The following is a 72,089-nucleotide window of genomic DNA, read 5'->3' as shown; positions in this document are numbered from 1 at the left end:
CATAGGCATGATAAGCTTCAAAGGGAAGAAAGTATAGGCATGTAGGCTCCAACATACTAAGAGTAATCCATCGAAGCTCGTCTTTACAAGGCCTGCCTTCACTCATAATAGGAACTATAATGCATTGCCTCATAACTATAGTAATCCACCTAATGTTGAGGTACCTGCTCTTATGTTCCAAATCAAGATTGATGAATTAACTTGAAGTGGCAGGTGTTTTACGTCTGAAGAACTAGAAAAACAATGAAAAGACAAAGACAAAAAAGTTATAGATGCCATCAAAGATGTGGAACTAAACAAACCTGTGAATGAAAAAGAAACTGGTGAATTCCTAATGCTAATGAAACACAGTGAGTATAGTGTGGTAAAATAGTTGAAGAAAACCCCTATCAAGATATCCCTAATGTATCTTATCCTAAGTTTTAAACACCCAACACAATACGCTGTAAAAGTTTTGAACGGGGCATATGTGCCCCAACAAATGGCCTAAATGACTACAGAGCATCTAGTCGAAAGAATCCATACGATAAATTACATATACTTTACTGAAGACAAGCTCGATGTTGGGGGAACAGGTCATAATAAGCCTTTATATATCACTATAAGATTAAAGGATTGCACCATTGGCAAAGTATTAGTGGACAATGGTTCAACTTTAAATGTACTCCTAAAACATATGTTGGATGAAATGTTAGTTGATTCAATGCATATGTTGCCAAGCACCGTGACGGTTAGGGTATATGATGGTTCCCCAAAGAAAGTGGTAGGGACCATTAAAATAGAGTTGTTCATTGACCCATAGGTTTTTTAGCAACTTTGCAAGTGATGGACATCCACTCATCATATAATATGTTATTAGGAAGGCCTTGGATACACATCGCTGGCATTGTGGCATCATCCTTGCATTAATGTTTGAAGTATATCATGAATTGAACATTGATGATAATTAAGGTCGAAAAGACCTTGATAATGGTGCAGAATGTGGTAGTCCCTTACATAAAAGCCAAAGGGAGCGACAATGGAAATTTCTATGCTTTTGAAATTATTAATGCAGAATAGGTGCCAGAAAACATGGTAATGAGAAAACTAGTAATTTCTAAAGCTACAAGAATGGTGGCCAAATATCTCTTAAAGAATAGACATTTTTTCCAATATGATCCTATCTCAGGGAATCCTGAGAGGATAAGTCTGATAAGGTTGAAAACTGTTAATCACAGATTTGGGCTTGGCTTTAAGCCTAAAAGGAAGATTATAAAAGGGTTATCGATATCAAATGAGAAAAAAGGATGGTTAGGCTGAAATGAAGGGAACCAGAAGAAAAAGAGATTGTCATCCCCTGATCCATGTATCATTCCCCAAGATTGCTTATGTAACACACCCTGAAGATATGATGGATGTCCCTACCTAAGGCTTGACTACTGTAGGAATCAACACATTGGAATAAGATGACAGAAATATCAAGAGCTACAACGAGAAAGGAAAGGTTGTGGAAGGAGAAAAGTTGCTACCGCAACTAACTGTCCACACCGTAAATGAAACAAAAACAAAAACCTTTATGCGAAACCTAGAAAATGGTGAAAAGTTCTAAAATTAAGTGATTCAAAAAGCTCCTATAGTCTTCAAAAGTAAATGACATTGTTGTTTTAGTGTGCTTTCTGTGTTTGTCTTTGATACCAAGTTGGTAATTTTGGCTCACTATGTCAACATATGGTTTTCATTGTAGTTGAGCCTTTCTTTTATCAATGATCATGCATTTTCATAGATTTTTCTGTCTCTTTGTAAATCACACACTTATACTGAAACACCTTTCTATTTCAAGAAATATGAAAGCAGATCGTCTGCAAAATCACAAGCACATTACACTAAGAATGAATGGCCAAATTTTGATTAGTACACAATTGCAATTGTAGAAAATGAATGGGAAGAGGATGATGTAAAAGAATTCAAAGCTATTAGAGCAATCAGAGCGAGCTTGAAAACCAACAAAAGAAAAATTAGAGACAATTAATGTCGGTATAAGGCAAGATCAAAGAGAATTAAAAATAGGAACTTTAATCACTGCTAGCAAAAGAGCAAACTTGATCTCACTACTACACAAGTTGTCGATGTGTTTTCTTAGTCATACGTAGATATGTTTGGTTTAGTACATAAGTTACCATTAAATGAAGAAAGTATACTTGTGAAGCTGAAACTACGAAAAACTCATCCAGATATAGTGCTCAAGGTGAAAGCCGAGATAGAAAGGCAATGAGATGTTGGTTTTTTAAAGGTGGTTAGGTACCCCCAATAGGTGTCTAATATAGTGGTGGTTCCCAAGAAAGGCGGCAAAATAAGGTTATGTGTAGACTACAGGGATTTAAATATAGCAAGCTCGAAAGACGACTTCCTTTTACCACACATTGATGTCCTAATTGACAATGTGATGTGAAGCTCAACGTACTCTTTCATAGATTGTTTCTCTGGATACAACCATATCAAAATGGCCAACAAAGATAAAGATAAGACAACCTTTGTTACTCCGTGGGGAACCTTTTGCTACAAAGCGATGTCATTCGGACTAAAAAATGTTGGGACCACTTATCAAAGGACAATGGTAGCTTTGTTCCATGACATTATGCATAAAACAAAATTAAGGTGTGTGTGGATGACATGATTGCTAAATCTAAAAAGGGAGAAGACCATTGTTAGAATATAAGAAAGCTATTTGAAAGGTTAAGAAAGTATTAGTTGAAGTTGAACCCTACAAAATGCTTATTTAGGGTAAAATATAGAAAGCTTTTAGGATTTAAGGTAAGTAGCCAAGGTATTGAAGTCGACCTTGATAAAGTTAAAGCAATTCAAACCATGTCGGTGCCTAAAACAAAAAAAGAAGTGAGAGGGTTTTTAGGTCGTTTGAATTACATTGCTTGGTTTATATCTCAAATGACAGCAACTTGTGAGCCAATCTTTCGACTATTTCAAAAGAAAAATCCTAGGGTATGGAACGTGGAATACTAAGAAACTTTCAATAAAATCAAGCAGTATTTGCAAAATCCACCTTTGTTGGTGCCTCATGTTCTTAGTAAACCGTTAATTCTATATTTAACAACAACCAAAAATACAATTGGATGTGTACTCGAGCAACATAATGAGTCTGGAAGAAAAGAGAGAGCAATTTATTATCTGAGTAATTGAAAAGCCATATTTTTCAAGTAGAATAGCAAGCTGGTAAGTGATGTTGACTAAGTATGACATAGTGTACATGACAAGAACATTGTTGAGATGTTTGGATGGGATAAAAGCAAAAAAAGTGCCCTAAGCAGCTCACGAGGGAATTTGTGCAAATCATGCTAGTGGGCATATAACAGCTAGACAAATACAGAGGTTAGGATATTTCTGGATGACCATGGAAAATGATTGCATAAAATATATCAGAAAATGCCATAAATTTTAGGTGTATAGTGATAAAATAAATGCACCTCCAACTCCACTATTTAATATGACAACTTCATGGACATTTGTAATGTGGAAAATCAATGTAATTGTTCCTGTCAATCCAAAAACAAGCAATAGACATCGATTGATCTTAGTGGCCACTGATGACTTCACGAAATAGGTGGAAGCCAATTCATATGCTCATATAACCTAGAAGGTAATGAAGAGATTCATCAAACGAGATTTAATATGTTGATTTGGAACACCTAAAAGAATAGTGACTGAAAATGCTCAAAACTTCAATGGAAGAATGATAGTACAGCTTTGTGCGAAATGAAAAATCAAGCACTCAAATTCATCTTCATACAAGCCAAAGATGAATGGTGTTGTGGAAGCTGCCAACAAGAATATCAAGAAGATTATGCAGAAGATGGTAGTCACATACAAGGATTGGCATGAAATGCTTTCTTTTGCTCTACATGCATATCACACCATAATAAAGATGTTTACAGGAGCTACACCTTATTTCTTGGTTTATGGGATGGAAGTTGTAATGTCGTTAGAAGTAGAAATTTCATCTCTAAAGGTATTGATGGAATCAGAACTTGAGGAAGCTGATTGGGTCAAAATGAGATACGAGCAATTAAACCTGATCAATGAAAAGAGGTTAGTTGCAATTTTTCATCACTAGTTGTGTCAACAAAGAATGGCTAAAGCATATGATAAGAAGGTCAGACCTAAAATATTTTGGGAAGGAGATTTAGTGCTAAGAAAGATCTTACCTTTACCCGACGAATATTAGAGTAAGTAGGCACCCAACTATGAAGGCCCATATATAGTGAAGAAAACATTCTCTAGGTCGCTTTGTTATTGACAAGAATGGATGAAGACAACTTGCCTAAGCCTATAAGCTATGATTATGTTAAAAAGAACTATGTATAATGTACTCATCTTTTTTAAAATCAATAATAATGTACTCATCTTTTTTAAAATCAATAAAATTTGGTTATTCATTATCGTCACATCTTGCGCATTTTGCAAATGATCTCAAAAGGCTCAACAAAAAAAAATTCAAAAATCATTTTCTCTTAAACAAAAAATTTCAAGATTTGACTTTGGCTAATAATTTCAAAAAAAATCAATGATATGTCAAGAGCAATGATTCACCAAGAAACTCCCTAAGAGATGGCTAAACACCTAGAAACCCAAATAAATGACCTAACCATCAAAGTTTATCGTGTAAAAGATATATTAAACAAAGATGACAAAGTTTAAATGAATCGTGAACTCAAAAAATAATTCCATGCAAATCTTTACAGTGATGAGGTTAAAATTTATCAATCCTGACCAATCTTGTTTGAAATGAGGAGAGGCCAATTTTGATACTCCCTAGAAATGAATATATCCCTTGCAGTCCTAATTTGAGTTAAAGTGGAGTTTTTTTTCCTTCATGAGATAACCCTGGCTAGGATCATATCCCATATTAGGGCAAATATTAGAAAATGATGAGAATGAAGGTATTTGAGAATGTCCATTAACAATGAGAAAGTGGTCGAAATACCCAAAAAAAGATAGAATACATGTGAATAGAATCCATAAGATCTTGATTAAAGCCATAAACCCAACAAGCCAAAAATAAAATATGAGGGGGGGTTTTGCTAAGTGACAAATCTTGAAAAAGATACATGGGTATTTGAAAAGCAAGCAAATGCTTCTCCTATAACTTCAAAAAACAAAGAAAAGGAAAATCATTGAGGAACTCACAAACAGAAGAAACATGTTTGGGTTTTTTATCAAGGGCTTGAAATAGAAAAGCACATTGGTATCTTGATTCTTATAGAAATTTTGATATAAGCAATAAAGAGATTTCAGGAAAAGCCAATTAAGTGTTCAATTAAAGATTTAGAGTGAAAAGAAAAATCTAGAAAGATTCATTATCTCAACTTCTATGAGCGAAGGTCTCTGATAGCATAACATATGTTGGAAAGCAAAGAAGGATGAAGTGGCACAAAGGAGTGAAAGTGATCCTAGACCCATGAAGACCCCCAAACACCATTTGAGCCTGTAAATTCCTTTTCTTTGGTAGCCATGAAACTCGGCCTTCATTACATACCTTGGAAAGTCTATTCTAATCAAGCAATCAAGAAAGGCTGATAAATACGCTCTCAAAACATAAGGAACCATTCATGAGAGACATGATAAAGTGAATAGTTATTCGTCTTTGTTGAGAAAATTCAAACACAAGACTTCAAACAAGTATTTGATCTTTTTTTAACCCAATACAATATAGGTCATCTCCTAAACCAATCACTATGATGAAATACCTTTCTTCAAAGACTAATACAAATCATAAGAATTACATGAACATTGATATTTGACATGACTTTGAAAAATCTTAGGCTTTCAAAAAGACAGTAAATTTTATGAAATCATTGTTAGGGAAAACATCCTAAAATAAATCAAAATGTGTGTCACGTGTATTTGAGAAAAGCACACGAAAAACAACATTATTATAAGACAAGGACTTCTAATGCATTCCCAATTAGGATAGTATTCAACATAGCCTAAATACTCACAAAAGGAGAAGGCTACAAAGGCAGCTTAATGCTCAAGATTTAAAAGTAACTCGTATGAACTTGCTCAAGTAAACTAGGAAGATGAACCGGTAAAAGTGATCACCTCGAAAATTACAAGCCTAAGCAAGCAAAAGAAGAGATTGTGAAGAAATGAGAGTTTATATTTCAAAAGGCGGATATGGTTTAACCTCAACATTGAAATAATGTTGGTGGAATATTTATCAATTAAGAGGAAAAGCGATGAAATCTGCATGGGTGAATGGAAGTCTAGAAATAAAAAAGAAATCTCATCCATATGGTGTGGATAACTAAGGTCATAAGACAAGGCACTCGTTTTAAGAGTTTACCTTCGAGGGGTATTTTGTTTTGAATTTTGTTTTAGAAAAGTTTTGAAGGATTTTGATGAAGATCCTAGTTTAATTTTCAAAATGGGCATGTCGCCTGTGAAAATAAACCAATTTTAGGGAAGCATAGACGCTTGCTGAAGTTCTTTTTGAAATTTGAAAAGAGTAGGTCGCTTATGAAAATAAACCAACTTTTGAATTTTAAAATGGGTAGGTCGCATGTAAAAATAGATCAATTTCAGGGAAGCATGGGCGCTTGTTGGAGTTCTTTTTAAAATTTAAAAAGAGCAAGTTGCCTGTGAAAATAAACTAATTTTTGAATTTCAAAATGGATAGGTCATCTTTGAAAATAGACCAATTTTAGAGAAGCATGAACGCTTGCTAGAGTTCGATTTAGAATTTGAAAAAGGCAGGTTACTCGTAAAAATAAACTAGTTTTTTAATTTTAAAATGGGTAGGTCGCCTGTGAAAATAGACCAATTTCAGGGAAGCATGGACGTTTGCTGGAGTTCTTTTTTAATTTCAAAATGAGTAGGTCGCACTTGAAATAAACCACTTTTAGGAAAGCAAGGACACTTACTGAAATTCTTTAAAATTTTTAAAGGAGCAGGTCACCTGAGAAAATAGATCAATTTTTTAATTTTAAAAGCAAAGTCTTTGGATGGGTGGATCACCCAGCAAGTCAGACAAACACTTTTTCTTTACAAGCTTATTATGCAAAACCTTGATGAGATTTTGCTTTGTAAGCATTGTAAGGAGGGGGCATCTGTTGTTATCCATTTTTACCTCACAAAAAAAATCAAGAAAAAAGGAAAACAATAGAAAAAAAATCCAAAATACAAAAGGATACATATAAAGAAAAGCCTAGAAGATTGCCCAAGTAGATGGTGAAGAAAAAAAATGACAAGTGAAAAAGTTAGAGGACTAAAATGTACAAGATTGGTAGAATTAACGATCCAATTCTGATTCATAAAAGATCCATTTAGTGAAAATATTTTATTTAGAGTAAACAAATACAAATTTGGATGAGTAAGATCTCAATGAGAATTTTGAAAGGCATAATTAATTTAATTGAGGACTTAATTATAAGGAAATCAGGTTTTTATAGTCAATTTAGGTGTTAATTAGAAGAAATTGAAGTCTGGGACTAAAATTGGACTTCGAAAAGTTTAATTGGCCAAATCAAGGGTTTCATTATGAAAAATTAAAGTTTAATAGTCAATTAGGGGTTTGATTGAAGAAATTCAAAATTAAGGACCAAATTATAAAAGTCGCGAGACTTCAAGGGTTAAAATTGACCAAATTAGGGGTTAAATTAAAGAAAATTAAAAGTTTAATGGTCAATTAAGGGTCCAAGTGCACAAATCAGAAACCAAAGACCAAAATGAAAATGACGCTAAATTTTAGGGCTGATGATTGAGTTTGGCAGGGGTGAAATTACATGAAATTAAGAGTTTGAGTGGTAATTACGAATGCAATTAAAAGCAATTAGAAGAATAGGGATTAACCTAGATGACACGTCATTCACCCACTATTCATCTCCTTCTTTGGCAGTTTTGGATGATCAGGTTGGCACCTTTCAAAAGCTCGTTATGGAGTTCTAGACCTCCAAATGGCACGATATTTTTTTGAAAATGGAAGAACTTACCTTCTATAACCACATTTCCATGAAATTGGTCATTTACATCCCAATTCTTCCATAGAAGTCTCCAGCATCTTGTCCTTGATCAGTCATCCTGCATTTTTAGATTCTGGGTTGATCGTGTTGACACCTTCAAGCAAATAACTACGAAGCTACACACCTCCAAATTGAGTAAGGATGGAACCAAAAAAATGTGTGCTCCTTTACCAAGTTCAAGTGGTCTCCAATGTCGTTTACATCGGAGTTTCTCTAACGAAACCTCGAAAGTGGCCAACTCAATTAGCTTTGACTAAGATACCCATTTATACAAAACCACTTAACCTTTTTCATGTGTTCGCATGTAAGAACTCCTAAAGGGTTCTTGTAATATCCCACATTGGCGGGTGAGGACTTGGGGGAGGGCCTTATATAAGCATGCTTACCTTGACTAGTAAGACGTATTTTGGAGCCATGTGTGGCTACCAAGAACAAATCTGTAAGGCCCATGGGCCAAAGCGGATAATATCTTGCTAGTGGGGTGGGGTGTTACATTTGGTATTAGAGCCCGACTCACTGGTTGTATGATGGTGTCGACGGGGTCGTCGGGCTCTTTAATGGGGGTGGATTGTAATATCCTACATCGGTGGGTGAGGACTTGGGGGAGGGCCTTATATGAGCATGCTTACCTTGACTAGGAAGACGTGTTTTGGAGCCATGCACGGCTTCCAAGAACAAATTTGTGAGACCCGTGGGCCATAACGGACAATATCTTGCTAGTGGGGTGGGGTGTTACATTTGGTATCAGAGCCCGGCTCACTAGCTATCCGATGGTGCCGACAGGGTCGTTGGGCTTCTTAAGGGGAGTGAATTGTAATATCCCACACGAAGAACAAGAAAAGGGAGAAAATAGAAAAAAAACATACTTTGTAAAGAGACTCTAGTGTGAAGGTTCAAAGACTTAACATAGAAGGTCTAACAAGTTTTGGAAAGAATAAAAAGTGAAAGGGAAAAAAAAGAAGGAAAAGAGAAGGGAAGTAGTAGCCTATAGCTAACACGCTTGGAGAAGGTATAAACTATGTGAAAACTCAAGGGTAGAGTCCATGTGGCCCATTTATCAAGGTTTAATGATGTTTTTTTTGTGTTTTAGCATTTATATAGATTGATGAATGAAAATGTTGTTTTGATCGATTAATCTTGTTTTCAAAGTTGTTGTTAATGTTACTAGGATGTTTAAAAGGTGTTTGTGTGTTTGGTTTTTGATGAAGTATAGTAGTTTTGGAATCTGTCAAAAGTAGTAGTAGATGTTTGATGGTTTTTTCTAGGTTGTTAATGCATGTTCCTGGTTCTTGAGTTTAGTTTAGGTATCAAAATGTTTAAAAAGTCAGTTTTTGATTGAGTTTTGATGTTTCTGTTGGTTGATAATAGGACTACAGTTTTGGATTGAGTTTTGATGTTTTTGTTAGTTGATAATAGGGCTGTAGTTTTGGAAGTTTAAATCTTATACATATTTTTTATGATTCGAGGCTATTGTTAGTTTTTTTTAATTTATTCAAACCTGTTTTATAATGAGAAAGTGGTTTGTTGGGGCTAAAAGAGCCTGATTTGGAAGCCTAAAATGTATTTTCTAGGCAATTTGGGTTTATGTTCATCTGAAGAACATTGTCTTGAGTACTAGTTTTAAATTTCATTATGATTTATTTTTTATTTATACTTGATTACAAACAAAACCATGCATTTAATTGCTTGAAATCTGGTCTAGTTTAATGTTTACGTTGCTAGGTTTAAGTTTGAATGTTTTTTATTGTTCTTTGTTTTCCTTGGTATTTGATTTGTTTTAGTTAAAAATTTCATGTTTTTTGTTTTTTTTCTAGTTTTGATTTTGTTCCGGTTTAAATTTCTGTTCTGGTTTATTTTTGGGTTAAACCTTGTTTTTTTGGTTTGGTTCATGGTTGAACCAGTGTTTTCAGGTTGCCTTGTCGGGACAAAATCAGGTCAAATACTTAAGGTTTTGTTTGGTTTGCCATTGTTTTGATAATTGTTTTTTGACTTAAAGGCATGTTTGTTCAACACGTCTTTAAGCCTATTTGACAGTTTTGTTTTGAACAAAAATATGGTTTTCCAAACATAGCCCTAAAAAAATAAAAAAATAAAAAAAAAGATTTTTGCTTATTGCATTTTTATTTATAAAAAGGGAAAAAAATAGTATGGTTTTAGAAAAATACTTGTGTTGATTTTCCTTTATATCTTTTAGAATTTACACTAAGTTTGTAAAATTTCTTATGAATTTTACCAATATTTCAATAACTATAAAATTTTAATTCATCAATTAATGGTCTACTACCTAGTATAAATGATGGACTTATAAATAGACTAATATTTAAATATCAGCAGTTGACTATAAATTTTTTAGGATTATTTTAGATATTCATTAATTTTAATTGGAAATATTTTTAACCACAATATACGAGTTATGGAGAACCTTTTTGCCATCCAGGATATTTGAACCTTATCAAGGCACTTACATGGATTATTTCCATAGGAATTTATCTGGGTATATGAGCTCATAATAAATTTGAAATGTCATATTTATTCATGAGAGTAAATCTTTAGTTCGAGCTATAGATAGATCATCGGTTAGGAACCCATCAAAACCTTTAAATCATATATAGACCACACAATGCAGCTTACATCAGGTAAGGTGTGTTAGGGATGTTAATAACTTCTCTAGCCACAACTAGTCTCTTACCCTTAAAATTTATGATAAGACCAGCACACTCGGGTCTCCTAGCGACCTTGAACTAAACAACTAGGTGGTGACTCCTCAATCCCGAGGTCTAGATACGTTGCACGCCCACATGCGACAATATTATTAAATTAATTAAGTTTATTAAATCCAGTTGAGTTAATAATCTGAGTCTTGAATTTTTCTTTTTTCTTAAATGCTAGCTTGGCTTGAACATTTTTTTCATATTGAAAAAAAATAACTTGCTTCACAATGTAGCACTACTATAATGCATAGCATAAAAATAACTCGTATCACAAAAAAATAAATAATTTTTGTTTACTAGAAAGTATTTTTTTTAAGTGGTTTTCCATGAAAAGTGAATTATTTTTCAATGTATGATAATGTCATGAGAAATGAGGTAGAAAACACTTTCTAGTAATTGTTCATGTCATAAAAAATAAACTGTAAAATAACTTATTAATGTTTTAATTTTTCTCCTAATTTATTAAAAGAATGGAGATCAAATCTAACAAATAAAAATGTTGAATGATGATGGAATTAAAATAAAAAATTAATTTTATAAATTATTTTAAATAAAATAAATAACAATCAAATGGGAAAATGATGAAATTGAAAAAAAATTAATTTTATAAATTATTATAAATAAATAAATAAATAGCAATCAAAAGAATGAGATCCAAATATGATACATAAAAATTTCAATTAAAAAGAAATAAGAGAAAAAAATAAAAAAATAAGAATCAAAATTGGTATAAAAATCAAATTAAATTAAATTATAAGGGATAAAATTGAGAAAAAATATCAAAATAATATATATATATATATATATATGTAATAATTAAAATATTGAGAATCAAATTTGATATAATTAGCAAATAATAAGGTATTTTTAAATTTTTCATAAATTTTTAAAAGTATTTTCTATCCAAAATAAAAGGAAAATATTTTTCTAAAAATCAAGTTGAATTTTTTCAATGAAAAAATATTTTTCATGAATTAACTTTTCTAATAATAAATAAATACAAAAAAAATTAAAAAATAAATTCACAAAAAATCACTTTTCATCACAAAAAATTATAATTTTATATACTTATTTGAGAAGAGGCGGTGGAAAAACTAAATAAAGGTTGATCTTCTTTTTTTTTTTTTTTGTAGATCCTTAGATAATAGAAAGAGAGAGAATGGCAAAGGAGAGTAAAAAAGATGTGAAAGGAGGGTAGAAGAAGAAGAGAAAGAAGAGATATTTATTAGTATAATAACAACAACAATAAAAATAATAAAGGGGTGAAGGAACGGCGCAGTGTCTGTCCTTTGCCGATAAGCCCGGTGATTTGCTCGTCATGGGTATGAAGAAACACTCAACAAACCCCTCCTCCTTCTCCTCCTCGTGCCTTCAAAACCCCCCACCTTGTTAGTTTACTCTTCACTCTCTTGCTAAATTTCCTCTTGTATTCTTTTCTCAACCCTAAGCACACTCAAAAGGAGAAATTTCATGGTTATTATTTATTGTCTGAATTCAAGTTCTTGTGAGTTGCTCTACTTTATAGGTTTTGGTGAGAAATGGTGAGTCTTATGCTATGCATTATATTTACGTATTTTAGAGCTATACTTAATAACAGAGCTTGTTGAAAACTGCATAACTAGGAAAGAAAGCTACAATTTCTCTCAAACTAAAGCTCCAACAGGTTTTTTTTGAAAACAAATAAAACAATTCGTCGATACCACTGAGTTTCTGTTTTGTTTTACAAGAATCTTTTATTATGTTTGTTCTTAATAATAAAGCAAGCTAGCTTAAAGTATTTTGATGTTGTTCTCATCTCTTTCTATCAACAAAGAGAGAGAGGCTGATCTGGGAGAGGTTGCAGGTTATCATTTTATCGGTTTAAATTAGCAAAACGAACGAGCTTAATGTCTTTGACAGGAATGTTGTTTTGCGGCGAAGAAGAGAGTAGATCTGTGAGTTTTGGCTGTTAGGAAGTAAAGATCTGTGTGAGCTACTAAGTAGTAAATACAAATGGTGAAAAAAAGGGTTCTTAACTTTAACCAGATGGTTGTTTCCATGTTTATTGAGTTTTAAGAGGTTGACACCTGTAGACACAACTAGCATCAGTGCAAGTCCTTGTTGGTAATTTTGAAACACTGGTTTCATGAATGTTTTGTTTTTTGTCTTTGTCATTTAATGTTGTTAATTAGTTGGTGAGCAGTGGTGTCTGCCATTTTTAGGGTCAGCGAAAGCTTTAAATACAAACCATTGCTGAGATGGGCTACCTGTACGCGATTACTGCTTCTTCTTAGCTTAATTTCCAAGCAAACCCATCAACCCTTTAATCATGTTTAGCTAGCTAATAGCTAGTTTTAAATATTTCTTTTTTCTCTATAAGCTGTTTGTGTTTAATAAGTTAAACCTAGCTATTTACTAGTGGTAGTGATATAGTGAATAAGTCAGATATATATATATATATATATATATATATATATATATATAGCTCATGCTGTTTTGATTATTATGATAGTGATTTGTGGGTTTCGGGTTGCAGGGCTGATGAGAGGGTAGCTGCCATTTCAGGCTTTGCTTTTTAGAGAGAAAGAGCACTCTGTGTGCAGAAGCAGCACTGCAAAAAAGAAAAAAAAAAAAGAAAGAAGAAGGAAGCTTTAAACGTACAGGAGAAGGGCTAGGGGAGGGTCTCCTCTGACTTGGACTGTGATATATCGAACTGTTGAGAAATAAATAAAATTACAAAAAAAAGGAACCCTTTTCATAACACACACACTCACACGCAGCAAAAGTGCTTTTCTCTCTCTCTCTCTCTCTCTTCCCCCCCAGCTCTCTGTGTCATCCTCATCAATGCATAGGACACCCAACCCCACCTGCGCTCCTCTCTTCAATTAGCTCTCTAGTATACCACCCACTTTCAAGTTTCTCTCTTTCTTTCTAGCCGCAATAAGAGCACAAAAGATAAGGAAGAATGAGGGGTGGGATAGAAGAAAGAAAATAATAAGTAACAAAGGCAATTAGGGAATAAAAGAGGAGGGTTCCTTTTTTTTTTTTTTCTCTCTTCTTTTTTCTTTTTGAATAATTTGTGTTTGTTAAGGCATGAAAGTAGTGCTATGGAGGCGGAAGAGATTCGGAGACAGCCTTGTAAGTTCACTAGAGTTGGTAATGGCATAAATGACACCAGCAGAATAGCTCAAAAAGGCAATGGTACTGACCACCAATATCCTGACGATGAAGAAGATGGTGAGCTCAAGAGGACTAATTCTAACAACGGTGCTGGTTGTGGTGGTGGCGGTATTGATGCTGCTGGTGGGACCTTCAATGGTCTTCGTGCGTGGCACCATTCGTCGCGCATAATTAGGGTTTCTAGAGCATCTGGTGGAAAAGATCGGCACAGCAAGGTATGGACTTCAAAAGGGTTAAGAGACCGGAGAGTCCGTTTATCAGTGTGCACTGCCATTCAATTCTACGACCTCCAAGATCGGTTGGGTTATGATCAGCCAAGTAAAGCTGTAGAATGGCTGATCAAAGCAGCTCAAGATGCAATTAACGAGCTCCCTTCGCTCAATCATTCTTTTCCTGACACGCCAAAGCAATTAAGCGATGAGAAAAAAACGAGTGATAGCACTGAACAAGGATTTGATTCAGCTGATGTTGAGCTTGAAGACCCAAATTTTAGGCAGAACCAGAATCTATCGCTATCTAAATCTGCTTGCAGTAGCACTTCAGAGACAAGCAAAGGTTCAGGGCTATCACTTTCGCGTTCTGTTAGTCGTGATAAGGCTCGTGAGAGAGCCAGAGAGAGAACAGCCAAGGAGAAGGAGAAAGAGAATGATTCACGCATTGCGCATCACCACAACATAAACCCCATTTCTCAAAACTCCACATTTACTGAGCTTTTAACTGGTGGGATTGGTAGTGTTAGAAATAACAGCAGCAGCAACAACAACAATAACAGTACTGCTAGTCCTACTGGTTCTGATGCAAATAATTTGTTCCAAAAAGCAGCCGCGGCAAGGCAGTGGCCTTCGACCCCAATGGACTGCTTCGGCTCAGGACTCTTAGGGCCATCCTCGTCGCGGTCAACTCATCATTCATCGGGGTTTCCAGGGCAAATCCAGTTAGGGAACTCAATCCCACAAGCAATGACAATGTCGATCCCACCATTTTGTGTATCGGGGGAGAATCACCAGGAGCATTTGCAACATTTTCCTTTCGTTTCAGATCATTTGATCCCAGTGGCCGCCACAACACAACCGCCGGCATCCAGCGGGGATTATAACCTAAATTTCACAATATCTTCAGGCCTTGCTGCAGGTTACCATAGGGGGACCCTTCAGTCCAATTCATCATCACCGTCTCTTTTGCCTCACCTCCAGAGGTTTTCTACGTCTTCTACCATAGACGGATCTACCACAAATGTACCTTTCTTTATCGGTGCTGCAACACCGCAAGCTATGGAGAACCACCACCAGTTCCCACCTGGGTTGCAGCTCTGCTATGGCGATGGAACCAGGCATTCTGACCAGAAAGGCAAAGGGAAGAACTGATTAATGCCTGTGGGCGTCTGTTTTTCTTGTGGCATCTTCTTTCAGGTAACATACGAGCACTCCAATCTTTCTTAATACTCTTACGGTCATTTTACTTTTCCTTTGATAAGTTAGATCTATGTTACATTTGCTCCCCATTCTAGTGGTTCTGTGATTCTTAATTTGCCTCTTTCTTCGTAATCGTCTTCCCCCCCTCTCTTGTTGGTTCTTGGATACATGCGGACTGCATATTTTTACTCCATTAAAGATAGAATAGCTATAATATATATGAGTTTCTTTCTTGGTAACCATAAATTAAGTTAACCTTTGGTTGAATTTTTATGGGTGTTCTTTTCATTTCTTTATATTTTATTTTTTTTCATTTGCTTCCTGCATGGACCATTGTGCATAGGTCATAGGGTGGTTGTCTCCTTGTTTGTTCTCTTTCTGGTTCCCTTCTCCCTAACATTATGCAAGGGCAGCTAATGGAACAAGAGTTCATCTCTCTCTTTAGGTTAGAGGGTGAAACCTCGACAGCTTTAAAATCCCAATCTTCCCTATGCCTTCCCTTTGCCTAATTCAAAACCTCACCACATCGCAATGGATGGGCGCAATGTGGGGCTCTGACAATTTTACTTAGGGTTTCAGTTGTTGCTGGTTCAGAGCAAGCCTGACAAGCTGGTAAAAACCATGCACGTAGCCTGGCACAACCTCCTTTCAATCACCACAAAAATTGCGGGAAAAGAAATATAAAAGGGGGAAGGGTTTTCTTTTGACTATTCACTGTAGCTTTTGGATATAAACATGCATACACAGCTCTGACCCTTTTTCTTTTTCTTTTTTTCAAGTTATTAGGAGTAGAAATATAAACAAGAGGAAACAAGATTACTAAATCATAACCCAAATAAAGGGATCTTACATGTGCTTCTAGTAAGAACTACACTCCAATGGCGGCATTTCTTTAATTTGTTCTCAAATCTTAATGTCATGGCAGAAGGCCTCTAAAAAATTAGACATTTTAGGAACATTACAAATATAATCTCCCACAATCAACCTTTCTTTGTACTTTTAGAAATGGTTTTAATAGTTAAACATAGCCTTCCGGTAAGCTTTTGTTGTTATACTGTCACTGGTCTCTTTACTTTTAAATTGTGTAATAACTAATGTACCTTCCGGCATAGATTTGAAAGTTTCACGATCACTTTGAAAACAAGGCAACCACATAAACAAAATTCATAGAATAGAGTGATATTAATAACATTAGTGCGATAAACATCACAGGGAGCAAGACTTCAAATAGGTGCGAGAGAACATGGAGTCACGAGTTAATAGAACCAATCATACTAACACGCATGTGCATCAAGCAATTTTCATATCTTGGAGACACGTAGACAATTAGTCAGAAATAGGCATGTAAAAAAGTTACAGAAGTTGAGAGCGAGAAAAAGAGATTTCAAAAGGCAAGAATCCAAAACATATTCATGAAGTTTAGGAATAAATGATTCTATTTGAGTGCAAACTGAGACTGAACCAATGCTGAAATGGTAGTTAAGCATGATGAGGATACTCGGTTTGCCAAAATATGGTTTGTTTCAGAGAGATGGGAGGGTGTAATTGAAGTGGGTTAGAGTTCATTTTCCTCCCTAACTTTTTTGTCGTGTAGGTGCATTTTGTTGTTTGTTTTACCCTGAATGAGTATCGTTTGGAGGTTTTAAGGCTTAAAATCATGATGAACTGGTGTTCTCTTCCATAAATGCTACCGTTTTTTTTTTCTTGTCTGATTCATCCGATGTATCTCTTGAGTTTACCTTTGGTTTTTATTAGGTTTTATTCACTGCCGACTGCTTTTAATTAGAAGAATGTACTCCAAATCGTTGTTAAAAGCTATTGATGATGATCTGCTAAACGGTTTTGTCCACACAAATTTTCTAGTTGAAACTGTAAATTTGTCATCTCTAAAGAGCTAACTTTAAGAAGTTCTTGAATCACGTATCATCAATTATGTGCCAAAGACATTGTCAAATAGCTTAAGGTTTTGTCAAAACTATAACAAAAGACCATCGGGAAGATGTTTTGTTCATACTTGAGGTAAGTAGAAGCTGCTTATTGCAATGCTACCTTCATTGGACAAGAACATGGGCAGTAAGGGTGAGATTCTTTCTGCTGAGTTTTGAATCAATAATTCATAAAGACCTGTACGTAGCTTTCTGCAAATAGCATCGATATCTCTTGTCCCACATTCAATGAACAAACTAAATATGTTCTCGGTGAAATAAGGAGTTTAGGGGCTTACGTGTCATAATTTTGTTGTCTGGTTGCTTTAAAATGAGCTCCTGTTAGAATCTGAATGGTACAAGAAAACTGGCAAACAAAATTAAAGCAATTTAATGTGGACTGCATCTCTTAAATGATATCATCCCGCAAGGCTTTGATTTAGTGATATTTGATTTGCACTGTATTCTTTCCAGCTTTAAATGACATCCATGTAGCTTGTATTATTGCTGTGACCATCTGCTTAAGTATAAATGATTTATTGATTGACATCAAGACTTTGCTTGAATTTTCCCCATAAAAATGTTGTGTGAATGTATAATCTTAATTATGGCCAACACTATCTGTCAGAATTCAAAATGCAGATTATTTTGTGTTTATGAAGAGATTAACCTTCACTGATGGCTTTTGCAATTGTTTTCCGTTTTTCCAATTTTTAGTGAATGGCATGCACGTTGATATCAGAGGTTAATTTGGTACAGGAAAACGAAGATGGGAAATTGCAGCAAACCATGAACAAATACGTTCCTTCCTTGCATTGGATGATTCCTTATTATCATGCTTCTGAAATTTTTGGTATTTCCGCTTTATCCATTTTTAAGTCGTTCAGATTGCATCCATATATATGTATGCGCGAATCTATGCGTGCAAAGCTTTGTGTGTTTTGAAGAAATATAACAAACGATTGAAATTGATGGTTTTTCTTTTTTCCTTGTCTGTCTTAAGTTTTTTTGTCTGAAATAGTCAATTCCATCAGTTGAGCGAATGAGCCTTGTCTTAATTAGAACCTGCCTCTCCAAGCTGATTCACTCTTCAAGCTTCTACCACCATACTCTTGTCTGAAACAAAGATGTTGCTTTTCTTTTGGGTGTGAAATTGTAGTTTGGGGATCTGCTCAACATAGGCACATTTCTGGTCCATCTCCATAATGAGAGGATAAAAATAACACATCAATGGTTTATATATAGGTTAAAACTGACCGAAATTCAAATTTAAGTAGGGAAATTAATTAAAATTCAAAAAAATTAAAATAGTAAAAATAGTATCTTTTGAGTCTAACCTTTTGGTCCTTGATAGGTTAATGGTAGATATTAGATGAAATATAATCTAAATAGGAATCCTTATAAAAAAATATTTGTGTTTTTATAATCCTTGTTTAACTAGTTAATTAAAACTCTTATTGGACTATAATAGTTAATTTAAGTGTATGTAGAATATCAATCAATCAAAAGCTTGGAAGATTAAGTATTAATTATGTGTTTAGTGTTTTGAACAAATGGTATCAGAGAGAAACTCTTTGTTTAGGTCTCCCCCATGCAAAGATTAAACATAGATAGCAGCAACATCCATGTTTCTTCAATAGCAGTAGCTTGTAGCAAATGATCCAACAGAGATTAGATCTTTCTAGCAGCTACAAGAAGAGCAGTGGTAGCTTTATTGACAACAACTATCACATAAATGACGACGACAACAACAATCCCTTTTATACAGACAACAACAGAAAAACCCCCACATGCGGTAGCAACAAGCAATAGTCATGTGCTTCTCCGGCAGCAACAATTTGTAACAGACGAACTAGCAAACACTTTCCACCAGCAGCTTGATGAACAACACCACTTCGCAGCCGCCGTAGCGGCACCCTTTGCATCAGTTATCAAACACAACATCAGGAAGAACAGCAGACCAACCTCTAAATGAAGAGAAACAACAAACGAATATAAGCAAACACGATAAAATTCCAAAAACAGTAGTTTCTACGTGACAACTGGTAGATTAGCAAACGTACCAACAGTCACAGCACCTAAGAAATAAAAGAGAAAAAAAAACGCAGTAGCATTGGCATTATTTCATGATTGAAAAGAGCCTCAAATTGTTATGGTAGCAACTTTAAAATCACAAAAAGTCTTTACAACGACAGCAGCAATGTCAACACAATAAATTCAAACTTGGCTTTCGATAACTTTGTTATACCGGTCATTCCATGCTTTGATTGTAATTATGATCGTTGAAGCATGGTAATGGAGAATTTCCTAAGGTCTAAGAAGTACTGGTAAATTATTTTTCAATAAATAATTGAACCATCATCTATAACAATAATAACAAATATGCAAAAAATAAAAATAAAAGATCAACGATAAAAAGATTCTAAAGCAAGAAATTATCTTTTTCAATCGATTGATTTTTCAATGTTGAAAACCATTTCTTATAAGAAAACCTTCAAGAATATTTAGGACTCCATCGATGAAAAAGAGCTATAAAAAATAGGTAAAGCAAAAGGACAGCAACGCCAAGCACATCAAATTACTTAGGACAGATATGAGAGAGTTGGTCATAGATTATTTTTCATGAATGAAGGAAATCATTAATAAGATGTGAATCCCTGATGATAAAATAAAGGATGTCACTAGCACAACTTTTGGAATTTAAAAATAATAAAATAATACCAAAATATCTCCTATTATTATAGAAAATTATATAAAAAATAGTGTGAAAGAACAAAAATACCTCCATATACAAAGCTTCTTTTGTTTTCGAAGACTAAAGATATATTTTAATTATTTAACAATTTGTGAAAGATCAAAAAACCCTTGGCTAAAGACTAATGTTGACCAATGAGCCAATGAAAAATAATGAAAAACCCTTGCAACCAGAGCTTCAATTTTTTCAACTAATGGGCAAAATGATAATTTAACGTTTTTGTGAAAAGACAACATTAGTCTCATTCCAAGCCTTAAGAGCTTGGAAAATCCATTATACAGGTCTATAATGAACCGTGTCTTGGTCCAAAGTCCACTTGCATAGGGTTGTCAGGCCCAAACAACTTGAGTCTAGCAATCATACAAGACCAAGCGCCTAGGTCTGCAACCATACCAGCTCGCGCCTAGGTCTGGCACCAAACATGGTTGCCAAACTGAAGGCTCTTGGACTTGGAATGGTTGTCAGACCCAAGTAGCGGGGGTCGAACGTGGTTACCAAACCCCAGGCGCGAGTCTAACATTTTTTTGGTCCTGGCTTGGCATGGGTCAACTCAGGAAAATTAAAAACAATTGAAGTTTTAATATTTCATGTGAAAAAATTAAGAAACAATTCATGTGGTTATAAGCTAAAACACTATTTCAAAATATTTTTTATCCCACATTGAAAAGATATAATCTTATCCTATTAAGTTGAAGTATTTAAACTACAAAGGTTTTTTATTCCATATTGAAAAAATATTTTTTTTCCTCTGAACATAAGTGTGTGTGTGTGTGTGTAGGTTTCAAATCTCATATTGAAAAAATAAAACATTCTTCTAGTATTTATATAGTGAACTTTGATATAAGTTAGTAACCAACTAAAAAAGATGAAAAAAAGGGTCTCTAGCTAGGGGAAAAAACATATTTGAAAAAAAAAGGTCTCTACCGGGTTCTGCTGGGTCACTTGAGTCCCGGGTTGACCCGTCATGCCAGGCCGGGTCTGATAATTATGCTTAAACATTAAAAAGTGAGCTTGAGAGTGTTAATTATAACTTATTTCATTCTTCTCTAGTTCAATAAAACTAGTTAATTAATCCTTAAAATTTCAAAATATAGATTTATGTTCGTTTTTACACTGTTATTTTTTAATATTTTTTAATTTTATTTTTGAGCCAAACGTCTAGGCTTGGCAACCATGTCAAATCCATGCGCTTTTTTTATGAATGTCAGACCCAAACATAGTTGTCGGATCCAAGTAGTGTGGGTTTGACATGGTTGCTAAATTCAAGACACTTTTGGTGGCATGTTTGCCAGACTTAAGGCGTTTGGGTCTGGTGTGATTGCCAGACCCAAAGCGTTTGGGTCTAGCATGGTTTTCAAACCCATGTACCTTGGGTTTGACACTGTTGTCACATGCATTCCTAAAATTCAGTCAATTTTTTTTATATTAATCTCTAATTTTAGTGAAGAAATCATCTACAAACTTGCACAAATTACGAAGTCAAAAGGATAATAAATCTTTTACATATACAATATTTCCTACAACATAATGTATCAATTCAAAAGTTCAAAAAATTATGTATCTACTAATAGTTATAATGTAGAATAAACTCTTCTTGTAACAAACTTTGACAATTAGATCATGCAACAACATCTCAAATTTAAAAAAGCTTGAACCCTTTAAAAAACTATCCAATATTTGGATGGAAACATAAAATTAATATTTCCATCCACAATGCATACCAAAAAATAGAAGTTTATTTTTGAAGACTTGAAATAAATCACTTAGAATTTAACATTATTTTTCATTCTTTCCTCTTCGAATATGAATGAAAAATCCTGCTTGAATAAGGTAGTATTTGTTCTTGCAGACTAATCATGCTTTTAAAATATTTTAAAATTTTTTACCCTAACGCTTGGGTCTGGTATGGTTAGCAGACCCAGGTGCACAGGTCTGGCCCAGGCGCTAGACCCAAGCACCTTCGGTCTGGTAAACCATGCGAGACCCAAGGTGCGTGGGTCTAACAACTATTATCTGTCTACACACGCCACACCATGTGAAAGAGAGCATGATTGTACATCTAGTGAAATGATGGATGACCAGATTTGGCTATCGAGAAACTTCACAACGCCTCCTTAATGGCGCGAGCACAACCCTTTAACTTAGGAAAGAAAATAACTTAGGAAAAAAAAAGAAAGCCAAAGATTTCATGAAAACATGAGAAATTGAAAATGAAACTACTATTACAATGTACAGTAAAAGGTCTATTGATCTACAGTGATTTCCCAACACCATTTAGCTTTTGTTATAATAGCACCACTAGTTTGATATATTTTCTTCCAAAAAAGATAGTCCTTTCATTATTATTTATTGTTAATAAAGATAATAACATATATTATGTCAATGACACCAAAGAAAATAGGTATTAAATGAATGGAATTGGGATATGGATGGAATATATTGAAATGGCGTCAGTTTTCTATGAAATAAAGCATGAAATGAAGACACTACATAGAAGTTCATCATTATGAATACAAAGTCACATAGTATGAAATCCTAAAAAAGAGGCTTGCCCAACTTAAATGAGATATGATAGCATCTTTGTCATCTAGCATTCATGCCAATATAATATCCTCATTTGTTATGGAATGTAATCTCTAATAAAAAAAATATAACTCCACAAGCAAAAGCTTATGTAATAATGAATCTTGATATATTACGGTGATGAGTATATAATGCAGCTTGAGTAATAAAGTCTTATACAATGAATACATAAGGAGGTAACGAATTCAAGAGTTGAAAACTGACATGGTAAAAAACTAAAAAATAGAATACTACAAAAAAAATCTTTTTTTTAATTGTTCATCTAATTAATTGCTAACTAGATCCAATCTCCTGATCCTTTTGGAAATGAAAAATAATTTCATGTTCTTCTTTTCTAAAAAAAAAAGGTTAGGAAAATCCTATTGATTATAGCTTTCTCTAAACATCCAGGAAAAGCATGAAAGAAAAAGCTTAAATAATACAATCCCTCCATTACCCTTGAATGAAAAGGGCGATCTTGTAGTTCTTGGTTTTTAAAGTTACGTAGTTAGGTGTTCCGTTTCATTTTCTCATTGAGGTTGAGCGTAAACATATGCTCGAGAGATAGTTATTTATACATTGATAAGAGATGTATGGATTCTTGAGAAGAGAGGATGGTGCCTCCCCTGACTACCGAATCTCATGAGTGAATAAAACATTGAATCTATATTGGATCTCACTTGAATCTTCTCATCTATTATCCTGAGGAGAAGTTTGGTTTCAAACCCTAGTTCGAATAGGAGAAGTATGCATGCCATGCCCAATTAGTTCTTCCTATTGAGTTTTTTTTCTAGTAAAAATAAGATAAAATAAATAATGGTAGGAGTAAAATCTTGATAGGATTCAAAAGGTAGCAAGCATAAGACAATAAAAAATATGTAATTTTTAGAAGATTAGATTAAACAAATGAAATATAGGATTAAACAAAAGAATTTGCAAATAAAAATGTTAATACTACAACCTGCCTATAAATTGTTAAAGTTTCCATATGTGTGTGCACTTAGGCCATTGTTATTATAGAAATAGTTAAAAAAAAACACATGGGCTACCGTTCTTACATAAAATAAAAAATAAAAATGCATGCACCTCTTTTGAAGACTTTTCTTTCAAAATAATTATTTCTAAAGAAAAAGGTTTTGAAAAAGTAACACATGCTGAAATTTTTATTTTTTTTTAATGAAACTTAATTGGTAGCATTGTTCCTAATAGAACAATCAAATTAGGTTGTGTTATTCAGAATTGTGCAACCCTAAACAATAAAAATCATGTATATTTTTTTTCTTTTTTTTCTTTCGTCTCTTCTGCAAAATACTATCCCTCTCTCTGAGCCACCAACAATTTCCCCTCCCCTTTGTAGCCAATAACAACCATTTCCTCTTATTTCTCTTTTTTGCATCTCATCATCTCTTCATCTTCTTGTCTTCTGTGTTTTTTTTTCAGCAAAATCATCATCCCTCCCTCTCCTTCACCTTCACTGCCACAAGTTCGCCACCACTACCACCATTTATCCTTCAACAAATCAAGATAAACACTACTTTACTCTTAATTTTATGTGTTTAGTTGTTATTTTGTGATTATTCTAGGATTTAATTTATTATTTTTTGGGTTGATTTTGTTATATAAGGATTTAGTTTAATTGAGATCAATTTGGTATGAATTGATGCAATTGATGTTATGAATCACCTGAATTAGGTATAAATTATATCAATTAGAGTTTTAGATTGAATTTAATTTAGGACTAATTGTTATAATTGAGGATTTTATCAATTGAAACAATTAGGTATAAATTAATGCAATAGGGTATCAATTGAAGTAATTGATGATATAAATAACATCAATTAGGTATAAATTAGACAACTAGGATTTTACATTGAATTTTAGAAGTAATTGATATGATTGAGAATTTTTTCCAATTGAAGCAATTAGATATGAAAGGTTGGAGTTAGGTATCAATTAAAGTTTAATGCTATAAATAACTTCAATTTGGTTTAATAAGATCAATTATAGTTTTACATTGAAGTTTTGGGTTAATTGAGATAATTGAGAATTTTGTTTAATTGAAGCAATTAGATATGAATTGATGGAAGAGATGCTATTAATTTTGATTGAACTAATGAGAATTTAATTAGGATTTTACATTAAATTTTAGAATTAATTGCTATGATTGAGAATTTTGTCCAATTGAAGCAATTAGACATGAAAGGATGCAATTAGGTACCAATTAAAGAAATTAATGCTATAAATAACTTTAATTTGGTTTAATAAGATCAATTATAGTTTTACATTGAAGTTTTGGGTTAATTGAGATAATAGAGAATTTTGTCCGATTGAAGTAATTAGATATGAATCGATGGAAGTTAATTTTGATTGAACTAATTAATGAGAATTTATGACAATTAATTGAAATGGGTTTTGTTGTTTTACAAAACATGTCTTCTAAAATATGCTATTGCTATGTTATTATGACAATATTATTGTTATATATATGATCGCTTACAACGGAGAAAGCAATGTGATTTTGAGTGCTAGTATAAATATATCACTATCCAAAATTAAATGAGTGATATATGGAGAAATTGGGTGGAATTATAATGATTTTAAAGTTGATATTACTTGGAGGATGCTTGATGAAGAACGTTTTATTCAGTATGTTGCCATGCTAATTTCTTGTTATGTTAGTTTGAAGACTTTAATCAACTCTCCATCCAAAATGGATTGAGATACATTGAATTGTACTTGAATAGTTGACCTAAACAAGTAAAATCCTCATGTACTATGGAGTAGGAGTAAATTTGGGTTTCAATCCCCATGTATATTCAAATGGGTACACAAGCCTTATAGTTTGTCGGTCCATCTAGTATAGCTGAGAGTGCAATTAACTGGACATTGATACCTACAATTATAGGAAGAGATGATCCAAGTATGTGTAATCATGCATACATCAATAATGACTCCGAACCTAATGACGATGAAAATGAAGGTATTTTGATTATAGTAGAAAGGAAGAATTGGAAAAATTAAAAAAGAAAGGACCATGATGTAGAAGATGGATAAAATACATGGTCAATCTCAAAGTTTTTACAATTTTTATTTTGATCTTATTTTTTAGTTCTTGAGTTTGGGGGTTGAGAAAGAAAGTCATTGAAAAATTATGAAAGAGAAAGAAAGTCGTCAGTTGCTGATATTTTGGCCATGAAAAAATTTGTTCTTGATATTAATTGTTCTATTAAGTGAAAGGAGTTCCATTGAGATCTTTTCCCTTTCATCTTGCTTAAAAAGTAGATCGAGTTCAAGATGATTTTTCATCAATTTGGTTTTGTGATGTTTTGGGTTAAGAGATTGATTTATTGATATCATAATGCTTATGAGGTGAAAATAGATCAAACATTTTGAGTAAAAAAAGCACTCATCTCAATTTTTTTATAGTGGTCAAAAACTAAGCAAATAAATTATGCATCCTCTATAGTAGTAGATGACGCACCATCAACTTTATTATTTTTACAAAGAGGTAGGGGAAAGAAATTAAAAGGAGGGCGCTAGGTTACTTAGGCCTAGTTGTCTAGCCCATCTTTTTTTTTAATTAAACTTCATTCAAATAAATAACTTAAAAATATTATTTTATTAAATGTTGTATTTAGTATTTTGTGACATCATAGTGTTTTTTATAAAATTATCAAATGCAAAATATAGAAATATCATGGAAATAAATAACTTAAATATATCTTAAAAATATTATTTTTAAGAATAAAATTATATTTTAAAAAAATCATTGAGCACTTTGTTTTACATCCCTTCATGATTTTTGTTTATTCTTTATTAACTTTTGATTTTCTTCTTTTCTATAAAAAAATATTATTATCACATGATTACATAAAAAAGATAATAAAAATATTTCTAGTGTATTATTCTTATATTTTTTAATACATCCACAACATAGTAGTAAAATCATTAAAAAAAATTATTAAATTTTACTTCTATAATTCTCAGAAGTTTTTGCTTCAAAAAATAAACATTCTGATAAATAAATTGTCAAGGAAAGAATCACAATTATTTTACTAACGAGGTTTTAATTAAAAAGATTTCTTTCTAAATCTATTGGATATTTATTATAATCATCTTTGCTTTTATTAAATAAAGTACATTACTAAAAAAACCTATATTTTTGGGTTGAGAAAAATAGATTAATAAGTAAAGGAAGGATTATAGTAGTAAATTTGTTTTATTTTGATTGAATCTAAATTATTAATTTCCATACAAATAAAAAAGACATAAATAGCTCTCTACGACATAAAATCAAGTATTTTAATCTGGATTTGTCTATGAGCTTTTCAATTTAGCTTTTTATTTGTATAAATATCCCATTCAATCAAAAAGAAATCAAATCAACACTCCACAATTGCAATGTTTCTCATATATTGTTTTCTCATATAATCCCCCTCCGATCAAAAATGGTTCGCATAACTTCGACATTATCATTAACAAAATTGTAGCATAGAAGTCGAAAGGGGAGCTCGCGTGGATCGTCAGCTATATCATGTGATAAACAGAAGAAAGGCAGAGGCGGAACTCGCTAATCAATTCTTTCAAGGAAGATAAAAATAGTCTCAAAATTTTAAAAAGGTTTGTGCATGCATGAGGGCACCTGCTCGCAACGGTGGTGCCGCTGACACACACACACACACACACACACGCATGATAGCTAAGATTAGAACTAAAAAAGAGACATCACCCATCTCTCATCTCGAGTGTGTAACAAAGCGCATGGAGATTCATTTACTAGTGTTGTCAGGGCCACGAAATTTCTAGACTTTGTTCATCATCGGTACAAGTAGCCAAATCTGGCAGCTTCCTCAACAGTAGATTTCTATGCAAGCAATTCCTTCTTCCCTCACTATTCATTTACATGCGATTTCGATGATGACCACTAAAATCCAGAGAGGTTCTTATGACTAGCAGCATGGATTTGATGCATTATTTTCATGTATTTTCAAGCAAAAACTACTTAAACAACTACAACCACACCTCTAATTCATAGAGACAAAAGTGGCTGGCCTTTTGTTTTTTTATTATTATTATTAAAGCAACACCTATATATGTATATGCACGGGAAGAGCAGTAAATGCCTTGATTGTTTCTTTCTAATTGGCGTCCATTCTGCTGCCTGCCTGTCTAAACTATACTATGCAAGTCACTTCGCCATGTAGCATGCTAGCACACCGAATAATTTGGTAGCTTGCAACGGAAAACTTACAAGAAAAACCATGAACAAACTAGGTTCATATAACCTACTTGTAACATGTTTTGTCTTAATCTAGTCACGATAGGGAAGTAAAGTAGTGTGCAAAATCATCCATACCGCTAAGTTTCCCTCTGGAATTTGGTCCCAACTTTTCCTGTCTGCTCACAAACAGCAACAGATTTCCATACTCACCAGGTCAATATGTTCAATACAGTGTCAACTGTCATTTCCATCTGATTCTAAGGAAAACAGAATTTAGGCATGAATAACAGTGATGGCAAACACATAACTAGACATGAAAAGATACAGAAAGTAGCCTAACTGAAACAGACCATGCTAATGCTTCCTCTTTTGGGCTAACAGACTGTTTGACGCATCAACTAGAACCAACATTAACCTAAAAGCATCATTACCCACCTAGTTTATGATCCTGCCAGCATTAGCATGTAATTTGACCCAATGGTTATTGAGAAACAAACATGTTTTCTTATAACCTAGGGGGCTGCAAACAAGAGCTTGCCAGAAACAAAATCAAAAGCAAGATAGTTGCGTGTAGAAGGCCAAACCCAGCAAATACTGAGCATATTTCTTTTAGAAACCCAGATAACAATATAACAAGCAGCAACAGGCATCCCTAAATCCAAGGAATTTGCTTGACGAAGCTTTTCACAAGGTCAACCATCAATGAACAACAAATCCAGAAACAAGAAACAAAGCTTATGGGAGCATTTTACACCATCATTGCCTAAACCAATGACATTATACACTAAATCCCTACTTTACTACCCTTCTCATGCAATATCTAGTTAGTATCCTCATGTTCCAACCACAGCAATCACCACCAAATTGGAAACATGTTTGTCATAATACTCAAAGATGCAAGCAGCTAAACAGATTACTACACAGGTTCAAGAAATAAGTTCAAAGTCATTTACAAGCAAAACTACTGTATATGTTTGCTAACATTTAGTCAGCTGCAAAAGAGAACATTTTAAGGTTAACCAGGAGTACATTGCTTAATGTACAACAAAAGTGTAATATAAGTGCAACATACTCATGCCTACAATATTCACATACATAATTCTAAATTAAAGTAAATCGCTACAAACTCAAAGCTCTAACTGCATTCATCTAGTTGCATGTGTGCACCTTACAAGCATATGCTTGAAATTAAAACAAGCTGCTGGTGGTTGTCAGTCATGCACAAAAGGCTGAAAAGACTGCAAGGCATCATCAACTGAAGATGGGGATTCCAGTGGCAGTCCAAAGAAAGATTCAGTTTCATGAGACACTGCATCCAGTTATGCCAAAGCATAAAGAAAAATTGTTTTCTGATTGTTCACTCTGCAGAACATTCACATCCACTTTGCCTTAAACCATTGTGCTTTCCCTGAAAGCACATTACAAAATTTTTAGACCAAAAAGTAATCAAGTATTTTACTAATTTATAGAGTAAATTCTGAGTAATAAATGACACATCACAAACAAGATCAAATCATAACCAGCTGTTGAGAGTGAAATAAATATGCATTCCAATTTAAAAATAAATATACAAAGTCATTTGAAGCAAGCACATTATGATGTGCAGGTTTGCAATCAAGACACAATGAGATTCCTAAAATGGTATGGCACCACGATAATGGTCACAGCAGTGACAACAAGATCCCAATCTTGTATTCAAGGACAAGTCTCCCCCTTACAACTACTATGTTTTTCTGTCCAATACAAGTTAAGTAAACAAGGAGCAACAGGCATGCATCACAAAGACAAGAGAAGAAGGCATTCGCATGGCTAGAAGTTATGCACGCAACAAAGGCAAAATTAATCGACAACATAACAAGCAAATAGTTGTAAATAAAAAATAAAAACCATCTTCATTGTGCAATTAGGCATTAAAATATTCGTGCAAACTAATACAGGAATACTACAAATGTGCAGAGATGCAAATATCCACCTCAATCCCATTACTGTAATCAGAATGAGTTCATCTCCAAGCAGTAAGTCCTCCTCTTCACCAGCATCTTAGCTGCGGTACCATAAGGCTCCTCAAATGCAGTGGACAGCCATGAGACATCAGACACGTCCTTTTTAGTAGCAGCCTGGTCACTAGGCCTAATAGCAACCAAAGTAGCCCCTTTCAGCACAACCCCATCAGGCAATTCCAAGTGAGGAGCATACCAAAGCCGCATATTCAATGCAGGCACAAGAGTCCTCTTCGAAGCAGAAGAAGCCGATAATGGCTTCACCCTCAACTCCTCCAGTTGCTCCCTGTTCATACGCAAGACTCCCTGCCCGTCAGCGTCAGTCAATACCAAACTATCAAGAGTCTTATGCTCAGCAATAATTGGTTGAAGCAAATAATGCCTAGCAGATGCAGCAATTAAAGAGCTAATAGTCCACACCACTCTCAACTTCAATCCCCCATTGGTGTAAAACGACTCTGGTATGCTTCCATTATCATCAACACCATTATTATTATTAATAGCTGTAGTACTGTTGCATATAACATCATTTTCTTGCATAACATAAGAATTCTTATTATTGGTAAAGACAGAAGCAGCACCAAGGATAACACAATTATCAAGTGTAGATCCGAAATCAGCCCTCCATTTTAAAAGAACCCCATCATCAATCCCCAATTCCCCACTGGGTAACTCGATTCGCAGAAACCGAATCTCATTAAAATTCTTAAGAACCTGAGTTGGAGAATGATGGGTGACACCACCTTGATCCGGTTCCGTATCATCGTCGGTGGTCGTGGTGGTGCCGACAGAGAGCGAAGAATTGAGAAACCCATTTCGCGAATTAACCTTGGGCCCAAGCAGCTGACCCAGAGCTTGGAAGGGTTTGACAATGCCACCGAAGACTAATCGAAAGATGGAGGAGAATCCAGAAGAAGAGGAGGGAGAGTGTGACTTTGTGGTGGAGGAGGAGGAGGTGTCATCATCGGAGATGACACAGTCGACACGGACAACAACGTTGTCGACTTGAGGGACAAGAGAGTGGAAGCGGAGACAAACAACACAGCAGCGACCGAGAGCTTTGACATCGCCGATTTTGTTGAAAACGAGTAAGAGAAGAGAGTCAGGAAGGCGGTCGAAATGGTCGATTGAAGGAGAGGAAGTAGTAGTAGTTGGTTCAGGCTCAGGGTGAATTCTGGAGGTCGGATCTGGACGAAGGGAGCTCATCTTTCTCCTATCGTTCGATTTCTGAGGAAACAAGCGAAGAGAAAATAAAAAATTAAAGCAAATTAGAGAGAAAGAGAGACAAAGGGCTGGAGCTGCTGCATGGATCTAAGTAAATGGGAGATAATAAGAAGAAAAAGAAATGGCAGATGGATTGCTTGTTATTTTCTGAGAGAGAGAGAGAGAGAGAGATGATGATAGGCACAACAATAATGGTACGGATACAGATGCAGAGTCAGTTTTTAAAATAATATTTTTATTATTATTTTAAATTTTATTTTTAATATTAACTTATCAAAATAATTTAAAACATTTTAACTTGAAATTAAAAATGATAAAATAATTGTTTAACCGCATCACCACATATTCTGAAAAACAAATATTTAGAAGTATTTTTTATTTAAAAATATATATGATAATATTTTTTTAATTTAATTTTAATAAAATATAAAAAAATAATTGAAAATTAAAAACATTTAGAAGTATTTTTTAATTTATAAATATATTATAATAATTTTTTTAATTTACTTTTAATATTAGTATAGAATAATTTTAAAATATAAAAAATAATTAAAAACATTTAAAAAACATGACAAGATACAGGATTGCAATGTCAAACAAGAAATGAAGTGTGATGATGTGTGAGAATGAAGGGCGTAGATTGATCCATGGTTTTTGTCTTTACATAAAGAAAGATAGAAAGTTACTACTAAAGAGAGAAGAAGATGACGATGACATTTCATACAAAGCCACCTTGCGGAAAAGGAAATTCATTTTCTTTTTACTATTTAATATTTTTAATAAAACTTACTCTTACTCTCTCTCTCTCTCTCTCCTTTTCTTTTTCTTTTTTCCATTATCTTTTCCCATCTTCACTTTCTTAATTCTCCATTAAAAAAAACTTTTTTTCCTAAGCCATTAAAAAAGAATTGAAAGGGCAGTTTTGTTATCCTCCTGCACATATTTTATTATGGATGAAAATAGGAAATTTACTTTCTTGCCCTTAAAAAAAAGCTTCAGGTCAATGGTTATCTTTATAATAAGAATATTTTGACATGATAAATATTTATTTTTCAAATTACATAGTAAATTATCATAAATATCCTTAAAATCTTGGTCTTATTGAGGGTAAATTTGTATTTTTAATTATAAAATGTAATAAAATAACCAAATTGCCCTTATATAAAAAATACTTTGACTAGCTAAGAGGGGTGTTTTGGTCTTATAGTTTTTATTTGCATAGTCAAAATACCTTCTTGCCCTTAAGGTTTAATCTTTTATGTACAGGATCTAAGGGCTTTTTTTATTGCACTATTGGTTTGTTTTTTTTGTTATACATAAAGTAAGGCTTAGTTTTGTCTTTTAATAAATTAAAGGAATTTTAAAAAATCATTGATGCATGCTGAGCACGTGTCAACTGTCATTAAATAACACATACAACTAATTTTGACAACCAAAAATATCAATATGAGATATCTTTACATTCGTCTCGGTATCTTTTCCATATAACAATGGCGCAAGTAGAAAATAGAGCTTTGGTTTGGCTCAAGCAGTCATCTCTCTCTCATTTATTTTTAATTTAGTCCTTGATATTTTGGTTGATATTTGTTTTATTTCAAATAACTTATGCAAATAAAAAATTTGTTCCAATTTCATCCTCATTTATTTTTTTTACTTCTCTTTATTTTTTATTTAGTTCCTGATCTTTTGGTTAATATTTGTTTTATTTGAAATAACTTATAAAAATAAAATTTTGTTTCAATTTCATCCTCATTTGATTTTCTAAATTTGTCTAATTTGGTTCTTATTTTTTAAATTATTATTTATGTCATCTGAGATAATTTTTATAATGTATTTTTTTTGCAATTTCACCCTCGATCATTTTTTTCCTATCGGATTTTATTATCATTCTTTTGATAGTATTTTTTTTGCCTTGTCAAATTTTTTAGTTTATTATCTTTTTTTACACTATATTTCATCATTCAATATTAAATTAATTTGAATTTGATTGATGTGGATTTGAGCTTTTTGGTTAAGCTCATTTTGGAATTTCACCCGCTGTTGTTTGGAAAATTAACCCAATTTAAGGACGTTCACTAAGGGTTGCTTGGGTTTTTTCTTTACCATTCTTTTAAACTAATGTTTTTTCAATCTTATCCTTTGATATTTATTTGACTAGAGGTTGACCTCTGTGTTTTTCTTATATATATGCTTTTTGTATGCTTTGTTTATTTATTTGGTTGAGTTATTTGAGGTCTTTATTCTTTGTTCTTTGTTAAATATATTTTCTTAAAAAAACTTTTTTTTCTTGCATTAAATAGAATCAATTGATTGAATATAAATATATACTCACTTTATTGTGTTTTATTCAGTTGTTTTTACTTGAAAACACCTCTAAAAATGCCATAAAACCTCCATACCCTACTTACCAATAACAGAACACCAAAAAATCACTAGAAAAAAAAAGAAGAAAAACAATAGAATAAAAAAAACTAAATGGAATTGGATATATATGCAAATAGCCCTTTATATATCAGAATATTTATTTGAGGCATCAATCATTCTATAAAAAATAAATTAAAATAAATTATGAAATATAGAAAAAAATCAGGAGAAATCAAATTATTCTCTTCAAAATATCATGCAACTAATATATATATATAATCAATCACTATTAAAAAAAAAATCTAACTCAATAGAACCAATGAATGAAAAGAGTTAGGCACTGATGGGCCAGACCACGCGCCAAGCCTTAATCAAAATGCCCAATCTCGCACCTATTTTTTTCCCTTAAAAACAAACAACTTGCCATCCACTACTATATTTTTTAAAGTGGGTAATATTAATGAGTAGCCTTGAGTATAAATATCTCCACTCCAGGACCCTTTTTAATCATTCTTTAGAAATCTAATAACATCTATATCAAAAATGTGTATCTAATATTTAATATTTAACTATTATTCAATAACCACCCGAGTTCAGAATTGTTCATCACTTCTCCTTCGCGCTTCACCAGCTAGCTATTCTGCCGATGCTGATTGGCTTCGATTCTTATTTTAGGTATCTACTTATTGTCATTTCGGGATGTATTGTGTGATTTTGGCCTCCAAAAGGCAGCCATACGTGCCTTGTTTTATGATGGTTGTCTTAAATTTGATTAGGTTAAATGTCCACTCCCGTGATAGTTCATTGAATGATGCTTCCCTATACTATACTATACTATACTATACTATACTATACATTACTATACTATACTATACTATACTATACTATACATACATGTTTATCATTGATTGATGGTACTCTCACTGTTCCATAATTGGGTGCCATATAACATTATAATTATTATAACAATAGCTAATGCTGCTCAATCTTTTACTATGAACTACACTTTAATGTAGAATGCATTATACAATAAAGCACTGAGCTATTTTTTTTTTTTACTTTGTATTTTTTTAAGGGTTTTTTTTGTTTTTTTAAGCTGTTTTTTTCTTTGTTTTTTTAATATAAATAGCTAAAACTGCTCAGTGTTTTACTGTGGACTGCACAGTGCAGTCCACAGTGAGACGCTGAGCTGTTTTCTTTTTCTTTTTTTTTGCTTTGTTTTTTTGCTTTTTTGCTTTTATTTTTTTTAAGCTTTTTTTTCTTTTTTTTTTTAATGAATATTTTTTTGTTTAATTTTTTTTTGTTAATGTTTAATTTTTTTTCTATTTGGTTATCAAACTTTCATGATACAGGTTCCGGGTTTGACAGGTTAACCTAAATTTTTTTTTCTAATTTTTCTTTTTAATTAAACTTTCATAATTGGGTGCCATATAACCTGGCAAATTTACCACAGGCAACCAAGTATATTTCCATTGCATAAATATATAACATTATAATTATTATAACAATAGCAAAAATTCCTTGGTGTTTTACTATGGACTGCACAATACAGTTTAAAGTAAAACGCTGAGTTGTTTTTGTTTTTTGTTTTTTTTAAGTTGTTTTTTTTTTTTTGCTTTTTTTTTGTTTTTTTAAGCTGTTTTTTTATTTTGTTTAATATAAATAGCTAAAACTGCTCAGTATTTTACTATGGACTGCATTTTGCAGTCCACTGTGAAACGCTGAGCTGTTTTCTTTTTTTTTTTTGCTTTGTTTTTTTAAGCTGCTTTTTTTTCTTTTTCTTTTTCTTTTTTTTTCGCTTTTGTTTTTGTTTTTTTAAGCTATTTTTTTCTTTGTTTTTTTAATGAATTTTTTTTGTTTAATTTTTTTTGTTAATGTTAATTTTTTTCTATTTGGCTATCAAACTTTCATGATACAGGTTTCGAGTTTGATGGGTTAACTTAGATTTTTTTTCTGATTTTTCTTTTTAATTAATTTTTTCAAGTGCAACTTATAGTGAAACGCTGAGCTGTCTGTTTTTTTTTTTTTTTTTTGCTTTTTGCTTTGTTTTTTTAAGTTGTTTTTTTCTTTGTTTTTTTAAGCTATTTTTTTTCTTTGTTTTTTTTAATGAATATTTTTTTTGTTTAATTTGTTTTGGTTAATGTTAATTTTTTGTTAATGTTAATTTGTTTTTGTTTAATTTGTTTTTGTTAATTTGTTTAATTTGTTTAATTTGTTAATGTTAATGTTAATTTCTTTCTTGTTTAATAATAGCTACCCCTGTAGCTATCACAGTTATAGCTGCTCTCATACATGCTGCATGAATTATCTTACTATCAATAACATGAAAGTGAAGTTTTCTGATAACAAAACCTAAAAATTTGAGAAAATAAATATTAAAAAAAGCATATAAAATACTTTCACAATCAATACAGTAAATTATACTGAAAGAAGCTGACAATGTATAATAGTTATGACAATGATATCTGATTCCCTAAACAAACAAGGTCTTAAAATATATTATTTAAGACCATAAAATTAAATTTCTCGATGATAAAACCGTTTTCAAAATTATACAATTCATAAGTTCACAACGATCAATAAACATTGCGTAATGAAATTCATATAATTACCGGTATAGTCCCACAAATTTATCCATATATAAGAAATATAATCAAACACTAATCATATATTAATCAAAGCAAACTAAAACACAAATTTATGTTTATTGTTCTGTTATAATTCCCCTTATTAATGTAACATGTATTTAAACATCCTACTTCACACGGTAATGGTGTAATTATTCACAATGATAATATGACCATACGTAATTCCCCTCATTAACTCTCGCACAAACACATGGAAAAAAATGGGAGCTCACATTCTCTGGTTAAAACTCTTATCATCTCTTGCATTTCCCTTACAAACACGCAGCCTACCCCATGTTTTGCAGGTGCTCACGAGACTAAATTCAATGGCTACCTTCAACGGCTCAATCTACAAAGCCCAGCAATCAGCCATGAAAAGACCCATAATCCTTCAAATCTTCCTTCCCCTGACTTCACAAGTATCAAATTAAACTTATAATTCCATTCCCCCTCCCTCTCGGTCGATTCCCCTCTCCCGTTCCCTGTTCCCTCTTCCTATCGGTCGATTCCCCTCTCCCATTCTCGTGTTCCCTGTTCCCTCTCCCTCTTGGTCGATTCCCCTCTCGGTTTCTCTCATTCCCCCATTCCCCTGTTCCCTCTCCCTCTCGGTTTCTCTCATGCCCCTGTTCCCTGTCGGTTTCCCCATGTTCCCTCTCTGTTTCTCTCGCTATTTGTGCACAAAGAAGCAAATATTCAAGACAAAGAAGCATGACGAAGATTCAAGGGGCAACATGGCTCCTCCTTCCTAATTCTCCTCCCTCTCTCCCCCGGCTACTGTTCAAAAAAAAAGAAGAGCAAGGGTTGATTTTCAACGCTTCCACTCGGGATATGGTGGCTGGATCCGGGGATGGGGTAACAGGGAGGGGCTATTTTTTGCTGGGGAAGATTGATTAACACAGTTTGGGGATTTTCAAGTGCCTTGAATTGGTTTGTTTGGTTAGAATAAAATTGTCGAATGTGAGTGATTTTTGAAGAAAACTATGGAAAAATTATGTTTTTTGTGGCTTGCTTAATGAATTTTAGCTGTGTTATAGAAATGTTATGGAAAACATATGATAGGTAACAGATTTATGGAAATGAAATGCCATAATTTTTACAGATCTACGAAGAACATAAGAACAAGAGGAAAAAAATACCTGAAATTGTTCAAGCGAAATGCTTCAATTGTCCAGAGAATGCTTCTGTAATTGTTCCTGCTTCCAATCATTTTTGACGAGAGAGAGATCGTGATTTGTGAAAATAGATGTATTGAAAAAAAGGAAAGTGTTTTCCTTTTTTTATCAGAAGGAAAATATTTTTCTTTGATAAAGCAGCTTTTTTATGTTGACCGGAATTAAGTTTTCATTGACTACTTTTCCATATTGTTGTCAAACATGGGAAAGTAAGGAAAGTGAATTCCAGGTATTCATTTTCTTTGAAACAAACAAGACGTAAAAGGAAAGGAAAGCATTTTTCTTTTTAGGATGGCTAAGCTCGCAAGTTATGGAAATATTCAGAAAAAAGATGTGGAGGTAGTAGGGCAAGAAATAATGCGCTGTTTTCAGGTGAAATTGTTGACGCTGTCCCAAGTGAAGACAGATATTTCATGGGGTTCCAAAGGGATGCTTGAATACTCGTCCCTTTATTGATTGTAAACATGAGATTTAGACTGTGTGTCATTGGAATATAATTTTTTTATTTTTTAAAAATTTATTTTTAATGCGCGACTTCTCTTCCACCATGTTTGTTCTCTTGTCTTTGCTGGGATAAGGAGAGGGAGGATTGTAAGAAGGAGGGATTTTTTTAGGAAAGAGTAGAGAGGGTGATTCAAATTGTCCGATGTTGGGTTTCAAAGGTTCTGCCTTTCAAAACCACTGGTCGGGATGGGTATCGGAAGGGATTGTGTGGCCGATGAGGTTCACCGGTGGATGGAGCACAACCAACCCGGAGAGATCTTTCCTGCCAGTGTTGTTCTGCAACTTTTTTTCCCTATCTATTTATTTTCTCTCCAGTCTCTCCAGCTCATGAATTTGTTAGTCCCAAACCTCAATTAGACTCATAAATCCATGTTTTTTCAATTAGCATCTCGGTTTGTTTGGTGAATTGGATTGCTTAAACTGTAACCTAAATTTGATGTCAAGCGTACACTGCAACCTCGATTTCAAGAATGAAATTTCTCAAGGAGAGGTAAATATAAACCCTGCATAAATATACGATTGAATTAATGAGATCTCGATAAAAACTAAAAATAAATTTTAAGGTATTGTTAAGTCAAAATGAGAATTATAAATTTTAAATTTAAATCCGCAACATTGATAAAATTAATGACGAGTTACAATGAATAAAAAAATAAAAAGATATGTAAATCTTGATAAAAAAAAAAAACTTGTTTTGACAAATCAATGATAAGTGGGCTAATATTGAATTTAATGAGTATATATTAAGGAAAAATTTTATGATGATCTAAGTAAATAAATTAATGCATGAAATTCAAATTTGGGCGTAAAAGACATCGACTATCTAGTTTTATGATACCGATCATATCTCTCAATTCAATTGTTGAATCGGGAAGATATTTTTTAGGGAATCTCCATGCTTATTGTTTTATCCTATGTTAAATTTTCATGTCAATTGGCTTTGCGAGAGTACTTACATTCAAGTAAATTAAAGATGACACATGAGTCATTAATAAGGGTATCTTGGTAATTTTATTAAAATGAGGCTAGCGATTGGTAATATATAAAGGAACTAGTTACTCCGTAATGGAGCTAATATATGGTAATGAGCAGTGGAACTAGTTACCTGGTAATGAATGATGGAATTAGTGCCTAGTATTGGATGGTGGAATTAGTTACCTGGTAATGAGGCTAATGCTTGATAATAAATGGAAGAAATAATTAGCTGGTAATGGGGCTGGTGCCCGGTAATGGGCTGGTGGCATCAATTTTTTCTAACGATTGAGATATGCAATTTGAGTTAAATTGACTTGTGTGGAGTTAATATTGTCGGGATGATCAACTTGTCAGACTATAAATGAAATGTTGAATGAAACCTAACTATTAAATAAAAATGGTAAATTGTGTTTATGTTATAAATTATTGAATAAATAAAAAATTAAATTGATAAAAATCTAATTCTTGTGAAGGATGGAGACGAAGATTGTATTGCCTGGGAAGTAAGAATAAAAGTTCATTGCCCTTGGTGTGTGTTGTGCAATCAAGGAATTCAATGGTATACATTTGTTGTATTTTGAATTATTTGATGAATTGTAATTGATATAATTTGAGAATCGTGTTCTATGCACAAGGAGGATGTCAAATAAATTATTATTAATAACATAAATATGTTATATTAAAGTTGTGTTGTTGCTAACATGATAAGAATTTAGTGTCAATTATAAAAATGTAATGAGATTTTAATGGCAATAACGAGACGACGTACAACAATGACTATCAATTGTTATGCCTAATGTATAAGATCATAGGGGGCTTGGTTCAAACATTGAAGACACATGAAAACATTGTGTTATAATATTTTAAAAATAAATAAAATGAATTACTGAGGTTAAGATTTTGTATACACTAGATATGTAATATTCAACAACAAGTTAGTTACTATTTAGAATGATGTGAGAAAGTAGATGGAGAATTTTATAATTAGTCAGCCATATAAGTGATGGATAATGAGATTTTGCCTTAATGATGGTGGCTAGATAACAATAGGTTTTTGAATTATATAGATTGATTAATTGATATATGTATAATATTCATATTCTTTGAGATAGAACTTATATGAATATTAGGAAAGTGATGGTAAATTGTGTGGAGAATGAAGTGGTCGTGTGATACTCGCGTGATCGAGTTGGAAAATGATTCATGATGGTGGGATCGAATGTCTATATATATATATATTGAGTTGCATGTATGATTTACATGTTGTGAAAATTTAGGTAGGTTTCATGTTAAAGGGAGATTATACTGAAAACCTAAAAGAAATATTGAAATGCGCCATAAATGGACACAAGAAATATTTAAGTTGAATATATTTATAAGCCAAAATTAGGCTGAAAACATAACAAGTTTGATTATTTATATGGATGAGTCATAATGGGTGTAATAGATTTTGGAATTAGAATTGATATTGAATAAAAAATAAAGAGAAAGATGACATAATAGATATTATAACAAATTAAATGCGCTTGTGAAGTGAAACGAAATGCAGAATGAATATGAGGTGTAAAGGAACACAATATGGAAATGTAAAACTAAATCCAATAAATTAATAAGAAGAAATAAATAAATCATATTGAGCGCAGCTAAGCTAGATCGTAATTGTATAAGTCACTACAAGGTGACTAAGATAGTTTGATGCTTATAATGATGAATAGAGAACACAACAGTAATTATAAAGAATATACTAGGTCTAAGAATTGATATAACTTTGAGGAGTTCATGGAAAAACTAAAGAAATAGGTGTTGCTTGTATAGTTAGTAAACATTAGCAATTACGATGATGCAAATGCTTATTATGATTTTTGTAGTTGTGTGAGTGTTTCAAATATTTTTTCTATTGAACGCCTCAATGCCTCTTAACTGTCATTGAGCTATTTAACCTTCCATTGGAAAGAGATTTTTGTATTTCAAATAAATACTTCCAGAATAATTTATATATATTAATTTAGAAAAGTATAATTTGGGTATTATTGTATCCATTCATAGAATTATTGGATGGTGAATAGAGATTGACCCGATGTTATATAGGAAAAAAATTCACCTATTTTCTTAAGTTTAAGGCTTAGAGTTCCTTTACGAATGTAATAAATTATGGGGTGTTACAAAGAAACTAGTCACTAAAAGATTAATTCAAATTACTTATGACTTTTTTAATATTCAGGGATTATGATAGGTTATTAAATAATATACTTGATCTACAAATATAAATCAATTAATTATTAAATTGATAATGAATTAAATTGTTTAATTCATTTAATCTTATTATATTTGGGATTATAATTTATATTTGTGTCAATTTATTACTTGATTTTCAAATATAAACCAATCAAGAAAAAATATCATCTAAAATATTGAAAACTTATATAAAACAATTGAAGTATATAGATAATAAATGAATCTTAAATTTATATTGATCACACATAGAGCAAGATTAAGATAAGAATCACTCCCTTCATTTCAAAAAAAAAAAACCCTCTTCTTATTTAGATATCTCAAAATACATTTCTCTTATATATATAAAAAATAAAAATTAAGAATTAAGCACCTAATAAAAAATTAAATTCACATATTTAATGTTCAACCATATTTAATTTTAAAGGATAATTTAGTAAAGACAATAAAAGGTGTTTGTGTTGACTTAATATCCCTCCTTTTTTTTTTAATTTATGTTAAAAATCCAACTGAACTCTCTTTGGACGAGGGAGTATATGTTAACTTTTTATTTCTTTTAATAAATTATGTATGATAGAATGAAGATTAAGAAGAATATTAGGATTTGAACTGAAAATAAAGACATGTATAGGGGCATAATGTAAAAAATAAATAAAGATTATAAATGTTGGTGTTTTAAATCACAATGCCTAAGTAAATTCAAATAATTTTTATTTATAGAAATCCATCAAGGATGAAGACATAGAAAATAACAATCATAGTATGATAAAAATAGAGAATTCTTTATTGAAATTCTTTTGTCATCATATTTTATATAATAAACACAATTTAGAATTTTGTTTTGCAATCAAGTCTCTACATGTAAAATTATAGACTAGGTCAAAATTAGAAAAACAATTTAAGTAGATTGATGAGCAAAATAAGAGTAAAATGAATTCAAATAAATATATTCATTTAGAAAATAAAACTTTTTTTTTATCTATAAATATAATTTTAAATAGAAACCTATTGGTGATGTTCATGACATTCACTATGAAGTAATTTCAACATATTAAACAGAAAGATAATTATAAGTAAATGATAAAAAAATATTAACAATAGATAGGCATTTCAGCACATCGAAACTCAAAGAACTTTATTAATATAATTTGTGGGAGAGAAATTTAATTTCTTTTACAATAATTGATAACATTTATACTTCAATTACTTTTTGGTCATAAAACTATAATATGATATTTTTTTTAATAAAATTAATTTGAAAAAATTGATTTAATTACATGAGAAAATTGGCAAATAATAACAAAAACACTAACATATAATATTTCATTGTTAGTTTTTAATGAAAATAGAAATGGAGAATTTTCATCGATAATTCCTAATAAAAATCACAATGGAATACATCTCATTGGTCATTTCCAACTAAGTAAAAAAAATAAAAAAAGCAATAACAAATTTGTTAGCAATTCCGTCAAAAAGTTGACATGTTAGTATTTACCGATAGAGTGCAGATGGAATAAATCCATCAACAAATATATATCCCCCCTAATTCCTCCTCCTCCTCCTCCTCCTCCTCCTCCTATATATAAAAAATATTGGTGCTCTTCTTATAAATTGAGCCACCCCAACCCGACATCTTTCTATATCTATATGTAGTGCATCCATCATTGGATTTTTTTGTAAAGCTTTGATACACAAAGTATGCAAACCCACCCATTGTTTATTTAAACCATTTATATTTTAGGTTAATTTATTGTGGTTTATATATATATATATATAATACTTGTAGTTTGCTTGTATATTTAAGTGTTTAACTTTTCCCTAAAGAAATTGTTGTATTAATGTGTGATTTATATGTTAGGGTTTGTTTAAATATAATATTTATTGATGTTGATTTTAATGAGTTAAATATAATATTGAGTACAAGTGGATAAAGAAAAATAGATGAATAAGATGAGATTGACCAACTTGAATTCAACAAAAAAAAAAACATGAAAATTAAGAGAAGGGTTCTAATTAAAGGGTTTTGAATTGGTTTAGATGTAAAACAATCAATATATAATAAAACTAAGATGGTAAAATAACCAATATTGCATTGATTTAAATGTAAAATAATAAATGCTAAAATAATCAATTTGTTAATTCGTGAAACCCAATTAGATGACATATTTTTTAATAAAAATTAACTATAACTAAAAAGCATTAGCATTTCACTATATGAATCCACAGTGAAAGGCCGCTTTTGCCCTAGGTGGGAAATGATAGTTTTAGGGGCATATGAGTCTTTTCCACATAGCCATCAATAATTACATTTAATAATAGTGTTAATTAATAATTTCATGTTTTTTTTATTATGTAATTACCAAATAACCCTTAAAAAAAATCTCTTTGGTTTAGGGGCTTGTCGGGTTTTTTTTTCATTTTTTTTGTGCATGTCAATTACTTAAATGTATCTAAAAAATAAATTTTCTCTACTATGGATGCAATGTCATTTTAGTGTTTTTGCTATGGTTTTTTCTGTAATTCTCATGTAGGGTTAGAGGTGATTTGATATTTTAATATATATATATATATATATATATATATATATTAAATTTAAAAAGTTGTTGGCGCGTACTATGCATAGCACGTGCTTGCAAGTGGGCGCCGCCCAAGAGTTTCGGCTAGCGCGAGCGGCACCCTCTCAGCATTGAATGCCGCTATCCGAGGTAGAATTCAATGCGCCTCACTATAGCGAGATGCATGTTTGTCGGCGGCGTGAGGAGAGGTGTTGGCAAGAAGTTTTTCCTTTCCTCCCTCTTTTTCCCTCTCTCCACCTAGAAAAACGTGATGGCCATTGCAAAGAAACAAAAAAAACTCTAGCTATTTGGTCTTGAATTAGTTATTGAGTTAATTTGTGTTTTTCAATTTCATCCCTTGATGCTTTATTTTTATATCAAGTTTGATTCTCATTCTTTTAATTGCAATGTATTTGGTTTTGGATCATTTATTAAGTTAATTATTTTTTCAATTGCATCCCTTTACACTTTGTTTTTATATTAGATTTGGTTCTTATTCTTTTAATTATAATGTTTTTGGTCTTCAATCCTTTATTGTATTAATTTGTCTTTGGATTTCACACCTTGACATTTTATTTTTATATTAATGTTATATTTAGTTGTTCTTATCTTTTTCTTAATTGAAATTGTTTTTCAATTTCACCCTTTATGATTTGTTTTTTCTTTTTTTTGAGTCAAATTTGGTTCTCTTTCTTTTCAAATTTATATTTTTTAATTTTTTTTTCATGTTTATCCCTAATTATTTTGGTTGGTTTAGAATTTACATTGTTATTTTTTCTTGTTTTCCTTTTACGCTGTGATCTGGTCTCATGATCTGTTACAAATTAGAAGGTTGGACTGGGTTCACTTCAGTCATTTTTAATTATTTTTAAAATTTTCATCTATCATCATTGAGTTTGTTGAAAATTAATTTTCTTTGTTTTTTTCATTTTTTGGATTCTTTTATGAATTTGATTTTACCCTTGAATTCAATATTTTTTAATATTTGAGATTTGACATGAAACTACTCGTGGGTTTTGATGACCTCACTTGATTTTACTAGTATTTTTTTTAGTACTTTTTTTTATAGATTTCTTTTCTGGATTTCATCATTCTATAGTTTAATTCATGGAGTTTGACGGTCATTATTATTTTTTAGTTCTCTTTCTACTATGTTGAGTCATTAATTTTTTTTTTCTGCTTTTTAGAATACAATGGTAATGCTTAACATCATTTTTATCAACTACAAAGAAATTAACCGAACTCATGAAGAATCGCAGTCAATCAATCTAGTTTATACTAAGAGTGTTTGGCAGTGTGGTTGCGGGTGCTTTTCAAATAACTTTCCGTGCCAAAATGCATGCCAACGATGTTTTTTCATTTTTTAAAAATCATTTTTGACATCAACACATCAAAACGATTCAAAATGTACAAACCATATTAAATTTTAGCAAAAAAAAAAATTCAAATTTTTTAGAAACGCAGCCGCAGCCGCGTTCCCAAACGGGCTATAAAAAGAAGGTCATCCTTCTCTCCTTACCCTGCTATTCTCAAAGTTTTCTCTCTCTCCATCATCAACGCAAACTATGAAAAAATAATAAAATGTGAACTATTACGACCAGATTTTATATATATATATATATATATATATATATATATATATATATATATAAATCAACTCTTGAATGTCCAGTAGAACCAAAATAAAGTTACCAACACCTGGTTTAGAAACAAAAAACTTATTGTATCAAATTGGATAAAGCTTTAGTTTCATGTTAAGTTTTCTTCGGTTTTATGACTTAATTTATCCTTTGAACAAGTCTATAATTGTATCCTTGTACAATATCTAATCATGCAATATGTTATTCTATAAAAATATTACATTCTTTTTAATAAAATTACTTTTGTATTTCAAAAATTCTCGTGAAATATACAAGAACACAATTTTAATTTTTCAAGAAATATGAGATTTTAATGGATGAGCAATTTCAAGACTCTTGTTTCTTATAATATCTTGAGAAATTAAATATGGAGTAGGTTCCTGGGATCCACAGAGATGACTATAATGTTAGCTAGCTTGCTCTAAGATACGAGAGGGAGAGGGAGAGAGAGAGAGAGATACTCACTTGTCAAGCCATGAATGAGATGCCAAAAATTCTGCAAATGAGACTTTGCTAGATTGACCTTCCTGAGAAGAGAAGGTCAATCTAGCAATGATGATATCCAGCTAGCGAAACTTTTGTTGTAAACAATAATGATATCCAGCTTAGGCTCAAACCAACACACCAAGACAAACTCATATATATATATATATATATATAGCAAGGTGAGCTCCTGAGAAGAGATTCTCATGACTCGAATCCCTAATTAATACTTGATTAAGAAGCTGTCTCTTGCTATACAATTACTTGGCCACCAAACTCTTTGCATTATTATTGTACGTCTCCCTAAACAATAATGATATATAATAAGATATGGAAAGATTGATACACTTGATATATTCTAATTATCGGCATATCCTATTTATTTTCCCAAATAAAATAAAATAGGGGGAGAATAATGGGCACCTAGCTACTTGATTAGGAACCCCACTGTCTGAACCCACTTTACACACACATTCAAGCGGACAGCGTAAACCACTAAATAATGCAATTAGAATCAGCCAGAGAGAGAGCAATGGATTGCAGGAACACTAAAAAACATACTCAGGTAGAAGAAAAAGAAAGGCTCACCACGCTATTCGTTCATCCTGGCGAGTTTGGCTTTTGAAGTGAAACCACAAACTTTATTTCACGTCATTTTCTCAAATATTGTTCAAGGAAAAAAAAAACAGCGATCTTATGCAATCCAAGAATGTGCAGGTTTAGTGCTTGTAGATGTGCATTATGGGTTTCATTCTAAGGAAGTACTATTATTCGCTCTTTTCTGGTAGGTAGAAGTGTACATAAATTTTGTGCAGTATAGAATGAACGGGGAAAAAAATAGAACTGACTCGTAAAAACAAGAGACAAATAAAGTACCCTGTAGAACTTTCAACCATTCTTTCCTCATTGCATTAATTGTCATGTATCTTAACTTAAACATTAATAACTTCCAGACTGAGATGAGAGATCTCAATCTCATAGTTCCCGATTAAAAGAGGACTAGAAAATTAGCCATGCTTATTTCAGGGGATCTGTATGCCAGCATTGAAGAGATGAATCAATGTAACAGCCTCGTAAATGTGCACATAATTGAGACATCCTAACCAGAAGAATCATACTGGTTTCGCCCACAACGATCACATGTGGCGGAAGCAATTGGCATCTTTTCTGGTTTGGCTGCCTTCATCTTTGGTAGATCAAGTTCCAGAACTTCATGCAGAGTCTTTGAGCCTTCTTGGAGCTCATCCGAACTGAAAAAGAAAATTATTCCAGGTTATATAATTTTCCCATAAGAAAATTTCGTGACAACATTGTTTCCTGATGAAACGTGGATTCCAACTTTTACTGCCAGGTAAATAGCATCTCAGTATCTTGTTCAAGAGCCAACAATAATGCAATAGCAGGATGATGATTTACAGCATACCACATAAATCTTGTTCAACTATGTAAGGTGGGTCTTTGAATACATAATTGCATGTGGTGCAGATTTTATTTGTTTCTTTTTTGCAACAAAAACAAATGCCATCCTTAATGGCATGACTAGTCCTGTGACAGAACTTTTCAGATACATTTCTGAAAAATGTTCCAGTATAACTAAAAGATTTTTGAGGCATCATTCACTACATTGAATCCGAAGAAAGAAACAAAGTTTCCATGACGAATCAAAGGGCCAAGCAAATGTGAATAGATAGTATCAGGTTTCAATAAGGTCCTAATTTTTTGTGAAAAGCATAAAGGCCTAGTACAGGATAATAATCTTGGATACTGACTGTTCATCCAGGCACCTTCTCTCTTTAACCCATATCAGATCAATCTTGTTTATTACTTGGATTGTATGGAAAGAGATACCATCACACCAGATCATTCTCAAGATATTTATACTTTCGGTGACATTATAACATTTAGCACTCATCAAACATCTTCCTTACCTAATGGAAAGTGGAGGAGTTAACCGGACAATAGTGTTATGTGTAGGCTTAGCAAGAACTCCTCTTTCCTTCAACTTCAGACAAATATCATATGCAGAAACAGGGGACAAAGTCTTGCTGTTGAACTCCACAGCATTGAACAAACCTCTACCTCGAACTTCCTTAATGATGTCTGGAAACTGTTGCTGAACCTTAAGTAGCTGATGCCTGAGTTCTTTCCCCAAATGGTAGGATCTATTGAATAGGAAAACATCCGGTAATTCACAAATTAATCAGCTTTTTGAAAGGGAAAAAACAAAAGCAACAAAGGAAGGTAAATGGGCTAGAGAGATTTCAAAATATAAAATATGGCAAAACAAGTTTAGCTGTAAATAAAACATGAATTTTTCGTAGAATTTTGTTTCTAAATGAGGTTCTAAGAGATTTTTTTCAAAACACTGACAAATTGTTTGCATATATTTCCAAAATAACTCATGTTCAAAAAGTTCCAAAATAAGCTTCCTCGTGTTTAAGCACACAATTTTGTCATAGAATACTGTTTCGGGAAGATGTTCTAATGGAATTCAGTTAAAAAGAACCGACTATTGTTTGGAAATGTTTTCAAAGTAGTTCACCCAGATACCCACACCTAAAAACTCTCCAACTTCTCAGACAACTGAGATTGCAATCAAAATTTAGTCACAGAAGTTTAATTTAATGTGGATAACACATGATACCTCTCAGCAAGCCCTTCTTCTTTGATCACATCTAGTGAAGCAATGGCAACTGCACTGGCTAAAGGATTTCCCCCAAATGTGCTGGGAATAATCACAAATAAAACAATGAAGAGTTCTCTTAAGACAAATGCCAAAGCAACACAACACGTGTAACAGAAAGAAATGAAGACTACTTAAAAAGAAATGATGATGTGGTAAGAGTATATAATTTAATATAATAAATTCAAAATGCAAAAACAAATGCTTAACCCATCTTAAAAGACAAGATAACAAGGAGAAAAGCTGTTCTTTTCTGGCATCAAATTCACAAAGAAATAATCTACGATCAGAACTCCTCTCACTAGTTCATTATATTTGACACTTTTTAACACTTTAAGGTCACCAACTATAGTGCATTCTCAATGTTATTATGCTGATTCAAATTATTAGGCTCTCAACTAGAAGATTCAATTTGATTATTTTGTTAGGCCTCAAACCAGTTGCACAACCGATGTGAACTATCTATCCCCATCCGTGGAAGCAGAAAAGTAGGACTAGGACTAACCAATCAACATTCAACATAAAGAAGGCTTTTGGTTTGGTGGGGACATCAGATCCGAAACATTGTTTACGTATACGTATGATCACAAATAATAGAGAGTAATCTAAACCATTAAGAGACTGAGTTTTAGCTTATGTTTAGGTTTAATCTATTTAAACTTTTAGTTGAGATTTATTGATTAGACTTTATTTGTTGGACTTGATTTAATTATTATTGGGTATTTTATTTAGTGGATGGATCTAGCAATGGATGAGATGTCAAGACCCTCATAGTACCCTTTTAGATCTCAATTTATAAATGATAGTTCTTTGTTAGGTGCTCCATTATGTAGACCTAATCCTAGTAGTGCCTAAAATTATAAAGAAGATACGGGGAAAAAAATCGTTAATGAAATGTCTTTGTTGAGTTCAAAGGTTTAGTGTGCTAAATGTTAAGGTTTCAATCATATCTTCTTCAACTGCATCTCTAAACCCTTAGTCATCTAAGAACATAAGGATATAGGTGAAATGAAAAACTATAGTGTGCATATAAATAAACTCAATCTTGATGACTGGTGGGGACACCAGACCCACACCACAAACTACACGAGTATATGGACGGAGGCGACGTGGGATGGCCCAGCCCATCACGCTTTGGTTGGAGGCCTAAGTCCATTTGGGCCTATTTCATTGTACTTTTATTTATTTAGCCCATTTGGGCCTGCTCATTGTCATTTTATTATTTATGTTAAACAGTTTAACTTGATGGGCCGAGCCCAATAGTGGGATGTCCTAAGGTTTAATATTTATATGTTCTATCATTTTGAGACATGACATTATTGATGATTAATGAAAATTGCAGATTTTGCATCTCCCTACTCTCCTCTCCTCTCTTCTTTGGCTTTTTCTTCTCCTCTTCTCCCTCTAGGCTTCTTTCTTTTCCCGGCTTTAATTCTTTTGCTTGTTGTCCCGCATCAAATTTGGTATCAGAGCATGGCTTTTAATTGTTCTTACAATTAAACGATCCACAAGTCTATACTAAACCCTAGATCCAGTCTGATCTAAAAAAAAAAAAAAAAAAAAAAAAAAAAAAAAAACTGTTCTGATTACAAGAAGCTACTGTTCACTGTTCACTGTTCAAAATCACTGTTCATCGTCTCCATCATCAAGCTGGACGCCGCTACCCACAACACCCATCACAGCCAACATCGGTTCGGGTCTACAGCAGCAAAGGCAGCGCCTCCGCCAGTATCGTCTTCAACACCTATCACTGCCATCGATCGCAAGCCCACGCCGAGTTACTGCCTTCAACAACCCGCAGCGCCGCAACCACCGTAGCTCTCTGTCGCCGGTTCCAGCGTTGCTAACCATCAGCACCAGCCGCGAACCCAGCAACAGCACCAGCACCAACCGCGACCCGCCATCCACAGCGCCATCGCCTTCAGCAGCAACGACCGATCCACACATCAACGGCCTCCGTCCAGCAGAGACTCCACAGACACCGCCGCCTCTTCCCTCGCACCGCCGGCTCCAAGCAGAATCACGAAGCCCCGCTTCGTGCACCATCGCCGACAGCAGCGGCCACAGTTCGCAGAAGCTAGGGAAGCAAGGAAGAAAGAAAGAAAACCACAGCTGAGAATATAATTAACCTAGACACGTCATCGCCACGTCAGCATCAGTGTCACCTGCCACGTCACCTGCCACGTCACCAGATCTTGCCACGTCCCTGCCACGTCAGCTTTCCCTGCCACATCATCTATCCCCATCAGCCTATCCTGCCACATCAGCTGCCTCGTAATCCTTCACTGCCACATCATACGGTCAGAATTTTTACCCATTGAAAATCAGCATTCCTGGTATGTCTTTTTTTTACACTTGTTAACCAAGATTTAGCATTAATATTATTTTTTTGTGCTTGCCCATGACTAAATTAAATTACCTTAATTTTGAGTTGGTTTAGCATTGAAGATCTGATCCTCTTGATTAATTGTGGAGCTTGGGTAAATTAGTGGGAAAACTGAAACATTGTGTTGGGATTATTTGTGTGCATTTAGAGGACTTACACTGCTTACTTGCGCATTTTCCTGGTTTAATCTGTCATTACTTAGTCTCCAAGTTAATTAAAAAAAAAAATTAAAAAAAAAAAAAAGTTTTTTTTTTTTTTTTTTTAAAAAAAAAAAACATTAAAAAAAAAATTATTTTCTTTATTCTAATTTTATTTTATTTTATTTTTAATTTTCTATGTTACTAGCTATAATTTTATTTTGCGTTCTACTTGCAAGTGTTGCTTGGTGATCTCAGTTTCAGGATTAGTTTTGCATGCATTTACGTAGTGGTCGTCTAGTACACAATCTAGAAGTCACAGCTACCATGGATCCGAACTCTAGTAATGTTCTTAGAGATATTCAAGAACAATTACAACTTATGCGAACGGAAATGAGCAACTTGTCCAATCAAATGAACAACCTTTCTGGGAGGGTAGAGTCCATCGAAACTTTGCAAATAAGACCGTCTAGTGAGAGTGAGCATTCTAGTGACAACCATAGGAATCCTCAAAGACCAGTTCCTCGTAGGAACCGCCACCATAACCAACACCAGGGCCACAATGACTTTGATGACCCTCAGGATAGTGAGCGTTCCAATGATTATCGTCAAAGACCAGCTCATCCTAGGAACCGTCAATACAACCGCAATCAAGGCCATCAAGACTATGATGACCCAGATGAGCGAGTCATGAGGCACATCAAGGTGGAAGCCCCAACTTTTGAGGGTCAACTTGACCCGTGGATTTTTGATAGATGGATCCGTGACATGGATCAATTCTTTAGCTGGTATAATCTGTCTGAGAATAGAAGGGTGAGATTTGCGAAGATGAAACTTAGTGGGACCGCTCAGCTCTATTGGGAAAGTGTAGAAGAGTCTTTGAATAGGAGAGGTCAACCCCCTATTACTGACTGGGTTGAAATGAAGACTAAATTAGAAGAAAAGTACTTGCCTCGTTCTTATAGAGGAAATCTTTTGGACCAGTGGAATAACTTGAGGCAAGGAGGCAAGTCTGCTAATGACTATGTGGCACAATTTGATGAGTATAGGATGAAGTGTGCAGTTAGGGAGGATGAAGTGATGACTCTAAGTAGATTTCGAAAAGGTTTAAACGATGACCTTAGGAGAGAGATCGTGCTTAGGGGTGTTTCCACCCTTGACGAAGCTTATACCTTAGTACAAAATTATGATTTGGTCACAAAAAGTCAATGGACAAGACGTCAGGACACTCGTAATACCCCTTATAGGTCTCAACCTGGTAGTAACTCCATATTAGGTGCCCCACCTCGTAAGCCCAATCCTTTGATTTCCCAAATACCTAGAGAGGACAAGGGTAAGGGAATTTTTCATGAAGCACCTAAAACTTCCAGAATTCAGTGTTTTAAGTGTCAGGGTTTTGGTCATATCTCCTCTAGCTGCCCTAATAAGAGTTTGTTCATCAAGGGGCAAGAGGATATGGTCGAAGAAGATAATTGTGATGATAAGGTATATGAGCCCAATCCCGATGATTTTCAAGATCTAAATGACGAGGAGGATGAGTCTAACTTGCTAGGTTGCGTTAGGTCTATATCCACTCAAACCAAGACAACTAGGTTGGGTGTGGTTAGATGTGCTTTAACACAACCTAAAGGAACTGAGGATTGGAGAAGGACTGCTATTTTTTACACTTACATTAAATGTGGAGATAAAGGGTGTAAGATCATCATAGACAGTGGTAGTTGTATCAATGCAGTTTCCTTGAGTAGTGTATCCCGCTTGGGCTTAAAGTCTGTTCCACACCCTAAACCCTATAGTGTGTCTTGGGTTAATGATACAGCTATAGCGGTCAAAGAGAGATGTCTTTTTCCCATTAAGATTTTTGATTATCATGATGAAATTTGGTGTGATGTCATCCCCATGGACGTAGGACACGTCATTTTGGGTAGGCCTTGGTTATATGATTTGGACGTTACAATCTTTGGACGATCAAATTCTTGTTCATTCACTTTTCAAGGTAAAAAAATCCAACTTATTGGGTTACCTCCAAGGTCTAATGATAATAGTCAGAAGAAGAATAAAGTGAGAGAAGGAGGGCTTAACATAATAAGTCCTAGGGAGTTTGATAAGGAGATTTGTGAGGAGGCTGTTGTGTTTGCTGTAGTGGCTAAAGAGATTGTCGAAGACTTTTTAGAGGAGCCCCCTGAAGAGGTAAGAGAAGTGTTGAAAGAATTTCTAGATGTTTTCCCTTCTGAACTACCTGATGTTTTACCCCCTATGCGTGATGTTCAACATGCCATAGATTTTGTCCCTGGGGCCACACTACCGAACTTGCCTCACTATAGGATGAACCCGAGTGAACATGCTGAATTGCAAAGGCAAATAGGTGAGTTGTTACAAAAGGGATTTATACGAGAGAGTTTAAGCCCTTGTGCGGTACCTGCACTGTTAACACCCAAGAAAGATGGGTCGTGGAGAATGTGTGTTGACAGTCTAGCCATCAATAGGATTACAATCAAGTATCGTTTTCCAATTCCTCGATTGGATGACATGCTAGATATGATGGCAGGAGCCCAGATCTTCTCTAAGATTGACTTGAAGAGTGGGTATCATCAGATTAGGATCCGTCCGGGCGATGAATGGAAAACGGCATTTAAGACTAAAGATGGTTTATATGAATGGTTAGTCATGCCTTTTGGCCTTTCCAATGCACCTAGCACTTTTATGAGAGTAATGACACAAGTGCTTCGACCATTTATGGGAAAGTTCTTGGTGGTATACTTTGATGATATTCTTATTTATAGCAAAACCAAGGAAGAACATTTCGATCATCTTATCCAAGTTTGTACCACCCTAAGAAAGGCCAGTTTGTTTGCAAATGTCAAAAAGTGTTCTTTCTTTACAGATCAAGTGGTCTTTTTAGGGTTTATAGTGTCATGGAAAGGAGTCTCTGCTGACCCCCAGAAAGTCCAAGCGATAGTAGATTGGCCTGAGCCTAAGACTATTCATGAGGTTCGTAGTTTTCATGGGCTTGCGACTTTCTATCGTCGTTTTATTAAGGGATTTAGCACCATCATGTCGCCTATTACAGATTGTTTGAAACAAGGTGAGTTTAAGTGGAGTAAAGGAGCTAATAGAGCATTTGAGGAGGTTAAGAAGAAAATGACGGAGGCCCCAGTAATGCGGCTACCTGATTTTACTAAAGTGTTTGAAGTAGAATGTGATGCTTCGGGAGTCGGTATAGGTGGAGTACTTAGTCAGGAACGTCACCCTGTAGCCTACTTTAGTGAGAAACTTAATGAGGCAAAACAAAAGTACTCAACTTATGATAAGGAGTTTTATGCGGTGGTTCAGGCCTTGCGTTATTGGCGCCATTACTTGCTACCACAGGAGTTTGTTCTTTACTCCGACCATGAGGCCCTCCGCTATCTTAACTCCCAAAAGAAGCTTAATCATAGGCATGGTCATTGGGTTGAATATTTGCAGGCATACTCATTTGTTTTGAAACATAAATCTGGAATAGAGAATAAGGCTGCAGATGCTTTGAGTCGTCGGGTAACGTTGTTATCCGTAATGAGTGTTGAAGTCACAGGATTTGAAAGACTCAAAGAGGAGTATGAATCTTGCTCAGAATTTGGAGAAATATACTTGACATTGAAGGATGAGAGTCACCGTGCTATAAATGGTTATCACCTCCAAGATGGGTACTTATTTCGGAATAATAAGCTTTGTATCCCGAAAACATCTGTGCGTGACTTTTTGATATGGGAGATTCATGCTGGAGGTCTCTCAGGACATTTTGGAAGGAATAAAACCATTGAAGAAGTGGAACGCCAATTTTTTTGGTCTAGCTTGAAGAGAGATGTCGCCAAATTGATAGGTCAATGTCGAACTTGCCAACTCGCTAAGCATAGAAAACAAAATACTGGTCTTTACACCCCATTGCCCGTTCCTACTTGCCCTTGGCAAGATGTGAGCATGGATTTTGTGCTTGGGCTTCCACGTACTGTGAAGAAACATGATTCTATTTTTGTGGTTGTCGACCGCTTCTCTAAGATGGCCCATTTTATTCCTTGTACTAAGACCACAGATGCCTCCAAAGTTGCAAAACTCTATTTTGACGAGATTGTCAAGTTGTATGGTCTTCCTCAAACCATAGTGTCGGATAGGGATGTCAGATTCACAAGCTATTTCTGGAAAACCCTTTGGCATATGGTGGGCACTAAATTGAAGTTTTCTACTGCTTACCACCCCCAAACTGATGGTCAAACCGAGGTGGTTAACAGGAGTTTGGGCAACCTTTTAAGGTGTCTAGTGAATGATCATAATCGGAATTGGGATCTGATTCTTCCTACGGCCCAGTTTGCCTATAATAGCTCTATCAATAGGTCAATAGGCATGAGTCCCTTTGAAGTTGTACATGGTTACAAGCCTAGGAAACCTTTAGACCTTCTTCCTATGTCCCTTCATGCTAGAGTGTCTGAGTCAGCCGAGTCTTTTGCACGTAGAATTCAGGATTTGCATATTGAGATCACTAAACAGATTCAAGCAAGTAATGCGCATTATAAACTTCAAGCTGATTTACATAGACGACATAATGAGTTTAATGTGGGAGACTATGTTATGATACGGGTTAGACCCGAGCGGTTTCCTTCGGGAGCTAATCGAAAATTACATGCACGCAGTGCCGGGCCTTTCAAAGTGCTACAACGAATTGGTCCAAATGCTTATGTTCTTGATTTACCACATGATTTTGGCATTAGCTCTACATTTAATATTGAGGATCTAGTTGCCTACCACAAACCACTTCCTATCCCAGATGATCCATTTGAGATACCACTTAACTTCCCCCTTGATGATCCTATTGAAACCTCTATCCCTTTCACCTTGACATCGGCACAAAAGGATAATATTGATGCTATTCTGGATGAACAAGTTGTTTTTAACAGGAATGGTGAGGTTCAACGGTTTCTAGTTCGTTGGGTGGGTCGCCCTGACTCAGATTGCACTTGGATTACTAGAGATACTTTGCAGCAGCTTGACCCAGATCTTTGGGAGTACTATCAGAGTCGGCCGGTATTACACTCGACGGGGTCGAGTTTCTCTAACCCCGGGAGAGTTGGTGGGGACACCAGACCCACACCACAAACTACACGAGTATATGGACGGAGGCGACGTGGGATGGCCCAGCCCATCACGCTTTGGTTGGAGGCCTAAGTCCATTTGGGCCTATTTCATTGTACTTTTATTTATTTAGCCCATTTGGGCCTGCTCATTGTCATTTTATTATTTATGTTAAACAGTTTAACTTGATGGGCCGAGCCCAATAGTGGGATGTCCTAAGGTTTACTATTTATATGTTCTATCATTTTGAGACATGACATTATTGATGATTAATGAAAATTGCAGATTTTGCATCTCCCTACTCTCCTCTCCTCTCTTCTTTGGCTTTTTCTTCTCCTCTTCTCCCTCTAGGCTTCTTTCTTTTCCCGGCTTTAATTCTTTTGCTTGTTGTCCCGCATCAATGACTTTAGTGACCTAGATGAAAAGTATGTGCAAGAAGAGGGACTTAACACTATAAGTTCAAATGAATCTAAAAATGAGATTAATAAAGAATATAATAATTTACTTTAGTGCTTGAGGAAGAAGTTTTAGAAAACTCTTTAGTGGAATTTGTTAGAGAATAATATAAATCATATTCTGGGACCTCATTTAACAGCTTAAACTATTGGGTTGAGATGGTTCCTTGACATGGTATCAGAGCCTTGATGACCAAGTGGTCACGAGTTTGAATCTCACCATCCTCATTTATTTGATAAAAATTAACCACAAGGTAATGTGGGCCTGTGCAAGTTTCAAGCTCAAATGGCTTTCACTTGAGGGGGTGTTTTAGAGAATAATATAAATCATATCATAGGACCTCACCAAACAACTTAAGCTATTGGGTTGAGATGGTTCCTTGACAGAATTGTCCGAAGAGGTAAATATGATCTTAGAAGAGTCTTATGATATTAGTTCTCTTAAACTATTTGATTCCCCACCTACCATGCTTGACGTCCAGCACGTTAAGGGTTTAGAGCAACATGCTCCTCACCCCTTCATGTTTGACATTCAGCATGTCATAGGTTTCAAATAGTGTTTGTTCCACTCAAAATCCTTAGTCATATAGTGTTGTTCATGGTTATGAACCTAGAAAGCATGTAGATCTTCTTTCTATGTCTCCCCACTCTAAAATATTTGATTCATTTGAGTCTTTTGCATGTAGAATTCATAATTTACATGTTGAGATCATAAAACATATTCAAGTAAGTAATGAACAATACAATTTTCGAACTGATTTACATAAGTATCATGATGCACTTAATGTTGGAGATTATTTCTTGATACATATTAGACCTGAAATCTCAACTGCATATCTCTAATGATCCTTTTGAAATCTCTGCCCTATTATCCATATCTTTGGCATAAAAGAAACATATTAATGCTACTTTGAATACACAAGTTTTTACCAGGGAAAGTGAACTTCAGTGAATCCCAGTATATAAGCTAAACGACCAGATTCAGACTATACTTGAATTATCAAAGAGACATCACAACAGCTTAATCATGATCTTTGGGAGTATTATTAGAGCCGCCTTGAACTACACTTGACGGGGTTTAGTTTCTCCAACCCCAAGAGAGTTGGTGGGGGCACTGGACATGAGACATTGTTTACACACTCGTATGATCATATATGATGGAGGGTTGTCCAAATCATTGAGAGATTGAGCTTTAACTTAAGTTTTAGTTTAATTTATTTGAACTTTTAATTAAGGTTTATTAATTATGTTTTATTTGTAGGACTTGATTTAATTATTATTGGGTATTTATTTAGTGGGCTATAAGCCTAATTGTTTGTTCTAGTTAGAGTTCTAGTATTTATATCCTATTTTTCTTTAGACAGTTTTTGAAAAATTAAATAAAAATTGCAGAGTTGAATACTTTTCCAATGCTCATTCTTCTCTTCTTCAGTTTTTTCTTTTCTTCTTTGGCTTCTTCTTAGCTTCTTCTTTTCTTTCTTATTGCATTTTAAATCTCTTTTTTTCCTGCATCAGATTTGGATCGACTTTGTGTAAGGTACTTTAGATCAGCTAATAATTGCTGGTTCGTATCCATTCATATCAGGACTCAGCTCCAACTTGTTTGGCTATGTTTTAGTTCGTGCATTATACAATATCAAATTGAACTAAGCTGACTTGCTAACACTATGCCAATCCTTTGCAAAAATACATTCTACAGGAAAAGTTCCTAGAAAAGTACTGTTTTTTCATCTTGTTCATTCTTTTTTTCTTTAAATTATTTTCTTAAAAAAAAATTAAAGTTACACATCTTTGCAACAGTATTTTGACCAAAATAAACTCAAGTTGACACTAAATGTCTCAGTGAAATTTTCCCAATCAAGATATATAATTGATGAATAATGCTGGCACCAGATATAGTATGCAGTATTTTCTATTGGCAAATTAGCACTGTCAGAAGACAAAAAACAAAAGAAGTAAACAATTATAGTAGCAAACCTTCCATGTTCTCCTGGTCGAATGCAAAGCATTACATCTTTATCTGCAAGCACAGCACTTACAGGTATCACTCCACCACCCAATGCCTTTCCTAGAATCTGAGCAGAACAACCACAGAAGCATGTATGGAGGCACATTAGAGAAGCATATAATTTGGTTGAGCCACTACAACCAATAAGCATTCATTATCAGTCAACAATAGTCTGGAGAAAATTTTCATCAAGATGCATGAAGAAAGGTTAGACAAGTAGGTCAACGATCAAGCAAGGTCTGATAGCTGTATTGCTCCACTTATAAAATGTTATTATCAACAATCTAACTTTGGATATTAATTAACTCTTGCAGGTTGAAATTGGGAAGGTTTTGACCAACTGGCTTATTTGCAGCATTTAAATCTCTATTCATATCAGACATCAAAGAAATCATTTAAAACATGGGAAAGAAAATATGGAGACCCAACATGAAGGGTATAAGCTGACGTTAGTTCTAGTTCTAAGAAGTTAGTTCAACAGTATAGCTATAATTTGGGTGTCATGTTTCATTTTATAATCAGAAGAAAAAAGTGAAAACATGGCCAGGTATTAAAAGGACAAGCAAGAATTTGAATGCCTTGTTTGAAGTATCAGCCACTTTTTTTAAACTACCCAATAAGAATTCACAGCAACTTTCTTGATTCCAAGCAGATTTTATTGATTCAAAACCAAATTATCACAGTATTGCAACAATTGTCTTGCATGCAACTCCTAAAGTTTTTTTTAGATAAATGTAGATGATTTCATTAGAGAAATTACTGAATTATAATGAGAAGATTTAGACATTCTCCCCAAACAAAGAACAGTATAGAACAAATATTAAAACAGGAACTCCTTACAGTTTACAAATTTTCATTGGAAGCAGAAAGATGAAATAAGCTCACACTGTGAAGTGTGGCTATTTTAAGGCCAAACTACACCGTCAAGAATTGTTAAAAGAACATGCGGAGGGATTGTTCAAAAATCAAAAGTAATTTGGAAATTCATTACTCCTATTAACAAAGACAATCATGCTTTTCAATACAGAAATGTGCCACTGACATATTCACATCAAATAGTTGGAAGATCCCGTCAAAAATCAGAAAAGGGGCCTTACAACTACATCAGGACGAACTTGTTCCCAATCACAAGCCAGCATTTTTCCTGTTCGTGCTAAGCCAGTTTGAATTTCATCAGCAATCATCAGAACATTGTATTTTGAGCAAAGATCTCTGACAGATTTTAAGTAACCATCTGGAGGAATTATAACCTGCCAACCATAAAGAATAGTAACCAAATATAACAGTCTCAATAAAATGAGGAGACAGAAATAACAAAAGGAATTTAATTTAAGAGGTGAAGGACGAATCACTCACCCCAAATTGGGGAAGAAAAACTTTCAGCCTTTGTCAAAAAACAAGTGGGCTTGAATACAAATGGGCATTTGTCAAAGACATTTTATGTAAAATGACCAGGTAAATTGGAGACATGATAGAAAATTAGCTATTTAAGTAAGACAATTTTCAAGAAAACAGATCCGGGGTAGGTTAGCTACTTTTTTCAAATTCAAAAAATCTAATTCAGCAATAAGCTGAGTAGCTATCATTTTCTGTGTTAAATGACAAATCCAAATGTCTGAAATACCAGCATTAGACTCGACAGAACAGGAAGGTATTCAATATAAGTAGAGGAGTAGATAAATTCAATCCTATTAAACATGATTTCGCCAGCATCCTTTCTCGCTTAGTTCTAAGTTCATATATGAAATAAAAGGGACCATACTTGATACGAACCCCATGAATACATAGATCTAGAAACCCACAGTCATATCAACTCTCCCCGAAAAAGTTAAATCCAGGCTTGTGATTGAACTTAACACAATAATAAACTATACCAAGACACTAAGACTATAAGTAATCAACCCCTACCCAACACCTACAATCGAGATGCGAACAAAAAAATATAGAAGATGATGCGAACGAAGATGCCACGAAGCTTGGCTAATTCTTTGATAAGTCAGAGTTGTTCCATAAGAAACCAAGAGTAAGAACAAATTGGCACACACAAGTTTTATTTCTAAATAATCAATCTATCTCTTATTAATTTTTTTAAAACCCATATGCAAGCTAACTCTATTTATACTAGGTAAAATGTCATTAACAATGCTGGAAAAATAACAAAAAAGGTCTAAAAATATAGAAAAAAAATCATAAATCAACAAGGAAGCTAATACAATTCTCACACAGTAGCTTTTAGACCTTATCGCAAGGCCTTCCCAATATCCAATTGACCTGAAATTTTAACTTTATATAAAACAAAACCTCTGAAACTTCTGATAAAATTTTAGTCTAATCCAACAGTTGAATCGAAAATTATGCTTATTAGTATAAAAATATGTATTTGAAGAAATAATTCCAAAACCAAATCTGATTGTCACCCTCTTGAATGGATTGTATCATTAGCTCTTCAAAAAGATTTGACCTCTAATTATCACCTTGCTTGAATGTTAAAACACTTTTGAAAGACATATTAACTTGATTTTATGATTTTGATAGTCTTTTCCTTCCCTTTTTTTTTAAAAAAAATATTGTAAACAACCAGATCGCAAATAATCAACTTTTTTTATATTATGCCAAAAGTCATAACAAAAAGATATAACTTGATTTTAGAACTTTACTCTAATATCAACTGATGCAAACTTTGCGGATATAAAGTTCTAGAAACCCACAATCAAATCAACTCTTTCCCAGGAAAGCTAAATTCAGACTTATAATTGAGTTTGACACAACAACCTGTACCAAAATACTAAAACGATAAGTGATTGAACTCCCGTCCAACGATTATAGATAATCACGAACAAGAAATATAAAATTTTTGTGGAGTCAGAGTAGTTCAATAAAGAACTAAATTAAGAGAGTTTTCGTTCATAAAATAACAATTGCTAAAATCACATAATAGAGTATTAAGCTTGTATTTATTTTTATTTTTTTTATAGACTTTGATTTCAGCAATTATTATTGTAAGTGAGGTTTTGCTCATATTTTTTTGTTCTTCATTAAACTACTCCAACAAAAATTAATCAAGCTTCGTGACGTCTTCTATACTTCATCTCTTTATAAACGTTGGGCGGAGATTTAGTTACTTGTAATCTTGGTGCTTAATATAAGTTATCATTGTGTTAAGCTCAATTCCAAACTTGACTTAGCTTTTTTGGAAAGAGTTGATTTGATTGTGAATTTCTAAATCTTTATATCTACGAGGTTCGTATCAGTTGAAATCAGAGTTGGGTTTTAAATCACGTTATATCTTTTTATTTTTTTTAGTTTTTGCATTATTTTATCGTTGTCATCATCTAAACACTTAGTTGTGGCAAAAGTTAAAAAAAAGGTAGATTATTTGTGAGTTGATGGTTTACAATTAAAAAGAAAAAGAAAAAGGGGATCAAAATCACAAAATCAGGTTAATATATCTTTCAAAAGCGAGTGAACATCAAAGTAAGATGATGATTCAAGGTTGAATCTTTTTTAGGAGAGTGGGGATGATGTGATCCAAACTAAATCAAAAGATCTATTACATGTGTCAATTGGACCTATTACAAGATGAAAAGTTAAGAAGGTTAAAAAGGAATTCAATGGTTTAGTTCAAGATATTTGGGCTTTATTTCTTACATGACTTGCGGATTCAACTTATTTTTCTACTTACACACATATTAGGTTTATTTTATATAATACACAGTTTTATGCTAACATGCATAATTTTCAATCCAACCGTTAGTTCATGTTGGAAATTTACCAGAATTTTTCAAAGGTCTTGTTTTGTATTGGGTTAAAATTCCAGGTCAATCGGATATCAGAAAGGCCTTAAGATAAGGTCTAGTCCATAAGCTATTGTGCGGGAATTGCATTAGTTTTCTAATTGATTTAGGATTCTTTTACCTATTTTATTTAGAACTCTTTTATTATTTTTTTAACATTGTTTAGGAGGTTTTTATATAGTATAAATAAAGCTATTTAGCATGTAAAAAAATTAACAAGAGATGGATTAATTATTCAGAAATAAAACTTATGTGTGAATTTGCTCTTACTCTTGGTTCCTCATGGAACTACTTTGACTTGTTAAAGAATTAACCAAGTTTCATGACGTCTTCAATACTTCTCGTTCGCGTCTTTTTATAGATGTTAAGTGGAGGTTCAGTTTCTATAGTTTTGGTATCTCGGTACAGGTTATCATTGTGTCACACTTAATCACAAGTGTGAATTTAGCTTTCTTGAAAAGGATTCATTTAATTGTGGGTTTTTGAATTTAGCTTGATAGTAATTGAAAGTGCTTTTGTTATTTTGAGTCGTTTAAATCTTATTCCATTAGTTTCTTAATTTTTGGTGTCTTTTACTGTGTTTTTTTATCGTCTATATTTCACACGAATTCTTATTGGTATTCACATTTTCATATTCGTTGCTTTGTATTGATAATTCATGATCTTTATTATTTAATAACTTATCAAAGAATTAATCAAGTTTCATGGCGTCTTCTTTACTTCTCGTTCGTGTCTTGATAATAGACATTGGATGGGGGTTGGTTACTTATAGTCTTGGTAGCTCGATACAAGTTATCATTGTGTCAAGCTAAATCACAAGCCTAAATTTAGCTTTTTTGTGATTGATTGATTTGATTATGGGTTTTAGATTCTTATATCCATGGGGATCGCATACTGAAAAAATAATAAAATAGTTCTAAATAAAATAAAATAAAAAATCCTAAATCAACTAGGAAACTAATACAATTCTCGCACAGTAGCTTCTAAACTTTATCGCAGGACCTTCTTGATATCTGATTAACCTAAAATTTAATCTTATGTAAAATAAAACCTCTAAAAATTTCTGGTAAAATTTAATTCTGGTCTAACGGTCGGATAAAAAATTATATTTGTTAGTGTAAAAATATGTATTAGAAGAAATAAGCTCAAAACTGAATCGGATTGTCCAACCATTGCATGAATCGTATCAGAAGTGCTATTCAACATAAACACTCTATGTCAGCTAATGAGAGTCATTGAAGAAATTGACTATTAAGCTTTGTTCTTGCATCTAAAGTTTGAAAACTAGAAAATAAATCTTTCTAAAGTCTAGACAATCCAAATTTATTTAGTAGAGTTGCCTGACAATAATTAGGGCAAGCCAAGCGATTAACAAGAGAACCACCACAAGTTCAGTGGGAAGGGAACCTAGTGGTAACAAACTTGGGCTTGCTATCTGGGATGGAAAACTTTACAAAGGTTTATAACGTTGATCATCCCCAAGGTCAATGTTCGAATGAGGCCTGAATGTTCAGACAGCACCAAGCCCGAAAAGTGAAGGACTAGTTGTGGAGGAAAAAAGCCCCACAGAAACCCTACATCTAGCCCCGAACAATACATATACATGTGTGTGTGTGTGTCACATCAATTTATCAAATGAATTTCTGAGGAAACATACCCCAGCCTCGCCTTGAATTGGTTCAAAAAGAAATCCAGCTATCCGATCTCCTTGTTCTGCAACACATACCAGAGATTAGTTATAAGTTGGTTTTAAAATTCTCATCTCAAATGGTAGAGCTAAAGCAACAATTACAGATTATAACTTGTGAACAATTTATGTAATAATGCATGCAATGATTATTTTGATCCAAATAAAACAAGGAAAACAACTTTTGGTCCATTCAAACCTCTAAAACTTTTCTCCAGTGAAACTACATCACCAAAATCAACTTTAAGATGGCCAGAAAGCAATGGCCCAAACCCTCGAGTAGCCTCATTGTCACAGCTCATTGAGATGGCAGCCAATGTACGACCATGAAAGCAGCCACAACAAGAGATGATTATGGCCTGCATGTTGCACACTTTCAGCAAAGGACACTTGTGAAAGGAAAATCTCAGTTGGTCCCTTGAAGGAAGACGAGATTAGAGATGTATATTTCTACATTGGTGTTTAAAACAGGTAAAAAGATTTTATAATCAAATCTTCATCAGTTAAATGTCTATAATATCAAACCTCTTATAATATTTATGATTTACATGAAGTATAACATGAAGAAATAAGCATGCCAAAAGTGAATTCCTATCTTGTTGCAATTAAGATCTATCAGGTGATAATTTCTACAGCAAAAACAGTGGCCAACAAATGAGGTATTGGTAGAGCCTAAATGGATCATCAAACTTGTACAAATACTAATCAATTGGGTTGAAAAAACTCTCTTCACGAAGTTATTGAAAGGTAAATCAATTTGCTAACATTTATTTACAATAACCAGACTTGGTAGGAACAACGATAACTTTACCACACAGAATAGAGTGAAAGAAAGATGACAAAAGTGATATGTTTTCATAATCCTTATTGAAGACCAATAAAACATCCATTTCCAGTTGGTAAAAGAGAAGCTACTTACAACCGCTTGAGAGAATCTCAAACTCATAAAACGGGAAATTCAACTCTGCAGATACCAAGTCATGGCCTCAAAACAAGGAGGAATGCGATGCTTATAGTATAAATGGGAAATAGCAATATCACCCTTAATATTGCACAGATTTGATTCTATTCAGAAAATATTATCTTCTTTTATTGTAACCTCTTGTAACTATATCTAATTAAATAAAATATTCAACAGTCAGAGTTCTTCCTTGTCATAATTATAGCCTTCATGAATAGGTTATATATGCTCATCATCCATTGTGATATCCATTTGGTATATAAATAAAAGTCATGATCAACTCGCATAAATGAAAATCAACAACAGTCTCATTTGGAATGATGAGTAAAGGCAAAGAAAAACTCTTATGCAATCTCCATAGCAAGAATAATAGTTGAAAGCTGCTTAGAACTACTTGCCTCATCAATGGGGATTTTTTTCTTTTCATATCCCCATTTCCTTGCCAACTTCAAAGCTGTTTCCACACCCTCAGCACCAGTGTTCATTGGTAGCACCATATCATAGCCAAACATGTTTGTTAGGTGCTCTGCAAATACTGGAAATCTATCATTATAGAAAGCTCTAGAGCTGAGAGTGAGCTTTTCTGCTTGTTCCTGTAATGCTTTCATGATCCTTGGATGACAATGTCCCTATAGAAGGAAGCTATGAAATTGCATTTACAGTTAATCTCAAACATAATTCTCAAAAAGTGCAAGGATACTGCCCTAATGAGAATGGGTATGAGAACAATGGTTTGTAGAGGATAAGATCCTCAGGTGATCTGCATTTTGTGCTCATGTAAAATAAAGGTAATCATATTGCATTGAAAAATTTTCTTCCTTCTACTTCACTTTTTTACCATTTCTTAAATAGGGATCTTATTGCTGCTAAAGGTATAAAAACTGACTTCTTTTCTAATGACTACATAAAGAACTACTTAAGCCTGCACCTAACTGTTCACGCTATAAGTAGTGAGTTAACATGATATCAGACTCATTGACCTAGCAATAAGGAGTGTGACTACAGGAAATCCTATCTATTTACAAATTCATTTTATCACAAGACAGGGGCATACTTGTGCTTAACCCGCACCTTAAGTCCAATTCAGTTTCATTGAAGGGAAGGTATTAAAGATATAAAAATCAATCTTCAACCTTCTTTGAAAAACTTAAGCTTTTGGTGTAGTGGTCTATTGATAATTTTCATAAATATCAATGAAAAAGATACAACTAACGGTCATAGATTTGATAAGTAATTACAGCCAAAGATCTTGTACTCTGTATGTCTTTTTTTTTTTGTGTATGTCTTTTGATATAAATATTCCTTCATCTTCTGAATTAAGCCTATTAGTACACCCTTCAAGAAAATTCTAAAGTACAAGAGGATTTGATAGACTTCATATGAGTACACAAGTTATTTGTAGTCATTAGAACTAGTAAAAGTTTTATTCTTGTCAGAAAGTTCTATAGCTGTCCATCTTAAAACACATAATAGACTTTACTAGCATGATGCTATCTCAAACCCTTTCGCATTCCAAAACAGTCTTCAATGTGTTTAAGATTTAAGCTCCAGAATGCACATTTCCTTGACAAGTCTAGATGAGCCTAGAAAATCCTAAGATATAAGACTAACTTTCTGAAATTCTCCAATGCAAGAGCAGGATTTTTAAGGGTTAAGATGATATATATGATAGTTTTATCATCAAGTGAAATTCTTAACTGGATTAGGATGCACATTTCTAGAATATCAGTAAAAAAATGAGAAAATTAGAAAGACTAGGAGCTTGTATGGAAGTTCATAGAAGCCTATAATCAAACGTGATAGTGAGTTTCCATGTTGCCTACTGGTCATCAATAGCCTTGCAAATTAGTTCACTACTTCCCATGTTGCAATCACTTGCTTCCTCCGACCAGCAGCCATTTTCAACCACACTAAAATCTAATAATTGAGAATGTAAGGAGGGGCACATGGGTTCTATTATCCATATCTATTACCTGATTAACTGCTGAATATGCAGAGAGAAAATCCAGGTATTTGTTGCCCTCAGGGTCCCATATACAGGATCCCTTCGCTTTAGAGAATACGATTGGAACTGGATGGTAACTACAAATTGATCCAGAAAAGCAAGTTAATGAACAGCAGAGGAAAAATAGAAGTATCCAAAAAGGAGTCCCATCCAACAGAATCAAATTATTTAATTTAATCAAGTAAAAGACATATATCTTCTTAGATCAGCAGATAAACAAGGTATTAAATTACAGCTATAGCCCGAAACTTATTTAATTACACAGGAGGAGAACATGCAACAAGCAAGCGTGTGATGATGATATACCACCTCAATAATGGGCAGAGTCCAAACATTTGTTTACATAAAGCAATAGAACAGGTAAGCAATTCCTTTATTGAAACCCCAGAAGCCAAAAGGAGTGAATAGAAAGGGATGATCGAGGAAAGAAAACACCAAATTGGACAGGTAGAAATATAGAGGATCAGAGAGAGAGGTGTTACTTGTGGGCACTGTATTCATACTCCAAGTTGATGAGATGTTGAGAAAAAGAAGAAGGGTCTTGTCCATGTCCTTGAGGGATAACCCCGTAAGGCCTCCGAGCCTCCCTGCAAACTCTGCTCAATAAACGCTGCAAAGGTCTCTTGCTTGTTGCCATTGAAGAAGAAGAAGGATGATCTAGGAATCCACAAAGTGCTTTGCACCTCCGTACGTGCAAGTAAAAGGAGTTTTATAGGGTCGGATTGCTAGCTTTGGGCTGGGTTGGGGCCCTTCAATTGGTCATTATTATGTCATGCCTTCCTTATTCACACGTCCCCAAGCGTTATCCTCGTTTAATCCCTAACGTCAGCTTCTAACAGCAAACTTTACAAAATACAAATCTCTCTCGCCCCGCCGTCTATTCTACAATTTCAATGTTGTCCCTCTACTTCCTTTCTTATATCTTTCGAATTTGATTCGAGAGAGAATCGATTTTGTTTCCATGTGGCTACAAATGTTTTTTTTTCCTTTTTAAAATAATAAAAGGATTGCTATTATAAAATTTATACAAATAGATTGTTCAAGGCATCACTACATATTGTTATCGATTTCACAAAATTTGTGATGAGGTTCATAGATGAATTATATTTTTTTCATTAATAAAAATCACTTAAAATATTTTCTCATAAAAACAACAAAAATATTCTCTTTGTAATCCTAATTTTTTTTTATAAGATGGGGTAACTACAAATTCTAAAATTTTATTTTTAAGTTTTTTGTTTTGTTTGGTTGTTTAACATCCTCAACTTTTGGATGAAATTTCTACGTGATTCATTTTGGTATCAACTTTTAGAAAATCATAGTTGAAACCAAACTTGATCAAAATTAAAAGAATTAATTAATTTTAAGGATTTAATTAAACTTTTAATGAGTTTAATTGGTTTAATTGAGGACTTTAGTGAAGAAAAAATAAGCATGAAAGTCAATCTAGTCAAAATTAAAAGAATCAAGTAAGTTTAAGAATTTAATTAAACTTTTAATGGGTTTTTTGGATCCAATTAAGGACTTAATTAAAGATAAATCAAGTTCGGAGGTCTAATTCAAATCAATTTACAAATATTGAAAGATTAGAGACACAATTGAGACTTTGAAATGTTAATTAGTGCAATTAGTGGCTCAATTGAAAGACATGTGAAAGTTTGATGGTTGATACAGGTCAAATTGTATAATCTAAAAATTAATGACTAACTTGAAAAGGATGCTAAATTCAAGGGGTCTAATTGAAACATTTACAAGGATGAAATTGAATAAATTTCTAAAGATTTGGTTAAATTAAGGGTTTAATTTAACCAAATTAAAAGAATAGGAATTAAATTAAAGAGTGCTATATAAATAACATGTCACTTATTTACAAAAAAAAAAAATCATAAATGACGCATTATTTAATTACTATTCATTTTCTTTTTTATTTCAATCTAAAAAAACTACCCGAGTTGCCATATTTCAAACTGATTATAACCATTATCCTCCCATTCAAATACCCCAAAAGTTTTCTAAAATGAAGAAATGATTCCGCATAGCAATAGTTAAATCATCAAAATCATTATTTTATCTTCAAAAATTCAAAAATTAAATACCACAGTAACTCAGCACAATCACACCTCATAAAAAACATGCCTGAATTGTCCTCTTCTAGTCTCCTCGTAACCTTCATATTATATCAATTAAAATCATGGATGCGCATATTAATGACCATGATATCCCTGTACAATTCTAACCGCCAGATCCTCTTTCTTTGCCTTCAAGATTCAAGAAAAAATCACAACAAACTCACAGTACCCTGAACTGCTGAAATTTATAGAAGATGTGAGCAACCACCTTGCTAGCTACAGAACCAGAAAGATAACCACCTTGACCTTCTACCTACAGCCCAGATCTCTTCTCAAGATCAAGGGAGAGATTCACCCAGCTTGCACCCTCGAGAACCTTATCATTTCTCCCATAAAAAAACTCAAGCATCTCGGCAAGGGGAAAAGGAATTAATGAAGGAGAGCCTTCCAACAAAAAGGAAAGCTAGAAAATCAGTTTTTCATCGGCAAGGCTAGCAGTTGCTAATTCCATAGAGAGTAGCGGCAGCAATTCTTCCACAGTCACGCCATTTCATAGTACCAGCAATGATTTCTGCACCGTGAGTTGCGGTGGAAGATCTTTACCGCCAGCAGCTTCCTCCTTCTCAAGCAAATCCAACCATGCACTCCTCAGCACCACCGTGGACCTCTCCATCTGAACCTTGACTTCCCTTTCTCCATTAAAGCACCGTGAGCCTCCAGCTGAATATTGTCCAAGGTTTCTTCTCCATCCAGCAACAATGACTATCCTCCATAGATCCGCACAGCCCCTGTAAGCAACTGTTCTCCTTAAGAGTCTAGTACTTACTCTCCACCGGCAGTCCAGCACTAACTTTCTAGCAGCAGCACCGTCAGCCTTTATCTCAGCTTCTCCTGATAGCAGTTGTGGAAGCTTATCCTTCCAGCAGCGTCATCTTCTCTACACCGTGAGCAAGCAGTAGCAGGAGCATTGTGAGCAACAACATGAGACTCAACAAAAAAAACAGCAGAGGCTTTTCTTCTCAATCACAGCAGCAGAAGTGAAGGAATGCAGGAGAAACAGAAGGAGAAGAAAAGGAAAAAGAGACTGGGTCAGTGTTTGTTCAAGTCTGGACACACCAAGCTACCCCTGGTGACATAGGTATAACTCTTGTGCTCTTTAAAAACTCTAAATTAATTTGCTGTGATTTGTTTGCTACATGTTCATGGTTTATGGGCATGAGCTCTGTATGGATTCATTAATTCAGTTGTTTTGATATTTCAAGAGCAAAAAGAGAGCATTTATTTTTTTTAGGGGTCAGGCTTTGCTTTAATTATTATGGGTTATTATTATTATTATTATTTTCCATAGATAAGGCTTTTGTTTAATTTAGGAGAGACACACACATATATATTTGGAGGAGGTTGGCAGTGGTTCGTGGGCCAGGGTTATGAATCCCAATTCATGTGATTCAGCTGTGCCTTTCAAAGGCTCAAGGCTGTGTTCGTATAAACTAAAATTTTACAACGAAAAAATGCAATTTTTTTAATTTTTAAAATGTGTTTGACGAACATATCCAATTTTTAACAATTTTTTTTTTTGCTGAAGTTTTGGTGATTTTGTCAAACAAATCCTTAATAATTTAAAAAAAAATCTAAAAAAATCAAGATTATTTAAAATTTATTTGTGGGTCCCTTATATATTTTTTCAATTATTTAATTTAATTTGAGTTATAGACTTATATTATAAGGTATAGACCCGATATTAAATATTCTTATTTTTCTTCAAATTTCAAGAAAAATATATAAAAATCCTTTGTTTTGAAAAAAATACAAAAAAATATATGTTTGTATGTGCATATGACCAAGTCTTTCAAAGAATAAAAATCATATTTTCATAAAAAAAAAAAATACTTAGCATGATTTACCATCTTTAAATATAAAACATCAAGAAAAATAATTTTGTTGATATCTTTACATGTATTTTTAGATTTAATAACTAGTTTATGAAATTTATGAGAACATGACATACATTTTGAAAAAAACAAATACTAGAAAACATTATTTTGTTTGTTTGAATATTGAGGATTACGAACTTATACATAGGACGCATGTATATGTATGTATGTATGTATGTATGTATGTATGATAAGATAAAGATCTTACTGAAAATGACTTTTATTAAATTTTAGACAAACCAATTGTTAGAAAATACAACAATACATTATTTTATATCAAACAAAAAAACAATACAGATTACTTTAGGTAAGGTGTACTAGGGGTGATACATCTTCTCCTCTCTATACGCAATTAGTCCCTTTATCCAGACTTTAAAACTAGTTAAGGTTCATAATGATCAAAATACTAGGTGGTGACTCCATTCTATTTTTATTGATAAGAAACTAAAATTTTGTGTTCTTTCCATCCATCACCACGAAGATCCCGCTTCGGGGGGATGATTATTGCAACGCCACACACGTGCAATAATGGTTATGGTGTTTTTAGGTGGTTTTCAGGTAAAAATGACCTAAAATAAGTTTTTAGGGTCCAAGATCTTGGACCGTAACTTTTTTGGTTATCAAAGGTGCCTTAAAATTGAAATAGTAAGTGACAAATCACCTACCACTACAAGTTATTTGTTGCCCACTCTAAAAATAAAAAGAAAAAGGAGCGCGCAACGCATCGTTCACTCCTAATGGGAAAAAAACAAGCACGTACCTAGGTTTTTTCTTCAAGCCAGTGGTGTGGGCCTGACCCACCAACACTTAACCTCTTTTCTTTCTTTCTTTCTTTTAGTTTTTTACCCTTTCAATTTAATTGTTTCTATTTAAATATTGATTTATACCCTCTCTCATAACCTAATTTTGGACTTCCTTCAAAAAAAAATTCTTTATAAAAATAAAATAAAAACAACAACAAAATGAAAAAAAAACTTGTAGCTTGGCTAAATTAGGATGAGAAGGGTTTTAAACGCATTGAGGAACCAAACTGAGATTTTGGACAAAATTAGGATCCCAATTATATCTCAAAGAGCCTAAGATTGAAATACAATGCAAATTCAAGATTAAATCAAATGATTATCAGACGAATCTGCATACAGATTAAGTTTGAAGACTTAATTAGACCAATTTGATTTAATCATTAGTCCAATTAAAGGTTTAATTAAATTTAAGAATTAATTTGGGTCAAATTAAAAAAAAATTAAACACAAGGACTTAATTAGACTTGTAATGAGTCAAATTAATTTTATTAGGAACTTAATTGGTGAAAAATTAAGTTTGGAAGCCTGACTTTG

At 33.4% G+C, this 72,089-nt stretch overlaps 3 protein-coding genes across 5 annotated transcripts; 1 reads left to right on the top strand and 2 right to left on the bottom strand.

Annotated features, from left to right (window-relative positions):
* Positions 1 to 11,962: 11,962 nt before the first annotated feature.
* LOC133703437 (transcription factor TCP2-like) lies at positions 11,963 to 18,207 on the top strand. 3 transcript variants are annotated; one of them, XM_062127943.1, is made up of 3 exons: positions 11,963 to 12,111; positions 13,239 to 15,291; positions 17,979 to 18,207. In XM_062127943.1, the coding sequence occupies exon 2, from the start codon at positions 13,810 to 13,812 to the stop codon at positions 15,244 to 15,246; it is 1,437 nt and encodes a 478-aa protein (XP_061983927.1). In that variant the 5' UTR covers positions 11,963 to 12,111; positions 13,239 to 13,809; the 3' UTR covers positions 15,247 to 15,291; positions 17,979 to 18,207. The 3 variants fall into 3 exon arrangements, with proteins under 3 accessions (XP_061983927.1, XP_061983925.1, XP_061983926.1); XM_062127941.1 differs by having other exon boundaries at positions 11,965 to 12,264; XM_062127942.1 differs by having other exon boundaries at positions 11,965 to 12,264; positions 17,937 to 18,207.
* Positions 18,208 to 28,682: 10,475 nt separating this feature from the next.
* On the bottom strand, positions 28,683 to 31,172 carry LOC133703877 (F-box protein At5g46170-like). Its single transcript, XM_062128593.1, has 2 exons — positions 29,730 to 31,172; positions 28,683 to 29,165 (listed from the first exon to the last, which is right to left on the bottom strand). The coding sequence occupies exon 1, from the start codon at positions 30,961 to 30,963 to the stop codon at positions 29,749 to 29,751; it is 1,215 nt and encodes a 404-aa protein (XP_061984577.1). The 5' UTR covers positions 30,964 to 31,172; the 3' UTR covers positions 28,683 to 29,165; positions 29,730 to 29,748.
* A 15,234-nt stretch (positions 31,173 to 46,406) lies between these two features.
* LOC133703444 (ornithine aminotransferase, mitochondrial) lies at positions 46,407 to 67,482 on the bottom strand. The gene is made up of 10 exons (XM_062127962.1): positions 67,232 to 67,482; positions 66,718 to 66,826; positions 65,143 to 65,373; positions 63,983 to 64,142; positions 63,754 to 63,809; positions 59,400 to 59,552; positions 58,272 to 58,369; positions 48,178 to 48,258; positions 47,462 to 47,695; positions 46,407 to 46,783 (listed from the first exon to the last, which is right to left on the bottom strand). The coding sequence occupies exons 1-10, from the start codon at positions 67,384 to 67,386 to the stop codon at positions 46,633 to 46,635; spliced, it is 1,428 nt and encodes a 475-aa protein (XP_061983946.1). The 5' UTR covers positions 67,387 to 67,482; the 3' UTR covers positions 46,407 to 46,632.
* Positions 67,483 to 72,089: the final 4,607 nt, after the last annotated feature.

This window comes from Populus nigra, chromosome 9 (assembly GCF_951802175.1).
Source record: "Populus nigra chromosome 9, ddPopNigr1.1, whole genome shotgun sequence".
Lineage (NCBI taxonomy): Eukaryota > Viridiplantae > Streptophyta > Magnoliopsida > Malpighiales > Salicaceae > Populus > Populus nigra.
Note: the sequence above shows the minus strand (reverse complement) of the source record. Positions and strands in the feature narration are given on the sequence as shown.

Coding starts and splice junctions, on each gene's coding strand:
- LOC133703437 (XM_062127943.1), top strand. CDS start 13,810: ATGGAGGCGGAAGAGATTCGGAGACAGCCTTGTAAGTTCACTAGAGTT.
- LOC133703877 (XM_062128593.1), bottom strand. CDS start 30,963: ATGAGCTCCCTTCGTCCAGATCCGACCTCCAGAATTCACCCTGAGCCT.
- LOC133703444 (XM_062127962.1), bottom strand. CDS start 67,386: ATGGCAACAAGCAAGAGACCTTTGCAGCGTTTATTGAGCAGAGTTTGC. Junction 64,143..65,142: donor AAAAAATCCCCATTGATGAG/GCAAGTAGTTCT, acceptor TGCAACATGCAG/GCCATAATCATCTCTTGTTG. Junction 46,784..47,461: donor ACTCCTCCACTTTCCATTAG/GTAAGGAAGATG, acceptor TTTCTTTTTCAG/TTCGGATGAGCTCCAAGAAG.